This window comes from Platichthys flesus, chromosome 14 (assembly GCF_949316205.1).
Source record: "Platichthys flesus chromosome 14, fPlaFle2.1, whole genome shotgun sequence".
NCBI lineage: Eukaryota > Metazoa > Chordata > Actinopteri > Pleuronectiformes > Pleuronectidae > Platichthys > Platichthys flesus.
The window spans coordinates 18,235,765-18,307,853 of record NC_084958.1 but is presented as its reverse complement, the minus strand read 5'-3'; the positions used below and the strand labels follow the sequence as shown (position 1 = coordinate 18,307,853).

Below are 72,089 nucleotides of genomic sequence, written 5' to 3'. Positions count from 1 at the left end.
CAAGACTGATTAGGAGAGGTCTGAACACAGTGATTCACAGGATATGATCAGTGCATGAGATCAGAAAAGATGTGGTGTTTCCAAACTGCAAAAGAAGTATCCTAATAATATTACCTTCCGAAGTGAAACTTTGGAGAATCGTGACTTCACTATAACGTGTCCAAATCTTTGGACAGGATAATAGCAGGACTAACTGAGCTTTGACGTCAATAATATACATATTTTTTGTTGTTCTTTTTATCATTATATTTTGTGTGCAAGATAATTTACATACTGAGAAAGTAATTTCCTCAACCCCATTTTGGCATTTCTGGATGACAACGTCCTAGTTACCAGTCCTAATGCACATTGATATTGGCTGATATAACACCCTGGCAGATTTATCAGTCTTGGCTTTAACCGAGACCCCATGTGGGTTTGCCTGTAGAGCAAATGGGGTTTCTGTGTAAAGTTCTTTTAAATTGTAAATCAAAAAACAATGTAAAGAATGAATAGATTGAATTATGTTGCATACCACTTGAAACTGGGGAGCCTTGTCCTTCACAAAACTACACATTTATGCAGCTCAGAATTTAGCAAAATGCTTGGCAGGGTGATTGATGCACTTGAAGTCAAATAACCATTTAATACAGTAGATGTCATGCAACTGAATACTACCAGGAGTTCTCTACATGCAAGTAAATCCATCTCATCAGACAAGGTGAGTGAAATGAATCTCAGTTTCACCATGTCTCGTTGTAAAGACCTTACACAAAGCCTGCTATTGTTTTCACAGTCACCCTGTTGTTGTTTGATACCTGAAGCCAGCACACTACTTCTCCTTGAACATGGCACCAGCATCAGGGTTCATGTTTCAGCCCATCCACCCAGAGCAAAGGGAGAGTCTGAACTTCCTGACAAGCACAATGTCATCGAGCCATCTAATGATTCAGAGGACTTACAGGATCCACCCATCAATCCTTCATCTCTTTCTTGACTCATCTCTCTGGTTGTCAAGGGGCGTTATATGGATGCGTCTTTAAGGACCGACGCCAAAATGCTCTCACTCCACAGAGGAGTGTCAGATCCAACCGCCTCCCACCACTCGACTGACAGGAAATGAGATGGTGTCATGATGAATGTGGTCGATGTCTATTTCACACTGATGAGCTCAGGGATGACTGCAGCTGGATTCCCAGATTTGGAGCATGATGATGTCTGGAAATTGAGCATTAATGCAAAAAAATTGCCGTTGACAGAGTGGAGGCGATATTCAATAGCTCTACAGACAATAAACACTGACGTCACGGCTCTGCTTTTTGATTTTGTTCCAATCTGCTGTGTGTTATTTGCAGCTAACACCTAAAAACACATCCAGTCTAACACACACCTATGTTAACTCCTGAAAAGTTAGTATTGATGAAATGTCAATTAGACAGAATCGCAAAATTGCCTATACTTCGTTGCAAACTGTAAAAGTAAAAAATAACCATCACAATGTCTTAAAGACCAGGATGTTGTCTACAAACGTTTGGCCCAACCAAGAGTCCAAAACGGTGTGAAGTGATAAAGAAATGACATGATAAAGAAAAACAGCAAATCTTCACATTTACAAAGGAAAAATAACAATTGACAGTCTAACTTTTCTCTTTGTTCAAGAAACAGACGACAGATGATCCCTGACTTGCGTCCCACTTGCAAGAACACTGCCAGAGAGTGTATGTCTTAAAAAACAACTTTAGAATTGGTCATTTATTAAAATAGGCATACAAAAATGTATTATAGCAGTTTTCTTTTTAAACCGAGTGATTTTCAGTTTACATAAACACTGTTAACAATGTTTCTCATGCTAAACGGCTTTCTGGGCTAAAAATGCTGTTTATAATGGCCACCTGATGAATCAGTCACGCTTTACAAGGTATTCAGGGAATAAAGCCTAATAAACTGCAGAAGAGCTCGGCTTGATATTGATGGATTTCTTCGGAGCCGTTGCGCTGCATTGTGTGTCCATACTCGGTGTTGGAAACTTGTAACCCTGACCTAACCACACCTTAAGGGCCGTATGAATCATCTTTGGAAGGCACTGACAAACTACCTTCTTTGTTCTTTAAGTTCAAGTACATGAACCTGTCGGCCATTTGTGTTCACTGGAGCCACACCAGGAGAAGCACCACTGTGGATTGTCTATGTGGTAATGGGTGAGGTGGTTAATTATCAGTGTGTTGTCTAAACTGACTTTATGTATACTTATTGCTCAGGTTGTATTAATAACCTCTGATGAATTGTTGCCACAGAGCGGCTGATAAAATCTGTTATTTCAAGTTTAAGGTAAATGAAGAGATGTTCCTGTCTGAGTGTTTCTATAAAAGACTTTTCCTGGGCCTCTATTTTTTACTTCACATACCTAACTTCTCTTCACTCAAAGGTGTTGTTTCGAATATCCATGCATCATCCCCTTCATTATAAGATAGAGATTGAACTATGATACTTTTGACTTTTAGAAAAAAAAATTATTTGAAAAAAAGGGCCTGGATGGCTTGATTTCCCCTTCAGAAATGTGTGTACATTGTGTTTACACATGGACACACTGTGATTCGAGGTTCATACAATCACACATTGCATTGATGTGATTGAGAGCACAACCACATCTACAGGCTCGGGCACAGATGCTCACAGGCCATGTGAGACCTTCCGTCGATAAATCATTTCACAATTAAAATTCTATTTGCAGAGTCAATATCTGTGAACCTGCTCTCATAATGAATTCATAATGGACATACATGTGCAAACATATTAGCGTAAGCAGCCCCTTTTATTTCCCTTGCTAACAACTTGGTTCGATCCCCACTGGAGAGATAAAGAAGAATCATTATTATGACCACATGATCAAGGTCAGTGGAATTTGATGGCGGGTCACGGCTTGAAAAAATGCATTGGCAGGATGAAAGTTTAAAGAGCTGCAAGCTGTTGCATACCCGGCAGACTCAGCTGCCGTGACACAATGCCTCGACCTTGTTCTGTGCAAATTGGCTGCGATCACATACGGACGTACATCAGATTTCATTCAACCCATTATCCGTTAATCTTTCTTCATAATGATACGTACAAATCCGCGGAGGAGGAGTTGGCAGGCTGGACAGGTTCTCCATGACCTGACAAAGTGAAGCACAAACTTTTTAAGTTTAGATCCTCTTAATGCCACTGTTCGCTGTGGAGGAACATCTCTGCCGTGTTCTTTGACTCTAACCACCGACTCAATTAACGGGAGAAGGAAGCCACCTTTTTCTAATGTCAGCCTAAAACCTTTCTCAAGAAACCAATTACTGGCAAGTGAGTTCGCCTAATTCGTCGTGACATGTCTGGCTGCGCAAAAAACACAAGAAGACCGAGACGTGGTTGAGATGAGGGATCGGAGGTTCAGGCCACGGTGAGATGAATTTCTTCTTCTATTTTTTTTTCTCCCTCTCGCCATTCCCATTTCTGTCACTATGTGGTGACCTTAAGGTATAAGCCAACAGGGGCCGGCGCATGGTGCCGGCAGCTTTAGTATTCTGCAGACGACCCACTCATCCATCACATTTTTTAAGGTCAGCTCCTATTTCCATGCACTCTGTCAAAAGATGCCCAGGCCCATTATACGAACACAAATGCACATATGCACACGCATGAGATGAACATATATGGTCATGGTGTGGACATATGGACTTACACATTGGCACAAATACTTGCATACAAGCATAGAGCATTTACTCATTTACCCCAAAAATAGCACATACCTGCAAACCATCCATCCATCCACTTATCTACCTACCTTCATTTTAATTTGGTTAAACCTGGTTAAATATTTTGCCAGTAATCAGGAGCATTGAGGCCAGTGACAATGTTACATCAGTGACTGTTTAAAGTCGGTTACTTCAGTCTTTTCAAAGTCCAAACTAACTGAATGATGTACGATTACCGCTTGATCTGACACAGATTGCTGCAGAGACTGTGAAAGGTGATGTATGTTCCTGGCTATCAACATTATCTGGAACTTCAACGCATGTCATTACAGCATTGTGCCAGAAAGGGGCGGACATCATCACGTCCACCGAGGTGTCATGTTTCCATTACTGCCGATCAGAGGTGGAGCCGATAAGTACCCATGACTACTGGTGAGTCATTAGACCTTGGAATGAACAACAATAACAACCTTTCACACTCAGATGTTGTGAGGGGGGGGGGGGGGGGGGGGCAGTAAGAAAGAGGCTGTAAAGTGGTGCACATTCACAAATAGGCTCTTTAGATTGCTTTCAGAAGATGGAGAGTAAATAAGAATATTCCTATCACTTTCTGAATCCACCATCTCATCTTTGTACCTTTTTATGAGCTAATGAAAACATCATCTCTGAACTAGAAAAGAATAAAAAGTCCCTCCGATCAGAAATTTTGTAATAAACTATTTGGATTTAGAAAATTTGTGTCTCAGTTACATGGAGTCCGTGTTAAACTATCCACCAAAGTGTTACGGGAAATGTTTCTTGTAATGTGATCCTCACAATCTCCGTCAAGTGGTTTCACAGCAATTCACACTTTATTTCATGTGACTTATGACACTCCGGACGTCCATGTGACCTCAGTGCTGAACATGTGCACTGGACAACTCTCATGTGGCATCATGGGGTTTCATGCCTGGGACTCAAATACTCCAGTGGACGGTTTGAGTTTGACTTCACATCAGCAGATTGAACGAGTTGGACCGAAACATACACGATTGAGTTAAAAGTTTAATTGGGTTGAGTTAAAAATATATACTTACTCCACTTACAGAGGCTCTCATTTTCTTCTCACAGCGTATAGACAATATGACGGGGCACAAAAACCAAAGTATCTTGATCGCCCTCTGGTGGCTGTCTGCAGTACAGGTCATAGTACTGGCCTCATCCATGTAATTAGATGGGAAATAGACCCAACGAAGTCAAAGCACATTTTGGATTAAGTTTTCTCAAGATGGTTTCTGTCTTTTTAGGTAATTATTTTCACAGATGTTAATTTAGAACTTTTATCATAAAACTATGATAATTATTTGTTGCACTCTTTGTCATTGTCACTCTTGGTGTTTTTTTTTATATATGATGTCGACCCATGTTCACTTATCTTGTAATCATACCAATATTCCAGCTCCAGATTTTTACCTCAAAATGTACAAAATGTCAACGCAAAATGCATTTCCTCCCGCCGGAGTCACGACATGATGCCAGGAATTTGTAAAGCAAAATATAATCATTTTCTTTTGCTGACTTCACGAACATTTCTTCACAGTTGGCAGCCGCTTGGATCTCTCTGTCTAGCTGTAATTGCAGTAATGTCTGAATAAGCTACAGCCAAACTTGTGTTAAGTTGATAATGTTTCAGTTCCAAAGCTTTTGGCTTGGTCTCCACTAAGGGAGCTAAAATTGATATAAATAAATGACCAAATCATATTTTTCTACTATTCTTACGTGTGTGATTTTACTTCAGCTTTTTGTTTCGTTTTTTTAACAAGAACAGAACAGAGTCTAGGTATTCAGTATGCCTTTACTCTGTATATTGCATCGTGAATCTTAATATTGGTGCATTATAACATTGTCACTTACTGTACATAAGTGACTTACTTACAAAGCTACTTATTATTAAAAGCTAATCAAGGTAGATCTTAATACTAATCCTGATACCCTTTTCTGTAAATGCTGCAAACCAGGTCCATGTATCTGCTTGATATTTACATGGAGGTGACCAGGGAAGTTTCTTTCTTCTTTGTCACAGTCTACCTCTGGAGACACCCACAGGATATGCAAACAAAACAAGATTCCTGGATTTTTTTTCATTTCAGTCTGATGCTGAAGCTGATCCCTGGTGCTGGGGCTCCATCCGGTATGAAACAAGGCAAAGCAGAGCTGCTCACTACATTTCCCAGGGAGTGAGTGAAGGAGGCAATGAATGAATGTGTCTGCAGTGAGGGTTTGTCAAATGCATGTAATGGAGAGAGATGTGTTGTTTTCTTCTAAACATTTAGAAAGACACATATTATTGCAATGTGGGCGACAACTGAACCAGAGAGAGGAAATCTTAATATTCACTGTTGAGATGTTGCCTTGTTTGAGGCAAAGGCTTGTCTCATTAGCAACAAATCAACATGCTTGGAGGAGGATATGTCCAGATTAGTGGGAATATGCAGGAGGAGAGAGTGTGACACAGCGTTAACATGCTCCATTAGAGAGCATTGTCATCCTGGTTATGTCCGTGTAATGAAGCCGGCTATTGAAAGTGCTAGCCAAATATGTGTGTGTGTGTGTGTGTGTGTGTGTGTGTGTGTGTGTGTGTGTGTGACATAACAGGCGGTGCACACAACTGCCATCCATCACCCACACAGTGTCAGCAGGGGAGCAAAAGAGTACACACACGCACGCACATACACACACACAGCCACAGGGTCCCAGCGTGTGCTCCAGCTTGGCACATATTAAAAGGAGCGTACACAAAAACACACAAACACACACACATACACACAAACAAACAAAGACACTCAAGTTAGGAGGAAAAAGAAAAGTTCTCATCATTTCTCAAGAAATTTTCCTCCACAGCCTCAGACCTATTTTTGTGATATATCTCGACCAACTCCCGACTGTAAAGCCCTGAAGTTTTAATAATCAATGAAAAAAGTATTCACCGGATTGGATTTGAAATAAAGTGGCATTTAGCAGAGTGAGAATCCAGGTCTGACAACATAATATAAGGCAAACAGGCACAGCACTGCAGTCAGCAGTGTTTACTTTCCATTCAGCTATATGATGATCATCGTTTCCCTACTTTTAATTGGATACACCTTGTCACCTTCTTCTCACAGTGGCTGGTAACTTACTGTGAGGGACATGTCTTTATTTTGGAGTTTGTTATTGTGCTAAAACGTTGTAACCGTAGCCTCAAAACAGCAGATAAAGAAGGAATTGAACAGGCGAATAATGTAATGTACACATCATGTCATGGCTTCCAAAATGTAGCTCGGCTACTCATTTAGGAGCCATTGTTAGCACTTCCTGGCTCTAATTAGACTCATGAGTCGGGTCTTTGTGGTTGTTGTTGTTTTCGAGGGAAGCAGACAGGCATGAAAACATTGAAAAGGTAAAAGTTTGCCTTCACACTTTGACTCAGTGACAGGTTGTGCTGTGTTTGGACTCAGCCAATGTTTTGTTGATCGGTAAACGGGTGAAGAGCTCCTGCTTAATTATATTGATATCACTGACATGTTAATACTGTTGTCTAATCAGTTGGATCTAAACTGCAACATATCATTATTATAATTATCTCACTGGCGAAGGAGATGAACTACACTTCTGTGCCATAAAGAAGCTCTTCTTCTCAAAATCTTTATTTTATATTATTATAATATTGGAGAATGAATAGTAACCTTTCCACTGTCAACAAGTTAAACAAGTCTTTCAGCCACTTGTTTCATTGGTGTTCATTTTCAAATCTATCGGTCCGAAACCCCCTATCAATGTCCAAGCAGAGCATCAGTTTACCCTCCACAATCACACCAGAATATATGTTTAATACTCTAATATACACAGAGTAAATTCAATTCTAAGTATTTTTCTCATGTGTCATTGTTATGAGGCTCCCATTATCGTTCATCATTTAGTATGTCTGCCATTTGGAATATCTCTATAGGAGTTACAAGGTTAGATTAAACCCCAAAACATATTAAAGTAAAAAACATCCACTATGACAACAAATGGTCCTTTCAAGGATGAAATATGATTTTGACACATTTTCAGGGGCAGATCAATCTTCCCCTTCTTGCATTAAAACCGCAGCCTGCTGTGAATGCACCGTGTTGCACTTGAAGGTGAAAGGAGCGCAGGACAGCGCCCTCGCTGAGGATGCTGCCGGCCACTCTGACATCTGTCAGAATTGGCTGTGTGACTTTTGGCCTCGCCGCAGCGTCAGTCTCGTTTTAAATGAGCTCATTTGTGGCTACCTATACAGCGGTGCACTGTCACAGGGCCATGGCAGGGCGTCAGAGCGCGGTGGTTTTCCTCAGCCGGCCTCATCCAGACACAGAAACCACAGCAGCTTCCTATTTGCCTTGTTCTAAGGTTCCATATTAAACGTTTTCATTTTTCACTGAAGAGGGAGGGGTATATTTGTAAATCACAATAATCCCAAAATTTTTAATTTGAAAGAAAACTAGGCTAGTGAATTTAATTAGTAAAAGATGTAATTATCATCTGACCATTGATCACAGGCCCTTCATGCAATAGTAGTCATGACAACAGCCTTTGATAGCCTGGATTCCAGCAGTGCGTCCAGCTGGAGTTATGATGGCAGGCTCTTGTGCTTCTCTCTCGATCACTCTTTCTTTGGTGTTTGATGTCTCAGCCCTTCCCTGGGCTCTTCTCGCCTCCAACAAATCATCTCATCAGTGAAGCTGGCTAAACTCAGGCCAGGGAGGGGGGGCCTGAAATAAGAACCATCAGGCACAATCCAAGCCACTGAACTCATTGTTTCCTGGTGTTTGAGAATATGGGATTAAACCAGCTGAGGGTAGAGAGGTAATGTGTTTGAGGAATCAGAGATTAGAGATGAGCTACAGCCACTTGACTGTTTGGAATAGCAAAGGTAAATCTTGAGGAGTATTTAAATGGTTCCCTAAACAGTTTGCTCTTTAATCTTTAATGGAGGATAGAGTGAGTGCTTATCTGCTGCCCTCTTGTTGCACACTGCAATCCTCTGCATGGGCAATATTAGGCACTGAGATATAACATAACAGCACCTTATAATACTGTCTATACAGTAAGTGTAATAGTTATTTATTTGTTTACTTCTTTCTGCCGAAAGAGCAACAACCAAGTAGAAATATGAGAGTAATATTTCTTGATACCTAACGTGAATCTACAGCTCAGCTGTTGTTTTGTTACGCCAGAAACATATTTCCGTGTGCTTTCAGGTTGACCCACGTAGGAGCAGACAGAGGAAGCTCTTTATAGCGCGCTGAATGAATTGTGATTTGTTGAAGGTCAAGCTCTCTTGCCTTGCAGGGAGGCCTTTGTCCGCGATTTCAATAGCAAAGTATTGACTTGACAACATGTCGTCGTCTATTCAGATGGAGACATGGATCATTTCTTTCCGAGGAGCTCTAAGTAGCCCTGGCCCCATGACAAGCGAAACAGCTTGGCTTATGAATAAATGTCAGTGTGGTACAAGTGAGAATTTTCAATTGCGATATTTCCGAAGCGCAACATACACACACACACATACTGTGTGTGTCACTTCTTCTCTCTTATTCTTTATCCTCAGCACACACCTTCTGGATTTACTTCTTGCATTTTATTTGTCCGTATCCATATTCCAGCCACATATCTATATTTACTGACTAACATACTAAAGTGACATTCTTGACACTCAAAATATTAGCTTGCCGCTCTTGTCATTAAGTTATTGTAAATGTTTACTCTGGGGGGGGGGCTCTCGAATGGCAGTTGACTATAAATTGGCACGAAAGGAGAGTTGTCATCATGGTCGGACATGCTCTTGTATGGCAATAGAGCCGATTAATGTGATTTGTCATAATGCCGAGACTGACATTTCATCATCCATTAGGGACCATGCAATTTGGAGGGAAGCAGCATCCTGGAATTTAATTAAAAAACAAATATCACAATCCTTTATGTTTGGCTGAGGCTCACTGTGTTTGGAGAACACACAGGTGCAGCACCATGGAAATAAAAGATACTGGTCATATTACACTGTGGAAAATGTGATAGATGGTTTTTAAAATAAAGTATTAAAATGTTGCCCTTTTTAATATTATTGTGGATTTTGGCTTGTTGGCCAAACAAAGACACCTCTGCCTTCTGGGAACATGGAAAATAATGAATAATAATGTTTGAAATTTTATAGATTAGATTTTATTGTCTTTAAATCTCATCTTTCATTCACGTTTGTCCTTGGCCAACTTCATCACTATAAATGGTCGATTACTGAAACGAATTGCGTAGCTGTGGATCTCTATTGTTCAAACACTATTTAACCACATGAATGAAATAAACCACAGTGCTAGTTCACACATTCAACAGAGACGATGATCATAAACTGATCTAACTGCAGTGCCTGGCTGTTTTGAGGAATTATTATGAACGAACTGTAAAATCCACGTTGTCATTCGAAACCTATGGGATTAAAGTGTTGAAAACTATAAACCTTCTCCCTTGAACAATTATTAATGATTTGAGACCAAGACTAATCACAAAGTTTCAGCACTTGTTTGTGAGGTGATATTTCTCATATCAGTGCATTTGTCAGTGTTGATGTCTTTGTACAATATTAAGACTTTCAGAAGACATTCTAAACTCTCAAGGTTTCCCATCTACAAAGTCTAATAAGAAGACAATGTTCACTCTAACGTGTGTGTCTCGTACACAATGTGTGTTTGACACCTCCACAGCAGATTTCTGCTTTTGGAGGAGCACCCACTTCTTCTTCATGTTCTTTCACTTTGTGTTTGGTGTGAGAACTTTACTCTTCACAGTGACATAAGCATGATCAGTGTGTGATCAGCTAAAGACACACATTTGACACCTCTGACACAACAAAGAACAATGATCATTGTTCTAATGTGAAGCGCTGCAAGAGCAACTTGTTCTGACCTTTGGCTATATGAGTATGAAATTTCAGAGGAGAGATTAAGTAAAAATCAAAAATCAAATCGTTTTTCACCTCCTTATCCTTTTTTTTTTGGCTGCACTGGAGAGAGGACTCACATCTGTGTGTGTGCAATATTAAACTTACAGATATTGGCGTTTTGAGCCTGGCCTTTCAATGAATGTCCACATCTCTCGATGAGTGTTACAAAACAAAGAAGACCAAGAGCAGCCCCATGTCCCCTCATCCCTCTGGCTAACACTGACCCCTACGCAGAACTGAGTGGTCGCCTTCTAATCCAGCTGACCATAATGCTTTCAATCCGCCCACTCTCCCATCCTTTCTGCAAATTGTCCTCCTCTCCTCCCCCTTGTGGCTCTCACCCCTCCCTTTGTGACCCTCTCTCAGTTTCTTAACTTGGGTCCTTCTCTCCTGCCATCTCTCCCACTTAAACCCAGTACACAGGGGGCCTGACCGAACGGATTGATTTCCAGTAAGGCGGTGTCTGGAGCGCATTCTGGAGCTTTCCAGACACGTTCATCCTCCTTTATTGCACTCTAATCTCAAGGAGCGACCGTGTCTGCTCCTACGGCTTTGCTGTATACACACACACAAATACATAAAAGCATACACACAGAAACACACACACTCAGCCACGTGGAGCCAACAGTCCAGTAATTTCAGCGTTTGGCTCGTTCCCTTCTGAAGGCTGCTGCTTAATAGCCAAGCATTGTTACTGCCTTCTTTGTCTTAATGAATTTTATTGGCCTTTCACAGTTGAGCCAATCTTATTGAAGATCCAATAGGCATTTCATTTATAGCAATAAATGATACCTGTCAGTATTAGTGGTCCAGTACACAAAGCTCATATTGTTGCACAGGTTGGGTACCCAAAGTGTCAGGGAAGACACAAGTGCGTTTGGCCCATGCACTGTCACCATGAACCGTCACCCCTCCGTCCCCTGGTACCCTGCCCACGCTGCTCTCCACCTGCCAAAGGGAGAGGAACAAGCAGCGAAAATCCCTCGCCCTCTCCCCGTGCAAGCACCCAACCAGTCATGCCCAATTAATACGGGGGTCAAAGTTTTAATACACTAGCCAACCATAGTTGCTATTCAGCCCGGTATGCTGGGATCAGGACCTGGGATAATGAGATTTCTGTGCACCTGGTGATTACACTGGGCAGCCAACCAGAAACAAAACCGATCAGAACAGCAGGATGTGCCCACTGATTGGGCAGACCGCTTAAATCGACCCTAACCCTCTATTCTTAGCCATGATCTGATTTCCTCCAGGGTTTTGGTTTTGGGGAGTATCACAGAAGTCCTAAGGTTGTTTTTTTTCCACGCCATGAACAACAATTACCAAGAATACTACAAAGGGATAATTATCACCCGTTAAATATTCCATATGAACTTTGCCACAGTAGCATCATATCGACACTGGATTGTTAACCAATCTGTTAATTTTACCAGGCCTTCCTCCTGATGTGGGCTCGCTGATGGGAAATTATTTGTCTGAGGAGATGGGACGAGTTATTGAAATCTCCTTTTAGTTAATAACAGGTCTGCCAACTCATGCGTTGACACGTTCTCACGGCTTACGTCAGTTTTCTAACACGCTGGTAACTGTGCTGTGTGAAAAGACAAAGCTGACAGCGCCCGGACAGACAAGACAGAGCAGCAAAGAGCAACAGCAGCACCGTGCAGCAGCAGGTTCTTCAGACCAACACGGGGGAATCATTGTAATTTATTCACACACATGTGGCTCAGAGTAGTCGGCAGCTCTTCTTGCAGCAGCGTCTCTTGCTCTCCTCTTGCACCTTGCTTACACAGGCAGGTATAAGACTGAGTTATGGTTATGGGGACGCTATGTGTATATGTCTCCCTGAAACTTTCTCATGACTCCCAACAACAACTTTTAGACTAGTATGGTTTTCCACAATCCGAAAAATAAATTTGTCACTCAATACTAAAATAAAGAGAATGTTAGAATGATTTTAGAATTTTGGTCAGCATACAGCCATCACACTCTTATCTCTCAAATCAATCTCTTGAACCTAATGCCATATAAAAGGAAGCATCAAAGGCTTCAATGGTTTCATGACGAAGTAATCAGACGACATGACATCTTCCCAAAATTTAAGCTAAAATCATCTTGATTGCCCCCTGGTGGCTTGCTGCAGTACACATGAAATATCCAGCCTCCTCTATGTTATTGGATGGACCTCGATACCGCAGCTCCACACCACTACCACTGCTGAAAAGACTCTGGCTTCAAACTGCGTCAAAAGATGGCATCACCTATATACTGCACATTTTTGCTGCATTTTTGTACAACAGGAGAAAGTAGAGATGCATAGTCCATCTTTATATAGTGAATAGAAGTATGAAAGTAGTATGAATAAAATATATGTTAAAGAGGCTTTCTATGTATAAATGACAAAGTGTCAACGAAATTTCCAGAGCTCAAAGCTAACAGTTTGTTGCTTCCGTTGAATATTGGAGCATTGCACACACACACACAGACACATTCACACACCACCAACAAATCTGAAACCTATCTACCTCAATGCAATGCAGTCGACTGAAGTCCAAGCAGGCTGGACAAATTTCTACATCTGTTGTTAGGATTCTAGCCACATTGTGAAAAGCACCTCATCTTCTTTCTTTGTGTCTGGTCCTGTGCACCATGGATGAGTGAAAGCCCCGCCAATGTGACACGGGCTGATGGGGTGCCGGGTCCCCAGCAGCTCAATAATGATGAGATAGATGTATGACAGCCCCTCACTGGAGAGTGTCAGGCTATTTGTCTTTCTGTCTGCATTGAAAGATGGATGACCCTTCAACCCCATGTCGGTTGAAATATTCACAGTGCTGCCATGTCATGAGAAGCCTATCATCATCCCTCATCCTTGCGCTGGTGGCACTTCAAGACTTTATGTCTTGTTTAGACTGAATTAGTGAGCTGGTTTTGACGTTTGCTGTGTTTGTGAGCTGCTGGCATTCAACGGACAGAGATTTATCATACAGGTGGTGAAACGTTGAGCAAACCTACATTTAACAAACCTTAAAATAGTCATACTAGTGATTTTTTCAGTTAGTGATTTACTCAGTTACTGTAATTGAATCTGTCAATTTGTATCTTTATTTTTCAAGTTCGGTCTTGTGACACATTTTTAACTTACAAAGTTTATATGCCAGACATATCAGCAAATAGTTAGACACCCTGCACATAGAGAGTAACATTAGCATTGGGTTAAAGTCATGTCTCTGGCCACCTGAACAAATACTGGATGCTTTTAGCTCTTTAAGCTGTCTGGGGTGGCTGATGAGAATGAACCAAACCCATTAAGCCATGAAAAGCAAAACACTGAGCTGGAAGAGGGCAAATCACTTCACGTTACACAGTGTCTTCATTTGATCCATTGATGTTGTTTTTGCTGCAATTACCTGATCTGCACTAAACCTCTAGGCCACCAGGTTGAGCAGGATTTGAATGTTTAGAGATTTTAAACGATGTACTTAATTAACACCAACATTTGAAATTAGCAGCCAGAGTCAGTATTTAACTGATGCTGTTCGGCATAAACCCTTAAAAACAGCGCTCTGCATTAACTGGGCTACAGCCTGATCTGACAGACAGGAGGGGAGCCGGGCTAACCAGTGCAATCCTAGGCTTCCCACGCAACTGTGGAGAAAACAAGGTGAGTCAGCTGTGGCTCAGTCTTAGCCTATAGTACATCCATCAAATACTCTCTTAGCTACAACCAGCAGCAAATTCTAACCTCTGCCAAAATAAACTTTTGTGTTAACAGCAATGAAAAAACTCATTCTTCAAGTCGAGCCGTTTAAAATGTAATTTTAGAAATGAATTCACACATTTGGTACGCTTAACAAACAAAGCGAAGACTAATCATGGACTGACAATTTAATTTCTATGACAACAGTAAAAAATGTGAGCTCACAATTAAGCAACCTTTCGGCTTTGTGTTATAAATCTTCTGTTTATAAGAAAACACACACACACACACACACACAAACACACACACACACACACACACACACACAGGTCTCGGGGGAGAGGGGTCAGTCACAGATGGCACACAGTAGACAAGGGCAGGGCAGGCCGGAAGATTGGAGGAAATAATTATCTCCATACATTTCAGTCCTCATTTCCCTCGGGGATTGCACCGCTGATGTTCCCAGCCACCATTTCCCAAGATCCGCTCCGCAGCAGGTGATCCTGCTCAAATGAAACTCGGTCTCATTTAAAGACAGTCCCACTCCTCAACTTTCCACATGTGCAGCTTTTGTCCCTACAAGCACAGAACTGGGAAACAGACATGTGATCGACTTCAAGGACTCGCGGCTCGGTTTGGTTCTGACTCCTTTTGTGCGTTACACTCTCGAAGACTCCCACTGTTACCTTGGTAACAGCAGGTGGTGCTATGGGGAGTTCACAGAAGGTGCGAATTGAGTTTGTTGATAATGAGAAAATATGTATGGGTGGATGGGTTTTCTTGTCAGATCTCCAGAGGCTTGACATGCCATCATGGCATCCGGTATATCGTAAGCCTTCCACTCGTTCAGTCATTAGCTCCAATTGACGAACTGGAATTCAGCACTAACAGTATGAAGCATTTTCAAAATTTACTTTTTTTTAACCACCTTTCCTTGTTCTTAGTGTTAAACCCTTGTAAACTTAAAAAGCTTCAATCCAATTTTGTATTTTAAAGGAATGAGAAGAGGAACAGTGACGGTTGACCTACACTTTAAGCACCAAGGCCGCTTAATGCCCCTTCAAATTCACAACCCAATTCATCATGCACACCAAGATGCGTTCACACTAACCTCTAGAATCAACTACGCATTTTTTTTACTACATGTTTTCACATGAATTGATAATAACTGCTCTTTAGATATGGATAAAGTCGGTGATGTTTATCCCTGACTAATGTTTATGCTTAAACTAGCTACTGTTCAATTTAATGGAATGAAATTACTCTTCAGTGAATGATGAAAATTCAGTGTAATTATGTCCTTTAACTGACTTAAGGGGTTGAAACGATGTATGTCTGGTTTCCTACAGAAATTCTGCACTTTCACAGCTTATGTAAAAGACATCGGTCCGTTCTGTGACACCGGGTATCAATCACCTCCCTGCTGTGTTTTGAATGTTGCGATATTTTGTTGGGGTGGTTTAATGTTGTTTTGTGGATCCACTGGAGTTACTCCACCATCCCCACAGTGACAGCTTGATGGATGTTGTGGTGTGACTGAATGGGATTTGCTTTACCGTCTGTCTGGTGCGTCACTGTTGTGTGGAAGGAGACCAAAAGTTGTGGTTCAAACACAGTGCATTGAAGGCAGAGGTTTTCCAAGTGCTGCTTAGAACAACAATTCAGAGTAATTAGCTAATTTTTTAACATTTCATTGTTGATTATGCGCTTGTACGACTTTGTGTTTTACAGCCTCTGAGGGACTTTTGATGACTAAGAGGCAGAGCAATAAGCCATTTACATGGGCAGGTTCCTGAATAATTGACCACCATATTATATACCACTTACAGACAAATGCATAACATACACAGTTGTAATCAGTGTTATCAAGTGTGGCTTTCAGGCGACAAAGACTGGCAGTGGGCAGCTGTGATGTAGGTTGGAGTGATTATTCATCATTAGTGTTGGGGATCTTCAAAGGGCAGGGGAAACAGATACGTTTGAAAAGTTAATTCTAAAACAAACATTCAGGCATTCAAAATATATTAGGGGCCTGTCTCTGTCTGTAAGTTTTGTACTATGGGTGGTCTAATAAAGATGAATCAATAAAGTCACAACGTTATTCATCAAATAAGGCTCAATAAACCCCTATGCTAATGATAATTAGCAACAAATCGGTATTAGTAAAGCAGTAGATGAAACACTTAGTAGTTTCTCATTTTTAGCCAGTGCTCAGAAATGAAAATGTCTTCTAGCTTCCAGAGTTTGCCTCCTCACAAACAGCCCCATTACCCCAAAGTGTCCTGACTGCAGCTCTAGTTACACAAGAGGAAACAACTCATCATTTCCTAATGTTTTTAGGGATGTAATCTAGTTATTTCCAATTCATAATAATTAACAAGGAGGTGAAATATGTGAATGCCATCACGCAATGGCTCTGTGCATCAACACTGACCTGCAAACTAAATTTCTTGTGCGACAGCAAATTTTGTCTAAACGTGAAACCATTACATCATCAAAAGTTTCCTGTTCTGCAACAGCAGCTTCTCAAACATGAATCCGTAACAGCTTGTCAACGGGCCGGGGGATTCATTGAATTTCAATTATGATTACGGCTCACTTCACATTCTAACAATAAATTCCAACACGTCCAGTACTCGAAGTTTACTTTTGTTTGATTCACTCAAGAGTTTAGGAAACACATATTTAAAGACTCTAAAAAGAAGTCCAACATTTCGTGTCGAGACATGACGTGCACAGCCAAGGACATCCGCATTAAAGTGACTGGAGAAATCTGGATACATGATACAATTAATAATTAAAAACATGTGATCATTAGTTTGTGTGTGAAGAGCGACAGACCCACACAAACACATGCAGATGCAGTGTTTTAACTTCATTGCTTCAGAAGAAGCACGCCCCTGTTTATCCATGAACACCTGAATACAGCAGGATTTTATAAAGATTACTTCTACATGTGAGTTATTCGAAAGGAGCAGAGTCATTCTGCTGAGTCGCTGCTGAACCACTCTGCTCCATCAGGCAGCGTAGAAACTCAAATCTGTCATCATCGCACCAAAATGATTTATCTCTCTTTAATGTTAAATGAGTGCGTGATGTTTCAAAAGCAATGTTTCCATGTGAATACAATATTTTTGCCATAATCGAGCAGCCCTAGCTTGGTAATTTCTGATATAGGTGGTTAGATGAAGCCACAAGTCCGCCCGCCTGCATTTCCGCTCTTCAAGTGTTGCACAGCAGCTAATTGACTTGTGGGGGAATCTCAGACGTTTCTCCGGGGCTCAATGTTGAAATTCATGGTAACAGCAGGTGACAAGACATTTATCAGCCTGCAGCCAACGTCATCTCATTTCTAAAGCATGATGGATTCTTTCCCCTTGCCCACCAGTTTTTCTTTTTCTGTGAAAAGATAAATAGATAAATGTCAGCTAAAGAACACAATCTCCTACCCATGTGTTTGATCAAAGGCTAACTGGGAAAACTCAATAAAAGATTTTGCCCCAGCTGGAGTCTTGCCAGGTTTTTGTATTAAAATGCAATCGCTCCGAGTCTGAATCGGAGGCGTTGCTGTGATTGTTGGTCCAACACGTAGTTCCTCATTCACAGCTCCACGGCTCATACAGCTAAATAAACCCCAACTGGAAGCTATGATGCTATTGCTCGCAGCACAAACCGAGAAGACATCATTGATCGGTAACACAACAGAAAACTCATTTTACATTAACATTTAGCAGCCTTATTGAATGGTTCTTCACTTGTCAGAGGGAAGGCAAACAAAAATAATTGGTTCGGTTGGTTTAATAAAGTTTCTAAAAGTACAGCTTGAATCTGCTCTCCCACTCTGGGGAAATATTCTCTCATTACCCTGGGTGTGGGGGAGGAGGGCAGAGGCAATAAAGTAGAATTCATCCGAGGCTCCGGAGAAAATGAAACCTTCCGATGACAGTAGAACATGTAATGCTTTCATCTGGCTCCTCCCATGGAGGAAAATTAAGCGAAAATTACTATTGCATGCAATCGTTTTTCTTCTCTGACTTGGCCTGCAAGTGATTGTTTCCTTCACAACAGATACAATGAACAGTGATAGTCTTCATCTTATAAAACCACCTGATGGACAATAAACTATCCAAAGTGTTGCCTTTGAGCAGGACATGTGAGATCAGTCTTACAGTTTGTTCCTATCATCGATGCAGTGGGTTTAGTTTAAGCTTTTGACAACAACCCTCACTGAGTTTCAAAAGCAGATATCGGAGGATTACCCTGACCTTTAGAAAAGGTTAAAGGTCAGTTGCTTCACGTGGTCTGTGTTTGTCATTTTCTGCTTTTTTCTGCAGAGCATGTGACCTCATGAGCATGTGGTAGTGAAGCCTTCTCATCATAGCAAAGGTGTCTTAAGGGGGGATCATGCACCAGTTAATCAAGGTTCTGTTAGACAGATTAAATCGGTTACCATACATTGGTGGCCCTTAAAGCGACAGTACGTAACTTTTACTGAGCGACAGCGCCCTCTACAGCCACACGTGGGGATTCATTCTGGACATTCCTCAGGATTTCCAGCTTCCTGAACCAGAACGGCTGTTGCTGCAACAAAAACACCAGACTCTGTCAATAACAGGCATCTGGGTTTACGGAGTGGGAATCAAAATAATAATCAATGTAGTTAGGTTAAGTAAAAGCTCATTTGTGCTTTAATATACCCGGGGGGTCCACCCAAGTATAGTGTATGTTTTTTGTTAGTTTTTTTCACAAATTGATTTAAACACTAATTGGGAGTATACATCAATAATGAAAAACAAGTTGCAGCCCTCAAGTAAACTCTTTGCAACTTCTAATTATGTTAGCTGCAAAGAAAACTGGCAGGAAATACAGACTAAAGTGGTCGAGGAGCACTCATCCAAAAACGTTTCTTTACTGCAAAACAGCTTTATGGACTAGAAGCTACACTGTGGTTCTGTGGGAAATATATAATTAAATTAAATATCAATAATTACACAATTTTGTACACAATAAAAGTGAAATTGAGATGAAGAGTGTTCCTCTTTTTAAAAATGTCTTTTCTCAGTTCATAGCAATTAGCATAATGTTAATCCAGCATGTACACCGATCCATCCAATCTAAAGCATCGTCACGTGGCTTCCACAGGCCCCAATGTATCCAGCTGATCTAACTGGGAAGCGTTTTTTGGACACACTTTGCATATCAATACAGGCGTTCTCAAATTGAAATCCCATTCTATTTTAGGAGATTGCTTTTTGATGGCTTCTCATTATAGGAATGTTGGCTATGGGTCAAATGGAAATGTCATCGCAGGCTCCGCAAAGGCTTTTTCCGACACAGACAAATGTCCCTTTTCCAGTTTAACCTCCTTCGCCTGGGAGACGATGAATCATGGAGCTCACCAGAGAGGCCACATGACGAGGGGAGGGTGAATGAGCGGCTGACGAGGTGCCATTCGAGCGGTATGTGACAACCTTACCCGCTTCTTTCAGTGCCATAATCACTTGAAGGCAAAGAGGTATGCTCAGGTGTGTTGTCTCAAATGAAAAATGAAAACTGAAACGACCCAAAAAGGATTTGGAATCAATTTACTGTAACTGCGTAAATTGATTCAATTTTCATACCTCTGGAGAACTCACAGTTCCACTTATAGTTCCATGTAGTGAAACTCCAGTCCTCTGGTTTGTTCGTTTGTTGGTTCAGGCAGGATTACGCAAAAACCACTGAGCAGATTTCCATCAAACTTGGTGGGAGAATAGGATGCATTCTAATAAAGAACCCATTCAATTTTGGGCTAGATCCGGACCACAGGCTGGATTGAGAATGTGTATGTGATCTAATGAGTGCTTTACTAGTTAATATGTGGTTAAGTTCTGTGGAATGGTCTCCTATGCTCAAGTCTGTTACTTTGTCAACCCATCCATCCATTCCACCCTCCTCTGAATGCAAATCCTGTCTCTCTGCATCACGCCGCCCTTTGCTCCGCCTTTGCTCCCATCATTATTAACTACTCGCTAGAGATCACCTCACAATAAAATGTTAATATGGGTCGTAATGGATGACCTTTGACTTGTTTTGTCACAGGACAGTCACGAACACAAGTTCAGAACAAGGGTTCACGTAACTCTTTAAATTAAATGTTGTATGAGTATAAGTTGTATACTTCCCAGAATGCATTGCATGTGGTTAACAACTTGCATGAGACTTTGCTTTCGTTCTGTTTGAAGAAAGAATACCAAAAACTTTATTTCATATAGATCTCATCTTTTGTATATTAATATAAATCGGGGTGGTGAGCTCCTTAGAATTTCTGTCATAAGAAACTGAATGGAAAACTAATTTCTGCACTTTAACTCTTATAAAACCAAAGTCATGCTCATGTGTCTGATAAGCTTCCCTCAGTGATCAGACAGAAACTTTCAGCGTGATCTTGGTAAAGTTAGTGTCCCTCTCACTAAGTTTTTTAAACGGAGTCAACATAAGGGTTAGTTTTTGGAGCCTTGATATTACAACAAAACAATCCTTTTGTTGGTCTTTGAAAGTTTGCTGCTGTGCACTCACTCACTCTCCTTCTCATCTGCTTCACACTCTGTTTTAATACTTTGTGAAAGAATGTTCTGAGAAACTTCCTCCGTTGTCTGTGGCATTGAGCCTCGTGAATGGCCTGAACTTATTGAATAAAGATACAATACGCTGTGGGCTCCACTCACGCTTTCTCAATAGACCCCTGAACGCTAAAAGAAAAAAGAAAAAATCAGCTTTTCAACGTCTCTTGAGATGCAGCATCTGAGTCGAGGTTTGAAACCCCTCAGTAATTTCACCTGTGTCTCCATGGTAACGCTTTTGCTGTTACCTCAACATACATAACTCCCACCTCCCATCCTGCTCAATGCCGTGTGTGTATCCTGTGCAACTCAATGGAGACATTCAATTGGATTGGTTGATGAAATGCCGAAAGCAACAGCTATCGCAATAATTGTAATTTATCTGAGAAAGTGGTACAGTCATTGTGCTGTGCATTCATTAGAGCACAGCTAACCAAATTATCCAAATATTATAGTTTTTCGAATACAGCAGAATTGTCAGGAGCTGGCATGACATTCTCTACGATTGGGGAGGGGGTCAAAGGCAGACATGTTGTACGTGGGGACCTGGCAGCCCAGTCTTCCACTTTAGAGCTTCAAGCTGCGATGAAAACGGAAAGTAAAAGTCAGTAACAAGCAACCTGTGGCTTCACGGTGAACGAGTCTTCTGGAGTGTCAGCGCAGTAATGAGGTTTTATTCAAGCAGAAGTCGTGTCAGGACTTCGGCTGCTTGCGGACAAATATCTCTCCGAATCGTTTGTATTTGTATTCGTGGCCTGAAAAACAGTCCTGGAAATGAGACGGAGAGGTTGGGGGGTTGTAACTGGGGTGTGTGTGTTAGTGTGTGTGTGTGTGTGTGTGTGTGTGTGTGTGTGCGTGTGCGTGTGTCCATTGACTATTTCTGGACCTGAGTTCAGATGGCCATCGTGGTGCTAGTGTGCTAATGTAGAGGAGGCATTAACCCCGCTCTCTCTGGACGACAGACCGCTTGGCGATCATCCGTCCCCAGAGACTGGTGGCATGTTCCTGTCTGCCCGCCAATCTTATTTCCCGGATAGCTTGCACACTTATTTCATTTTGGCCTGTTTCACAGCCCCCTTATTGATTTTTGAAACATCACGTTGGTGTGAGGATGAAGGGCCCCCTTTGGAACACAGGGTACGGTAAGCTGGTCGAGTATGTTCCCTGCTGTTTGCATTTTCTACCTCCATGGTCAATAAAAAAAATCCTTTGTGATCATGTGGTTTAAATAAGATCTGCTTTTTTCATTTCAACGTGAGTGAAACTGGAGAGTAGAGAATAAATCTCTCTCTCCTCGTAAGTTCCTTTTTGCCTTACTACAAGTCTGTGGTACCTGTTTATTATTTTTTCCTCTGCTTTCACACTCTTTTATCTCTATTTGAATAGCCTCTCTTTTCCACAGCTTTTATTTCCCTGGTTGCTTTTCAATCCTCATGTGCTTGCTTTGTCTGGCTTTGTGTGTCGAAACCAGCGGATATGGGACAGCGGGCTGGGTAACAGAGACGCCGCTGTCTGTCTGTCAGTCCCTGTGGTACATTAGGCGTCCCTTACCATGTATTATTGATTCCCTCTCTCTAATCACTGTCTCCAGTGTTCCAGATGAGCCTTTACTGCCAGCAGCGCCTACACTCCGAGGAGTTTACTGCAGCCGAAGTCCGGGGCTAAAGCAGAGCTCTGAAAGATTCTGCAGCAGCAACAACAACAACAACAGGTGAACTATCCTTAACTCATGTCCCTGTGACACCTCAACGTTAACAGGAAATTCAATTTATCCCCATAAATGTTTTGATTAATGAGCTATGTTCACATTTGCCACCTCCATTGCTGAGATTCGAGATATACTCCAACATGGCAACATGTATCAGGGCTAAAAGAGTTAAACAACTCACAGTATATCCTTTTTAAACATACTATACTTCACATACTAAGGACTATACTTAGACAAAATTTACAACCAAACCAAATCTCAACCCAGTATCAAAACCAATCCAGTGCTCGATGTAGGAGCAGAAGGAAAGAGAACATGACGAAGAAACACACCATTGCCAACCTGTATTTTTGTAGATTTTTACATGTATAACTGGTTTCATAAAGATAATCTATATCAGCCAGTATGATTATTTAAGTTTTATCTACACTCAAATATCCTTATAATATAAAAAAAAACTCTTACATTCAGGCTATAATTGAAGGATCGTTACAAATATTTGTACACAAATACACAAACAAGCTCTTCTGCTCAGTGACATTGTGAAACCTCTGGAGATGTCTTTTAGTCAAATTTCTGTGTTTGAGGTGTCGATATGATTAAAAAAATCATAACATTGATCATTTAAAAAAAACGAATTGAAGCACTGTATTACCAGAGATTCGGTTGTGTACTGATAAATGCTCTTTAAACGTTAAAGTAAAAGTCCTTCTTGTATTGAGTTTATGATGGAAATTGTGAAAAGGCTTAAGACGTTTAGAGCTGTGCTATATGGCATACCGCTATATTAAATATTTACATTAAGTTTCAATGAAGAGACAGCTGTAATGATGTCACGATCGCCTTGTGAAGGCCATGTGTGCTATTCTTTGCCTTTGACGGGGATAAAACAGATGTAGAGAGGTGCGAGATGAAGCCCGCAGTTTCTCGACCCTTTCAACAATTCTGTCAGAGCCTGTTCTGTGATTCTGAACGACAGATTCCACACAGCGGGAAATCAATTACAGTCACACTAATATGGATCAGAGACCACTGGTGATCTGCATTTTTTTCCCCTCTTCTTCTTTTTACCCAGAGTCTTGCAGAAATCATACTTTTTGTAAAGAAATAACTACTTTTGTGTGAATCTCTGCTGGGTGCATTTTTCACAGAGTAGAACGCTGCACACAACGGGTGTGTGCTGCATGTGGGAGGCAGTGGGACCCTGAAGGAACATCAGATTATATTAATTATTTTATGTGTAAGAGGAGAAGAGTTTCTAAAAGAGTGGGCCAATTAACGCATAGCATTACAGGGTCCTTCTGATGTAACACTGACATCATCGCCCCCCAGCCACACCCACCCAGCACTCAGAAAACATTTACATCACTGTGAGTCACACTGCACCATAAAGCTGGAGATCAATAGAGTGACGTCAGGAAAAATGAGAAATTTGTTTCCAGGGCTATCCCGGACAAGGCAGGGGCGGCCTCGGCCCACTAAACGCGCGTCATAACCACTCGATGAAAAGTTAAGTTTTCAGCTTATGGAAAAGTAAAAATTACACAGTGTCTCTAACTGGTGGTAAGCATCCTAAAGTCAAGGTCCAGGCACACATACATAAAACAAAGAGACGTCAATGCAGAGTGGTTCTGTTGGAGCGTGTCGAAGGAGGATGGAACCACAAGATTCAACGGGTTTCAGCACTACAAAGCATTATGGTAATGCGATAAGATATAACCATCATCCGGAATTAAATAAGCTGTTGGTGCTTATACAGGTCCAATGAAATTTTGTCATACATGTGTGTCTGTAGTGTTATTGGTACAATATGCTTTTCATGATAATAATTACTACTCCGAAACAGACTATGCACCTAGGAGTTATGAGATATTCAGCAAATTGACGAAAAAATCCATCCGGCATTAATAATACAAACTGCTAATTTTCTTTTTAACTCTTCCAGGCGTTAAAGCTGAACTCTTGACTGTGGGAGTTAAATCACTTATCCCATGCAGAGTGCATCTCTCAATTTAATGTGAACTGGGTCTGGGCCAAAACCTTTGGCTGCTGCCTTGATAATCAATTTCCAAACATCAGAATTTGGATAATTCACAAAATAAGAATAGCTGCACTGCGGCTCGGCTATTTTCCTTTGGCATTTATCGCACTCAATGATTTTGGAATCATATTTACAAATTATTGTAAGTTATTTATTTACGAGTTATTCTAGACGTTTGACTTTCAACGTTATTTTTAGCAGTGTTGAAACGTGTAAGCCTGTCACATGATCGTTTAAGATTAAAAATCACCTCGTTGGAGAATAGGCAATATCGATGTTCATATACAATGAATTATTTATTAATAAAGACAATTCTTATTACATGGGCTATTGCGATATTCATATCTCCAAGCTTCATATCTACATGGCAACATAGGAGTTAATTTAATTTACATTTCGCTATTGTTTGTGCTGAAATCAATCTCGAGTAAGTGCGTCAGATTTCTGTGGTATTCAAGTCAGCTCAGGGTTAGTGCTTTCTTCACACTTCTGCTCAAAGCACAGATGGAGAAGTGTTTGTTCCCGTTGAACAACAAAAGGACGAAAATCTGAAAGGTTACATCACTTTCATACGATTCAGTGTAGTCCTTGACTTAATCAGGCTGCAATGAAGGCTCACCGTTTACAAAAGGTGTGAAGGGAAAGATGAAAAAGTAAAAAAATAAAATAAAATGGAATGAAGGACAAAATCAAACGGATGAAAGGGGTTGATGAGTTGATGTCGACTGAAGGGTTCCAATGTTTGATGAAAACACCTTGAAAAAGCAAAAGGCTGCACGGTGAGAGAGGAGGAGAGCGTCACTGCCCCCCCCCCCCCCCCCCCCCCCCCGCAGACGATGTGAAAAGATGAACATAATAAACTCAGCCACAGCAAACGTCATGACTCCTGTTTGAGAGGGGGAGTGATTGCTATTTTATATTTCCACCCTACAGAGCTATTGAAGTTATGAAAGATTAATTTGTCCACAGTGCGACTACTCATTACTGCTAACGGAAGATAGATCAGGTTATTGTCCAAAGTTTGAAACTGTGTCTGTGTTTCCATCCCGGTGTTTACTTTCTGAGCTGAGGCACATGGATGACATGAAGAGTGAGGAGCGAAAACAACACAGGATTATAGAACTGACCATAAAGTTGAAAGAAAGTAAATATATTGTTCCCTGTAATGGAAGTGGGGTTAAGAGTGTTAACTATCTGTTCCTAATAAACTGGCACATGAGTGTGTATTTTACCACCATGCAAATTAACTGTATGAAAGCTTGAAACTCTACAAGCCAAATGAAAAGACCAAAGCAGATTAGCACATAATTAGATGAAATTATATTGTTTTATCATCAGGGATTATGATATTAGCAAATAATATTTGAAGACCCACAAACAGCAGTAGCTCGCTAAATATTACATTTGCTAATCATCAAAGATTATAATATTAGTGAGCTAATATTTATAAAAATCCCAAAACAATAATTAACGGGCTAGAATTATATCTGCTAATTATCAGGGATTATAGTGTAATCTAGCTAAGATTATGTTACACACGACCAAAAGAACAAGCTAATTATCAGCTATTATTATATCAGCTAGCTAATGTTATATTAGCTTATTAGCTAGGAGGTGTAGCTCACACACAAATGAGCCATTTTAACAAACACCAAGGTTTTAGCCACAAGCAACAAAACAACACCTAAAGTTGAAACACACACAGAACACAACCTGGATACACAACTTGCAAGTTAGCATGTTAGCAAAAACATTAGCTCTTACCTCAGCTGAGTGATGGAAGCGGAGACAAGAAGTTTTGCATTAATCCAGATTATCCTCCTCAGTGTATCACGCGAGCAACACGTGTGTAGTTGTAGTGTAGCTAGTAGAGAAGAGTAGATGAACTCTTCTTAGAGGAATAACTCAGTCAAATCTGAACCTTCAGACACAGCACATGTGTTTTTAGATTCACTTTGACTGACACTTTCTAATGAAGACGCTTCTTCCATCTCGAACAACATCCATTAAACCTTAGAAGAGCTAAAAAAGCTGCTCCTGGACACATCTGGAACTCGCCTGAGAATTATCACGTTTTAAAGTCTTCCAGTTATCCAGTGACAGTGGTCGTTACATAAACAGGTGCATCGTGAACAGGAAGTGCTCATGGCTGATTTGACATGTTTTGAATGGTTGTTGGTACCAAATATCAAAGTAATTATAAGCTACAGAACTACGTGGGAACTTTAAAGTTCCAGTCAACACAACACACCATTGAAAGTTTGAGTGTGTGTCTTATTTCCTTTTTACACCAAAGCTGTGTCAAAGCTGAGATTTCAAACAGGATTCATTACACAAACAGAAGAATGCTGGATATAGAATATATTTATACTCCAGCTCACAGGAAACAGCAGGTGCGTCTCAAAAACACACACATCAAATATTAACTATTACTTAAACTATTTTCGCTTTGCTTTGATTTGATTCAGTAATATTTGATTTGCAGTGGTTTGCTTTGGTGTTTGTGGAAAGTAAAGACTGCATTTCTGAAAAAAAAATACATCCAAGGTAGTGTGGTGTATGAACATAGTGCATATAGTATAAATATAATTAGTTAACTGGGACATGCTATATCATGATTAGAAAATGTGACCTCCTCTGCGGAGGCTTTTAACCGGCTCCTGCACCAGCAAGGCTCCCTTCACACCCACAGGAGGCAGCCATTGTTAATGCTGGTAAATACACCTGAAGGTTTTCTGTGATATCTAAAGTGTCATCGCCACAATCATCAGACTGGAATCTGATTCTTTGGTGGAGGCACTGGAGAGAGAGGGGAAGCTGCTCAGGCTTCAGAGTGTGACTGACAGCATTTGTCACCCTCTTCTTACCTCTAACGGTTCCGCTGCACCCCCGAACGCCACGGGAGACTCACCGGTTTGTACAACTCCTCTCTCTCTGCTGCACACGAGACACTAATGAGAAGTATTATTAGGCCCCATTATCATAGAGAGTACCTTTAACACAGTGTGTGTGTGTGTGTGTGTGTGTGTGTACTGTATATATCCTGGCCATCTTCAATAAAGTTGTGTCTTATCTTGTGTATAAAGATAAGAAAAAGCTGAATACCTTGTACTGATGAGTCACTTTGAACAGATATAGGCTGTCTGAAGTTAAAAATAGATTATATTTATCATTCCCTCCCACTATCACGATGGTTAATTCACACGCTGCCATTCATTAATTTAATTACTCCATGGCCGGATGGGCTCGACCCATCTCAGGTGCCCTGAGCGTTTCTTATTATAGCGTGGGGGGGGGTCTAGCTCATCGCTTGTATTTGTTCGGCAGCTCACCGAGACCTCTCTGCCCTGACGCAATCTCACCTCATTAACATTTTAGGTGACGAGTTTGTCACGGCCTTAATTAACAATTCATGAGCACGGCTTATAGCTATATTAACATTTTACAGCCAATAAATCAACTTTCCTAATCTAGAGTGTGTGTGTCTGCATGCACAGGCCTGTGTGTGTGGATGTGTGAGAGACTTTGGACATGTGTGGGTGGATGTATTATTTGTGTACATCCACAATAACAAGAACCTATATATTTACAAGACTGGAGCTATATTGCCCCGTCTCCCCGTCTGTGTCTGGCCGTGACATTTGTTTGAACTTTCTATTAATCTTATGTTCTGATCATGGCAATTTATTGAATCATACTCATGCCTCTTGCTCAGTAAATCAAGAAAAATCAAACCTGATGCAGAGGAGGTTGTTCACATTGTTATGCCAATTAATAATCTAAAAAAAAAAGATATCGAGAAACCGCACACAAACGCACGAGTCACCCTTGATTGAAAGGTCGGGTGCTATACTCGATTAGTCGACTATAACAAAGCCACAAGGTTAAGGTTGGCCCCTGTCAAGTCTTTGCCTGTGGGAGGCAAAATAAAGGAGCAAGAGAGAAAGAGAAAGGAGTGAAGAGATATCGAGTCGAGGGATAAATCTGAAATAATGGCGGAAGAGAATCTGGTGGAGTCGATTCTCTGAGGCGTCATCAATTCTGCTTCCCTCACAGCAAACGCATATTCAGAAGCCACTGAGAGTCGGTGTAACGGCGTGTGATGAGATGGGGAGTCCTGAACTGCCTCAATGTGCCATAATATTTTGTATACTATGGTATAAAAAAAAGAATAAAGCATCCTCCCAACAGGAGTGTGATGTCTGGAGACTTACAACTGTAGCCTCGGAACATTTTGAATTTACTGCAGCTCAAAACATGTGTTGCAGCGAATGAATAATCTGACATTGGTGATCGAAACAGAATGTCTCGTATTCTCATTCTCATGAGGAGAGAAAAGTGAAATTGAGGTAATGATCCCACCACAGCAGCACCTGTGTAGGATGTGCTCCCCCACTGAGTCGCCCAGTGTGAGTGCACCAGTATCACAGTGCAACGCACATGTTGCATAGCATGACAGCCAAATGGAAGTGATCCCTGCAGCACTGTCTACTCTCCCCGGGTGACACAAAAACCCAAATTTAGCTTTTTTTATAAGTGCACAGTTGCTGTTTATTGTTGTGAAGACCCAATACCTGCAAAATCCACAGTGGTGCTACATGGACACTGAGCCTAACCTGAATGGAATATGATCCACATGATGTGAGCCAGTGCTTCTCAGGATATATGTGTACTGTATATGGTGTAATGGCTCTGCAATACAGCAGAAATGCACAAAACTGGTGCTTTCAAAGAAAACCACTGCTTTTGTGTTGCCTCCGTATAGCAGCCTTGCACAGCCCTCATCCGTTCACTAGCACAATCATTATGACGTACAGATCAAGGTGAGAGCTTCGGCGGGAGAATGGTGACTTTAGAGGATTCAAAAGCAGCTGTGGTGAGGCTTGGCCTTGCAAAATGAGTGTGTCTGTGACAGAGGCATTGTATACAGCAAATAATCCTCCCCAGGTTCAGTGCAGGCTATTCCAATTCCAATCAGTCCTCCAACTCCTGCAAAGTCCAAAACATCAGAGATCGATCCGAGGGAGGTGAAACGAGGGGAACATCCCTCGGATTGATGGCTGGAACCACGGTGTGTTTTTAAACCCATCAAGATAAGGGTTGCTTTCCTGCAGGCATGATTTTATGTGAACATGTCGTCGTGTATGAAGTTAAATGTGATTTTCTTTTTGGACATAGGTGTCCTTCTTCCACCTGAAGATGTGGAGCGGTGAGAGCAGAGGGCGATTCTCTGTGAAGTGGTGACAAACGGCTGTAAACGTTAATGGGCCTCGTAACAGAGAAAATAAGATGGGAACAGATGATGATGATGATTTGATAATGTAATTCCAATAATGCTCACAGTTATGAATAATGGCTTGTGAACTCAGAGCACAGATAATATACATAAGCGAAGCATGATGAGGGTTATAGCGAAGAAGAGAAATCCAGTAAAGAAACGTCCAACACTTTTAGAAAGGAATTGCCATGACTACAAGGGTTTTCTTGTTGCCTTCTTTACTGCTGCTGTGCTGCCCTCTGCTGGAGACGACGGATATAAGTCACAACTATTCATCATCCACAGGAAACCTGTTAGAAACCCTTTACTCCTCTCTGAACACACTGGGTTATCAAGGTTTGTTGAACGTGTGAACGAAAAGCAATGCATTTGTCAATAATCTCGTGATTGGATTGTGTAACTGCTGCTACTAATGACACGTCAAGTTACATTTTTAATAAAAGACAAAAAACTCAATTCCCTGCAGACAGCTTTTCACACACATCACCCATCCCAGCATCCTTCACTTTGCAGACCCATTAAAAAGCTGTATATCTGTCTGGGAGATGGGGGGAAATGACTCCTCTTCCTTTCACAGCATCCATACTCGTCCGCAGTCTGTCCTTTTTTTTTAAACTCATCATCTCCTCTGGCTTCTGAGGGAAACTGCTTGAGGCCATCTCACAGAGAACAACATGATTTGAGAGGTGGCAGCAGCCCTCCCCGTGCTCCCACTTTGGCAGGAAAGCAGTGACAAAGAATTGAAGCTCTGGTGTAACTGGTGTGTGCTGCTTTCTGTCTCAGACTGCAAACGACCGTCCCCCCCCCCTGGCCATCAACACCACTGCTGCACACACACCTTTCAGGCTTCATTCAGTAGACATGATCCTGTTATGTTCATCAGTGAGGTGTTAATTAATGGCTGTTGGCTCACAAAGACTTCATCAACTTCTGCCCCAAATCCTCTCTGGTGGCAGCCTCCTCTTCGTCTCTCAGATTAATTACTGGCTCCTGGTAAAGAGGAACTTAATTAAAGGTAAACCTTAGCACAGGCTGAAACATCTATCAGACTTTAAATCTTTGGAGGTTCTGGATGGGGGGGGGTGTTCTCTCCTCATGCAGCTGAGGGTTTGGGAGGAGGGTGTAGGCCCTGAGCGTCATTCCACTGGAGCTGCAGACTTCCACAAACTTGAGGAGTTGCTGGAGTTGGATCAGCCGCTGGGTCAGAGTGACTTTTTGAGGGGAACGTCGCGCATGATAGTAACCGAGCTGCCTTCTTTTCTTTTTCTATGTCAGGACTATTTATTCTCAGGTTGTCAGTATGAACCACCGACACGCAGAGATGGACTGGCGCTGGGTAGTTTTCACACTGTTTTTAAACTTCACCTTCACGCACGGGTCTCCCCCCTCCTATGACTTGTTCCACGGGTCTGCTTACACTGGAGTGGTGCACAGACACAGAAGCAGGTAAGCACGGTGTTTTATTTTAAATCCTGCTTTTGTTGGGAAACGTGTAAACTTTGTGTGTCAGAGTCAAGATTCAGTTTTACCCGTCGAATCCCGCTATTCCTTGCGGTGCGAGCTGTGCGCTGCTGATGCGCTTTTGTTGCGCCTTTGTCGCGCAGCCGCCAAATAAAGGAAATGCGATATCTTCCAAACTTCTCTTTTATCGCAGAAGCCTCGCGTCACTTGAGATTTTAGCCTCTTATGGTCACAGCTGTGGCCTGGCTTCCATTCACCGTGCCTGTATCAACCTGCGACTACATTTGGCACCAGTTAGCCTAAGGTGATAAGATCCAGATAAACGCCGGAATGTCTGTAATCTCTGATTTACCAGAGACCATTACTGCGTTTGCAACAGTTCCCTGGTGATAAAATCAGGGGGAAAACATCACTGAATAGTGACACGCCCTGTAGGACAAGTTCAACAAAGCATATGGACCTCATTAGGATGAGTTTATTGTCAAATCACTAAGAAGTCCAGCCATTCTCTGTGGTTTTGCACAGAGTTCTTCTTGAATACCTCTCACAGTGTCCCTGCCTCTCTCCTCAGGAACTGGTGCGCCTATGTGGTGCACAAGAACGTGAGCTGCGCCGTGCAGGGGAGTGTGGAGAGCTTCCAGGAGCCCGTGGTGGCCCCCTGCCCAGCATACCAGCCCGGCTGCCAGCAACAAGTGACGTGAGCATCCGGGAAGGGGTCGAGGGTGCATGTTTAGATGTATGAGACAGACAGATACAAAATGTTTCTCAGAGGGAGACCAGGAGGGAGACATCTTCACAGCGACTGCATGAGGAACTAAATTGGCAGAACTCAAATTGCACAGATTTGAGTGAGTTAGAAGACCACACAAACTAGGCCAACCAACAGGAACAGGAAGTGTAGCCCAAATATGATGAGGTCTTTAGACTCCAAGGATCTGGAGTAGGTACTAGAGATGAGGTTTGGTTCAGGTCAAGATGAGACATTAGTTGCTTTCAGACCTTGTCCTGACATGGTCTCTCGACATTCTCCGGAGGGGCTGTGTGCGAGAACGCTGGTGAGAGTATCTCCTTTTAAAAACTCAGGAGAAAGTCCAAACGAGAGAATACGGCAGGAGATCCTCTGGAGGAAGCAACTGTAGTTAAACAGGACGGCTGACACTGAAGCATTATTGTAAATGTTCATCAATATCATTTTACTCAGATTGTTTATTGCCGGGGTCCGACTTCAAACTTATACACTATAAAACCCGAATCTCTTTGGCTCCACACACCAAACATTTGACAAATTATTTAGACATCCAGAAGAGATCTTTCTCTGTCTCACTGACTCTATATAGCTTTGTCTTGTGTTTTAAATGAAAGTTATCATCATCTAATAGTTCCCAGCATTCCTTATAAGTTGCTGTAGCGGTCTCAATATCACAAATCAATGCCCTGTTGTAGCTTTGCTGCTTCCAATGCAGTCGATCTTTCTCAAATGTGCATATTTTAAAATGTGACAGCTAAATATATTCTGGACTTTACTTCCTTTCCTCTAACTGTAATAAAACAATAAATCACGTTCTAGTAACACACAGTTTGATTTAAGGCCTCATCTAAACCCAAAACCTTTGAGATGAACAAATCGTTATACTCCTTAATAACGGCTTACTGTAAATGAGAGTTTAGCAGTGGTCACACAATGTGTTGCAATGCAATTGATTTGACTTTGTGAGTCAGTAATTGTGAAACGCAACGCAACGTGTTGTGGTTTTGCTTTGTTATTCACTCACACAAACATATGCACAAGAGTCATGGTGATGTGGAAAAGATCCATGGAAACTGATCATTCTTAGATCACTAAAGCACATTTCCAAGTCTGTGTAAAGTCAGACAAGCTGCCATGGAGAACAGACATCTCAGGTTTTCCCATTTCTGAGTTATGACATCAATTTTTGGCTTCATATTATCTCTTGCTGGGATTTAAGATCACGTTGTTGATTACAGCCAACAGAGTTTCATTGTCCCACAGGTTTTAAGTTTCCTTTTTTTTTCCTTCAATTTTGTCAACTGTGCTATCAGTGAGCACGACAGTTTGGAAAACGTGCAAAAGTGACTGTTTCAGATATCAACTCTCCAGATGTTCTGCATGACCCCTTGCCTTCGGGGAAATTATGTCATCTATTGTTTCTTTCCCAACTGTTTCCTTTGGCTTGAAAGTTTAGAAGTTAATGTACTGTGAACAATAGATAGCTTAAAAAACGGTCAGAGCCCAGAAAGCCGAGGTTTTGGTGATTGCAGGAGTCAACAATAATAAGAACGAATACGTCGTTTTGGAACAGTTTCTCTTGAAAGGGCAAAAACACACATTTTCAAAGGAAGAAAGGAATAACACGGAAAACACTGGTTTGAGTTGTTATCCCCATTTCACTTTCATACTTTCTTAAGATTTTGAAAAACAAAAGTTATTGATTACGCTGCTTTGTTTTCCAGATACAAAACTCGGTTTCGACCCACGTATAAGATTGGCTACAAGACATTCACAGAGTTAGAGTGGAGATGCTGTCCTGCTTACCAAGGTCTGGACTGTAAAGATTTAAAACCGCCTCCAGATCGACAAAGAGTGCAGGGAACGCAGCCTTACCTCCCACCGAATACTGGACTCACAGCCAGACACACACAAAGTAAGACAGCTCCACTCACCACTTCTAAACCACTAAATTATACCTTCTCATAGAAAACTTTGTTTGTGATATTTTAACATTAATATTTAATTTGTGACTCCAGGGCCAGAGAGGAGAGAGACAGGGCACCATGAGACGAGGCATGGCGGGACAGATAAGGTGCGTCTTCTGGAAGGTGAAGTTCAGCGCCTCTCTCAGACAGTGCTGGGTCTCCAGTCTGCTCTGACAGGGTTGACCAGCAACCTCCGCACAGACCTGCAGGAAGACACAAAGAAGATGCTGGTGACACTTCTTAACAACATGCGTCCACCAGACAGCAATATGGCCGCAGGCACAGAGGAGAGCCCAGCAGTGCTCGATGGTCATCAGGCCGTCCGAGGTGGGATTGTTGGAGACAAGGCCATAGAGAAAATAGTGGCCCGGTTGGATGATATTAACCATGACCTGAAAAGTAAGGATGACGCTTTGGAAGACCTGAGAGGAACCATGACAAGTCACGAGGGACAGATCCGCGTTCTTATGGATGCCTCGCAATCCCAGACTCCAGCCATAGCAGAGTTTGATGTTATGCAGATCTACATCGATGGGAAAGTTGAGAAGCTGAAGAAGGAGCTGGACCAGAGTGTGGAGGAACAGATGGCCAAGCTTCAAAGCTCATGCAATGACAAGATCCAGACTCTGCAGAAGACCTGTGAAGTCAGCCACGACCAAGGTTTGGTCAACCTGAGCAAGCAGGTGGAAACTAAAGAGGCTGACCTGAGAAAGGAGATCCGAGAATTACGTTTGGACATGGTTGCCGCTGATGGACCTATACGCACTCAAAGGCAGACAGACCCATCCAAAAAAGACGGGCATCCCAGTGACCACAAAGACCTGTGGCGTGAGATCGATCGTATTGCAGAGGCTCACCGCATCCTGAATGTCCGTATTGACAATGAGCTGGAGCACCTGTCTGCAGGTCCCCAGGAACAGGACAACGATTTCAGCTTCCAGATTGAGGAGCTGGAGGCACGCATAAATGTCACAGAACAAAACGCAGAGACTCACTGCTTCTACATTGAAGAGAAGCTGACCCGTACAATTGGAGACGAGGTGGCTGCACTTCGAAAGCTGCTGGGTGAAAGGCTGAACAGCATGGAGGACCAGTTTACAAACATGCTGGTGGAAATGAGCAACAATTCCTTCCCGGGGATGTTTGGAGACTCCATGGATTCCATACAGTCAGAAGTCAATAACAACAAGTTCCTCCTCCAAGGTTTGGATGATAAGATCAATGCTGTTGGAGAGTTGTGTTCTGCAGGATGCTCTAGCTCAGGACTTACCGGAGGCACAGAGAGTTCCTCACCTGCAGCTAAGGGCCTAGAAAACATTTTAAAGGACCTGAACCGGTATAGGAATGACTTGGACGTTCTTCACTCAAATGTCAGTGCCAACAAAGACAAGGTCAAGCAACTGGAGGACATTGTTGAAAGGCAGTCTGTCATGAATGAAAGACGTGCCAAGACAATGGATGATTTCCAAACAGGACTAGTTAATATCCAAGATAATGTGCTCGGTCTGGCTGGTGCAGTCAAAGGATTAAGTGACTCCTTGAGCAAATACCACCTAGATATGTACAAAATAAACTCCACATGCTGCCACGCGGAGCCAAGTGGCACTGGGAGTGCAGCTAGGGACAACTGGGCGTCAGTTCCCGCAGTACCCAGTGATCACACCGACGACACCAGACGTCAGGTGGAGGAGCTGAATAAGAGGCTGGATTCGCTCAGTGAGCAGGTGTCATCGGAGCTGAGTCAGTGTAAACACAACACACAGGGCCTCTCTGAGGGCATGTCTGCTGTGGACGGACGAGTGACCAGACTTGAAACGGTGTGTGGGAGGCTGGACGGGGTTTCTGCGAACATCAAGGAGCTGAAAGACGGGCTGGAGCGGCATGTCGGCGGGCTGCAGGACTGCGTGAACAGGATGAACGTCACCTGCAGGAGTCACGGCGCAGACATCGTCGCCCTGCAGAACTCCCTGCAGAAGGTCCAGGCCCAGCTGTCCAGCATGGCCAAGCATGTTTTGAAAGACATCGCCGCCAAGGAGCCAGGTGAGTTTGTGGTTTCATGAGACTTTGATGATGTCATTGCCGTTCAGTTTTTGTGTCTTTAAAAGAAGAAGTCTTCATAGGACCTCTCAGACTTTCAGTGAGATAAACACAGTCAGTGTGAGGTCATATTTAATGATATTGGCATTTGATAGCTTGACATCCATCCATCAATTATCTAGGTTACTTATCCTTTGAGGGTCATGGGGGCAGAAACCAATTGATTGCATGACATCAGAACCCATATTAAGAAGCTTCTGGCTGTGTTATTGTTAGCTGTATCATCCAAAGAGGTTGGAAGGCAAAGGTGTTCTATAGCTTTATTTTGATTGGCTTTTCATTTCATCATCTACATCTACTTCAGCCCGGGTTTTGTGCGTCTGTGCTTTAACTTCTGGGACAAGTGACAAAGGAAAAATACACTGTGAGCCAGTCAGCTGATTTTCCTTCCAATGTTTGTAAAAGTAATGGATTATGATTATTCATTGCCGTAAGCTCCGTAATATGAATAAATCTTTAACACATTACCTCATCTATGTTGTGGCTGAGCAACGTCAGGTAGATTTTCATCTGCAGCGGTGGTGATGACGACAACTCCCATGATCCCATTCTGCTTCCTGACGTGATCAAACTAGGCCTTTTGTTACTGTTAAGTTACAAAAGGCCTCACGGCCGAAGTTACATATCTTGTGTGGGAAAAAAGTCCATTGGTTATATCATCTTAAATGGATTTCCACACTTGCAAAGTCAACCACTGAAAGGCAAGAAGTCGGACGAACTAACAATCTTTTTTCAGCCTCTCCGTCGTAACTTTCAATTCATCCGTTGTGATTAACATCTGTGTAAACACAAACTGCTCCTGAAGATAATCCCCCACATAATGCATTCTGCTCGCTTGGTTTACATGGAGGCCCTGAACGGAAGGATCAGATCCCATGAATGGCCACAGGGTATTTCCCGGAGTGGGAGGACACAAGTTCACTGGGCCTCCTTTTGCTGGCCTTGAATCTGTCATTCAATATATCCCGGCACCGAGAGGCAGAGGCCCACATTGGAAACTTCCTGTGACTTAGATTCATGTTGTCCTAAGAATTCCTCAGTTTTAATGCAAGGAATGGGACAGGTAAACCGAATCTTACATTCTGTCATGCCATGCTCTGCTTATATTGCAGTCCCAGCCCCTCATAACCATTACTGATAATTTACATGCACTATTTTGTGTCGCATTGCTCCCTGGTGTACATGCCCGCCTATTCCCTTTATGAACATGTTGTGTTGTGAGGTCCTCTGTTTTGCACCACGATGTTGCTTTAATACCGATGCCACAAAACTGCAGACCTCAACCTCAGCACACACACAAACACGCAGCCTCATACACAATACACCTCCCTCCCTGCTCTCCGTCTCCGACACATGCCAGCCTCCAGAGATTCCCGTAGGGTGACCTCAGCCTGATGTGTGGAGTCTGGTCCTCATTAAGGGCCCTGACTCACTGCTGGAGCCAGTCTTGATGGAGAGGGGAGAAGCAGGCCTCCACACCCAAGACCAGATGCTTCGACTACCCTCAGCTGTGATGTCATGACTGGGGCCCCATCACTTGGTGCCTCCCTTTCTTAAACTGCCAAACAATGGTGGGAGAGGGACCCGAGGAGAACGGGAAGGTGGATGCCTAAATGTCGGGGGTGTAGTGAGACGGGAGTGCATTAAGGCATTTTGTATTCCATTGCGGTCGTTGCCAAATATGGCCTGTTATTTCCAAACTGTGATGTTTGATTTCATTACCGTACATGGAACATTATACAGCACCCCTGCCCAGCATTAAATCAGGCAGAACTCTGCGTACTGCAGCAGGATTGTGAAAGATATTTGTCTGTGACCTCACTTTATGAGTATTGTTTGTGTAATACTATTTTATCTTCTATTTCTATGAGTATTGCAAGGAGAAGTCTGCCATTATGGGAAAAGTGCTTATTTATTTATGCTTGATAGCAAAAGCTACTCCCAGCAGCTGGCTAACTTAGCTTAGCATAAGACTGGAAACAGGCGGGGGCTCACTAAATAACACATTATATCTTGTTGTTTGATCTGAACAAAGGGTCAAACTGACAATCCCTGGTTTACAGAACATTTTTCTGCAACCGATATGTCACATAACCCCCCCCCCCCCCCCCCCGATAGAATCTTGTCATTTTCACACCATGCACTGTTAATTTGTTACCCTAAATGGAAGCAGGCTTTCTATATCTCCTTTTTCCTGTCTTTGCAGATTACTGCTGGTAACTATTTACAGCTCAAACATGAACCCGACAGAGGAAATACTCAGTTCGGTACTGATAGGAATAATTAAAACCAAACTTATCGGTTAAATAAAAACACTTGGACATATTTCAAAAAAGATAAGACCTGCCTGAAATTACAGAAACCATCTCTGTTCAGAACTTATTTGACTTTTTAGTTTGGCCCATATTCCATCCACTAACAGGGAGGAGGCAGCGTTGATTAACTATACTGCAGCCAGCCACCAGGGGGCAATCCAGATGATCTGGCTTCACTTTTGGGGAGCAGTCATGTCATCTTTCTTTACGTACGTTCTATGCTTTTGGCAGATCAGGCTAATTGTTTCCAGACTTAGTGATACCCCCCCACATTTACCATTCAGATCGATGCTACTATGGGCAAGGGAGCGGAAGTTCATAATTCCAAAACTGCCAGATTCTCCTATAATAGCAAATATCATGTGATCTCCCTTTATGCCCATAGTGAAAACCTTGAATCTCACGAGAGAGGGAGTTGAGCTGTGCGGTCAAAGATTTTTACGTTTTGGAACGAGAGAATTGGAGATAAAATGTCCCTGAGAAATCCCAGTTCTTTGGGTGTGGTGAGAGCCTCCTGAAATGTTTCCTCTCGGCGCCTGAGCTCATGTTCTCCACACAGTCATATGAAGACCCCGAGGAGGCTGCGAACAGATGAGGTGTTGTAACAACATAACGGAAAGATTAACCCGAATAGCTTTGGCCTTAGTCAATGGGACTGCTGAACGGAGCTGCGTGACTTCAGCTGCGAAACGTTGGCATGGCTTCGCCCTCCATCAGCAGCTGCTGGGTTTACGAGGACAACCACGAAACCCTCGTGTGTTTGTCTCCCGCCGTCCGGTGAGAGTTTGGAGTTCAGCGTCCCTGTTGCATCATTTCAAAGTCAAACACCGATGCATGTTGTCAATAATATCTTAAATAAAGTGGATATATATGGAAATCTTGAGCATGGCCTCCCTCATGCAGACGGTGACTAATCAGTTTTTCTGAATTTTCTCATTCGATTCTCAAGCTGTTTTTTTTTCTACTCCTCCTTTTTAATTTTGGAGGTGATCCCAGACCGGCTCAAATCACTTCCCCCTGTTGTTTTCTTCTCTCTCTCTCTCTCTCTCTCCCTATCTCTCAATTGCTCTCTCCTTACTCCCTCGTCGCTCTCTCCTTCTGTTCTGTTTTTTCCTTCCAATTTGTCCTTCGGAGAATGCCAGAGGACTTCTACTTCTCCTCTTCCTCCGCCCCATCCTGGGAGTACGTATCGACAGAACGGGCCAGCTGATGAACACACACACACACACACAATCACACACACACATACAAAGAAGGCATTTTTCTTAAAGCGGGGGATAAAATACATTCTTTGATTTCATGGATCAATGCTTTGCAATTGATCATTGTGGCTGTATATTGGGGAGAGAGGGATCGAGATTAACTGTCTGCATTGATGAGGGTGTACAAGAAAAACAAGACATCAAAAGACTCCTTTGAAGTTGGAGGGTGTCTGCTGGAAAAGAAAGGAAAATTGTGTTCGACGCTGCCACACACACTGGCACACACACACACACACACACACACACACACACACACACACACACAGACACACACAGTATATATTTAGTCAGCCCCAGAATTCTGAGGGGGCGCTCCAGCTTCCCCGGAGACCCTTTCCTAAGCTGCTAGAGTTGAGGTGTTTCCATCCCTGACCCGAGGAACCCATCTGTAAGTCTTCAGGAGCGAATGGAGCCAGAGACACAATGGGAGTTCCTGAGGTCTGCCATGCAGTGCACCATTTAAACCTCCCATCATTAATTTCACTGGAGAAAAATGGGGTGGAGGGTGAAATTGTGTCCATGTGCATCTCGAAAAGGAGAACTATGTGTGATGCATTATTGTGTGTGTGTGTGTGTGTGTGTATGTGTGATTGTGTGTGCTCCACACCCTTGACAGCATTTTTTCTAATGGCGTGATCGACATGTCTGCTGCAATATTCCTTTAGGCTTTCTCACACTTTCTCACACTCACGTTCTGTCACCTCAATCTGTGGAGGCACCGGTGACTGAACGCGTCCCTCCCCCGGCTGCGTCTCAATCCGCTCGCGAGCGATAACATCTGGTTTTGGTGAGTCTCTCGGTTGCACCAGCACCCCTTGTGTGTGTGTGTGCGCGCCTTCCAGTTGTGTTTTTGTGACTTTGCGGTTGCCCCCCTTAGTGTGACCGTGGAGTGAGACACAGGCAGAGAGCTCATGGGAAATATGCACTCAGGCAACCGGCGTCCTGAAGGAGGCACAGGGAGGAAATGAGGAGGAGAGTTCTGATTATCTCAGTACAACGTGATTGCTGGGTTTAATTTGTTTTTGATTATCCGTGTGGTTTCTGAGTAGCTTGTGGTATCACTTGCAGTAAGACGAAGGAATTCTGTGGATGACGTTTTATTTGATAAGAGCACGGTGTCTGATTACTTTCATAATCCAGAGTAACAAGCAGACAAATGTAATTACATTACTTCCAGTAACTTGATTGATCATTTTTGCCTCAGTGCACGACTGGATGCTCCTTTCAGGATGTGTTGTGGGCTCTGGCAGAACCTAAAGTCATTTTAGTTTAATTTTGACTTCGGAAATAGTTGAAAGACTAAATTAACTGAGTAGCTTATTCTTAAACTGAAGTAAAACCAAAATGGCTGCAAAGCTTCAAGGTCATCGAAGGTAATAAATGCGTTGCCCTCACGTAAAGATGGACGACATGACACGACAAGCCACGCGTGAGGGATCCCTCTCCCAGGACGGGAGATTTGATTAGAAGAAAAAGTTTGTAGCAATGGAAAAGTGTGTCAATGTTTAAGGTATTTAGAAAATGTCTGAAATGAAGGAAGCCACAATAACAACTAAATTGAGTTGTTATTTCCAGTAATGGTAGAATATGTGAGGAGGTGTGTTGTAAAACAAGCAGTGTTGTTGTAACCACTGTCCAGGTTCAGGACTTTGCTGAGATTGAACACGTGTCTGTGTCTAATTTCTTGATCTAATAGTCACCGTGCTTGTTTCCATGCAGCACCTTCGTGGTTGTTTGTGTTCTCCCAGAGTTTCCCCAAAGCCTTTTCAGACAAATCTTAACTGTATAACCATTTGCAATAAGTGGCAATTTCCTTAATGTGAGTGTCTGTGGCTGACCGGCGTCTCTATAATCCTGTTAGACAGTCTCTCCATTTATGCCCAACCTCACCCACAAGGTTGTAGCGGCTCTGCCCAGAGCAACAAGCGCGAGCCGCTTCAACCCATCACTGAATCGAAAGTGCAGCGTGACACAGATCTGTCCGACACCTGGTTGTCAAACACATCTTGATTTGTCTGTAGGACTCGGTCTCAGCGCCTCTACGCTGACCTCAGGCTCAAGCCGTGTGTCTGTGCCCTCGGGGGGGGGGGGGGGGCCTGGCAGGCAGCCAGCTGGTTTCCGTTCAGATGGTTCTCGTTGCCGAAAAACTCACACCCACACCGCCTGCTCAGCTTTTACGAAGGGTAATAATGGTACCAGCTGAAAAAAACAACAACTCAGCAGCGCAGAGGAGGCCAGGTTCTCATTTGGCCTGTTATCAGAGTGGACGTCCTTAAGGAGAATTCACAAGAGTACGGAGGGATGCGGTCTGACTGTGCGAGAGGAAGTGGGAGTTGTAAACAAAAAGTTTACTGGAGGCTTGTGCCATTACAGTTAGAACATTTTCCATAACTTTCATTTGGGTCGAGAGAGGTGACCCAGAGCTTTTTCTCCATGATGATCACACGGTGAGGAAGTGAATCATAAATCGATGTATTTATAATCTGGCTGTTTCTTTTTTTTGTCCTCAACTTTTCTAGGAATGACCTTAAGACCGGAGAGGCCCGCTTCTCTGCCAGACACAACCCAGACCAGAACCAGAATAAAACAAATCCAGATCCCTATAATCTTCCCGCCGCCGCCGTCCAGCCCCAGGCAGCCGTACAACCCCGGCCAACCGGCACAGCCCAACACGCGAACCATCCGGATCCAGCCGTCCAGCCCCCAGCAGCCGGGCCTCCACACGGTGCCCCTGGTTCCCGTACGGCCCGTTGTGGAGACGGGCGAGGCGGGGCCGCCCGGGTACAGCCGCAGGGTGACTGTGAGGAGGGGCTCCGAGCAGTCGTCTGACCTGCCACTCAAAGGGTTCGCTGGAGCTCCAGGTGAGCAGCGCTAACGGGAGATAGGTCTCTGTGTGAACCTGCACTGAACCCGGCTTGATTTGTCCCTGTGTGGATTCATGGCACTGAACTGGATTTGGCAATGTTTGAAATTATAGCCTACAAATTACAGTGCAAATACCAACATGTTACTGAAATACATCTGTTTGTCACAGGGATCCTGCACATCGTCCAAACTCTGTCCACACTGGCCCTCAGCATTTAACATTTCAGTTTCATACGTACTTGTCAAGTCCAGAGGTTTCTCCACCAAATTCACAAACTAGTGGCAAAACGCTGGATCTCACAAAGCGAATGAAAGTGAAAACAAGTTAAAAAGTGGGAAATTAAGTCTTGGATCTGCTTCCTTAATTGAATCCACTCCAGAAGTGAAAGACTTCTTCCTTGGCTCATACCGCATCCGTCCACCGAGTTTCAATAAAACTGGTTCAGTAGTTTTTGTCCCGGTAAAGTTCCTCAGAGACTATTTCATTCATTCCTCGGTTGTGTGAGTGAATGTTGATCATGTATCATCGCTGCAGTGACAAGAAGAAGATTTGATGGGGCTCTCTCTCTCTCTCCCTCTCTGTATCAGACTGAGCCAGCGTTGCCACATGTGTTCGTGGTCAATATTCATCTTGTCATCTGAACTGGTCAGGAACCTGTTTCTGTTTTGTCCCTTTTCACACATGGAAGCCATAACGAGGGATTAACTATCTGTGTACTTTGGGTATTTTTCTCATGCACACACATAAGAATTCTTGACTAAAAGGTCTTTTAACCGCGGCCAACTCCAGTTGGACGGATGAGACAATAGAGCGTCGCAGATTTTTGCTCTGGATTGAATTATCTGGACTTCTTCTGCTGCGGGATGATTAGGGAGAACAACAAACAGTAAAATATGCTTTGTTACAGTTTTCACATGGGCAACGTTTGAGACGTCAGCTGTTACTGTTCACTGAGTGTGGGCGAGGAGGCCGTGTGTGTTCCTCTTAGTCCGAGATGAGATTCCTAAAAATCTTCAGGCTTTAGTTTGGAGTCGTGAAATGTGGATCTATTCATCCTTTAAAATGTGGATGCATGTTCTCACATCATCTTTCGATTGTTGTCTCCGTCAAGGAGTCTCGTCTGTTTGTCAGAATACTACGAATCATTTACTTTTTTCACTTTATTTAACACAGAGACAAAGGGAATTAAACCTGAGGGAGGTCTGCTCTCTCTCTCTCTCTCTCTCTCTCTCTCTCTCTCTCTCTCTCTCTCTCTCTCTCTCTCTCTCTCTCTCTCTCTCTCTCTCTCTCTCTCTCTCTCTCTCTCTCCGATCGCAGTTCTACTTTCTACTATGTCATCCATGTCCGTTGGTTTGATTCTAAGCAACTTTATGCAAAAGAGTACATGACGGATTATCCCCAAATGTGATGAAAGGATGTGGTACGAGTCGGGGAAAGAACCCATTAAAGTTCTTAACATTTTGTTTATTTCTCAGAGAATTATGTGTGAATCTTAAAGGAAAAAAATAGAATTTATAGGGTTAGGTATCAACCCTAATAAAAATCTGGATCTAGTGGTTAAAAATGTGGTTTCATAAGGGTGTAGGTTTTTTCAGCCGCGGCACAATAACCAATGGGGCTAGAAGCATGTAACTTAACCACCAATGTGTAGCTGAGAAGCGTAATGTGGCCTCGGCTTTAAGGCTTGTTTAATTTAACGGGACTGTTGAGGCTTGGCCGAGGTATGTGCTCCACTGAGTTACATTCTAACGGCAGCCATGCAGGTTTGAGCCCATTTCGAGGCTCAGAGGAAAGCGTGATCACCTGAATCTGCTGGAAAATGAGGATCAAACTGATTCCAGAAGACACTTTTAATGCAGATTATTACAACCTGCTGTGTAACCCACAGTGTTTTGCAATGATTTTCACATGGAAAACCAAACAACTGCCCCTGATTCTAAAAACCTGATTCCGATTCCTCTCTCAGGTTATCCTCCTGTGCAGCCGGTGTCTTTCCAGCCTCAGTCAAACAGCCACCGAGGTACTGCAGCCGCTCATTATCCGGTTACATCTCCTGCAAGTGAATTGAGAAAAAAACACACTGGGAAAAAGGCTGAGAATAATCAGCAGCTTTAGATCTGCAGGGAGTGGAAAGTGGATGTGTTTGGTTTAAGGATGTGTGGGCGGAGTGAGGGAGGCTTCAGCTCGTCTGCTGTCACTCAGCAGAGAGTCATCCCCCCCCCCCCCACCCGGGGCCGCAGGGCAAATGTGACACTTGGTGATGATGAAGGAAACTGTGTTATTGAAAAGGAGAATGGCTGCAGCAGCTGAAACAAGGATCTTTAGTTGTTTTTTTTCTCCTTTCAGCCACAAACACTGAATCGTACTCATTCGATTCTGTATAATCATTTGCAGGCAGCCAGAGACTTGCATGAATGAAGCACCTCTAAATATAAAGGTGTCGCCCCACAGCCTTGACAGAAGAAGTTAACACCCGCTTCTCTTGTTCCGTGTTGTAGTTCCTGTGGCGGCGAAGGTGCCGTGGAACCCACTGCAGCCAGCTCCAGTTGCATCACCAGGTAAAAGCCACCTGGAAATGAGCTCTCTGCATAGATAGAGATACAAAGAGAACATGTATAGAAAGGTTCATATCTTGTTAAATTACTTGAGGATGAAGCAGTCATTCATCTCTGCAGTGAGACACTGACAGGCGTGATTTTTTGTTTTCAGTTTCGTTCGACAACAGCGCCTTCGCGGATCCCTTCTCCTTCTCCGCCGGCCTCACCCAGCAGCCGTTCTCTGGAGATTTCGGCATCATTCGTTTTAACAGGGTTCTGGTCAATGATGGTGGACACTATAACCCCCACACAGGTAGAGAGACACACACACACACACACACACACACACACAATGACAAACACCTTGTTCTTCAGATGAACTTTAGTTAAACCTAAACAAATCCAATTTTTTTAAAATCCATTCATTTCCGTTTAATGATTTTGCGTATTATAATGTACGGGGAGATTTAATTTAGACTAAACAATGTTTTGTATGAAACCAGGGTTCCATGTTTCCATGTCTTTTCAATAACTTTAAACCAAATTTCCATGACCGAATATTTTTTGAAATCTCGGTGTGCACACAAAAAAGTGACAAAATTTAGTATTTAAACTAACAATGAGAATTCCAAGGCATACAGTACACCTTAAATGACACAAACCCAAGTATGGCTCCTTATATTTAAGCGTACTTCTTTATAATCAAATGAATTATTTAAAATTAATGAACGACATGCAAATATGAATGCCACTTTACTTTTTAACTTATTTGGTAATTAAAACAATTTCGCAAAATCTAAAACCATTTCTAAATTGATGCCTTTAAAAATGTGTCACTGAAATTTCAGAATAAAATCACACAATCTTGTGACAACTCACAAGACAACTCATTCATTCCACCATCTTTCCTCCTGCCACAGGACTCTTCACTGCACCAGTGGACGGTCGATACCTGATCTCAGGCCTGCTGACAGCGAAGCAGGGCGACCACGTAGAAGCCGTCCTGTCCGTGTCGAACCGCAGCGTCCAGAAGCTGCGGAGCTCAGCGGCGCCTCCAGCAGGTCAACACCGGGACTCGGCAGGCGGAACCTGCGGCTGCGGCGGCTCTGTGTCCTTCAGTCTCATCCTGCCCCTGAGGAAAGGAGACCGGGTGGGTCTGGTCAGGACTGGAGGTCAGCTGGCCACCACTGAGGCCAGGGAGATCCTCTCCTCCTACAGCGCCCTCTACCTGTACGCACATCAGGTGCAGAGCTAGCTGCAGCTCACGGACTCAGAGAGCGAGGACTCGTTTGCTCCCTGAGCGTCGGACTGGAGGAGATGTTGACTAGAGGCAGTTTTCATTGACTTGCTGTGATGCAGCCATCACCACAGCGTGAAGATTATAAATCCAGTTAAACCAGTCATTACGTGGCTTTTGTAAACCATTTGCCTTAAAATACCTGAATATGAGAAATAGGATTTGCTCCTAATATATTTGAATATCAACTTGTTTATTTTGTAGCTATTGTGAATGTCTATTATAAAAGTCTTTATAAATTAACATTAAATTCCTAAAATGAAATATGTATTGTAACGAAACCATCTCAGAGACTCGGTGGGATGTGATATTGCTGGTTAGGCAATAAACTTTGAAAAATCCCAGTTTAGTCAGTTGAACTCAGTGTTATCTACACTACAGAAGAATATAATAATGACTGATGAACACACTTTAAGGAGATTGATAGAAAAACAAGGGATCACCAACTCCAGCTCTTTTTTAAATGTTACAAACTTGGCTGGTTTCAGAAGCTGCACTGAGGAAAAACCCCATTTGGGTCGTTATGTAAAGTGGGTGTGGGTGAAAAACACATTTTCCCTCTCCTCACTCATGAGATTTAGAAAGTTCCCCAGCAGCACACTTAACCTCTGCCAACATTTAAATACAGGAGAAAAACCCTCACAGACAACAGTCCACTGAATTAATGGTTTTGTACTGTTTCAGAGTTTTATTGTTCCATAAAATAAAAGTGATATCTGGAATGACCGGAGGGACTGAACCTGCAATACACTCAAAAAAACAAAAAAAACTAGAATAGCAGAGTAGACAAGGTTCAGAAGTTAAATTCAATCAAACTGCACTAACTGGTATCTGTTCCTTAACTCTGCCAGAGTTTTTATCACCATGATCCATAAATTATTCTCTGGGAAATTCCTGAAAATGTCAAAATCTCCCCACGTTGAAGAAAGAGATTCCTGGATCTGTGCTAAAATGTCCTGGCTTCTCTCTCGGTCCATGTCCTGCCCTTCCATCAAGTTTTAAATAAAAGTGGAGAAAAGAAACAGGCAGTGCAGAAACAGTTATTCAGTTAGAAACTTTATTTAATACAAATATGACCACAAGCCACACTTTGTTAGCTTCCATAGGCCTGTATTAGCTTTCCTTCTCTTCTTTTAAACATATTTTCAACCACATCTCTTTACAAATCGAACACAGCATGTACACTTAAGGTATCTCTGTTGGTCAGTCACATTAAAAGAAACGAGCGTTAACCTCCAAACAGAACGAAGCAAACAGATCACACACAAAAGAAACGATAAAAGAACAAAGGCATCGGAGACAGGAGAACGTGAGGATCAGCAAATATACTGGAACGTGGTTTCCACAGCAGTCATAGTGGATGAAGTGTGGTTCTTCCACACAAGATGCTTTACTTTCATAGAAAGAATGGAATTTATTTAGTTCATTATAATATTTATCTCACTTCACCAAACTTCATGGAGAACGAGCCGACGTCTCAAAAGGAAAAACACGCACAAACACACCGGTGGCAGAGAGTGAACTCAGAAACACTTCAGTCAAATGAGGACGACTAATATCGCAATGAAAACTCGACGGGAGAGAACTCGTCTGTTGTGCTTTTTTTCTCCCTTGCTCCTGTTGCTTAAAGATATTTAATCCTCGTCATCATCATCGTCGCACACACGCGCACAACAACAGTGAAGCACTTCAAAAAGCTTCCTGTGCACAGTCAAGTATTTCCTGTTTATCTCCAAACATGACCCAGTGGCTCTTCCTCTGATAACCAGAGGCAAAGCATCAGTCTTTTTTCTGTGTCTCTCTCACTCACATACAGACACACACAGACACACACACAGAGGCATAGCATCAGTGTGATACATACTACTTTCAGGTCTGTTCCGCACCACAACTATTTTCTCCTCCAACTCCTCCATGTTGCCCTGCGACCGACAAATACTAACCACCCGTCGTCAATAACTCACACTAACATATTTCAGGGCAGCTGATTTGTCTGTGGTGTTCGACTGAGACTCGCACAACAAAGAGGTAAAACTCCAACTCCTCATCCTGCATTCATGTCCGACTGTGGTCTGTGAAGACGAGGAGCGGATGTGGGGGAGACGTGTGCTGAGTTGTGTATCTGTGTCTCTGGCTGAAGCTCAGACAAAGTGCGTTGGATACGTCTCGGTAAAGCCACTGAGGGACCAAGAGGGCGAGTGACACCGTCAACCAGCAGCAGCAGCACTCAGTGACTTAGGTGCACACACACGCACACACAAAGAAACACACACAAACACAAACACAAACACGCACACACACACACACACTCAAACAAAAGCTTGCACCGACACGTCATCCTTCAGGCAACATCACAAATGGACACCCTTCATTTGAAGCTCCTCTTACATCTCCACATGTTTTACACACACTCACATATTCTCATAACTAAAGCTGCGGATTCTGAAGGTTTGCTGAGGAACGTGTGTGTGAATTAAATGTTGAAAGTTTCACTGTAAATCAAGCAATCGTTGAGGAAACGGGATACGAGACACAAAATAATACAAGATCATGCAAGGCGTAGCAGATACTGTTAAGTGCATGTGACCAAACGTACAAAATACAATTTGAAATATTTCCACATTGCATTTGAGAAGCCTTCTTCAGACAAACAAAAAGGCATCACGTTAGAAATCAATAACTTAAATATATCAATTATCATAAATAATGACTGCATTGTTAAGAAAACATACTGATTTGCCAGAGCTTGAATTAAACAGAACATTAAAATAACAGCAAGACAATAAATCATGAAGCTGCGTCATTTTTTCTTTTCTTTAACAGCACTTCTTCACATACTTGTTGGCGAATGTAAATCCCAGTCACGACCTGGAATATCAACATGTTGTAGGTTGAAGGTTGAATCCTCTCCAGGGGAAAGTGGTTTTCTGAAACCAGCAGTGGGCTGATAACTCCAGTTTGAACTAAACTGAGCACCTGTGGTAGCTCGCCTGCTGTTTCTACAGAGTTTAAATGGTTCAGAGTTATTTTCCGGCCAGTATCGCATTTCACCTCAATTTCTTTTAGAAAACTGAAATTAAATCCTCCAAACAAAGGCGGAACCTTGCGTCGAAACATACTTAGCACCCAGGGCAAAAATATCACCAGCACATGTCCTATGATAATTTTCTTTCCTGTTTTAATTAACAATACGTATTTTTCTGCTTTGAATGATTCACTTCAATCCCTCGGGGAGTTCAGAAAATGGGAAACATGAGAAAACGTTTTCCTTCCGTGCAGCTCAGACTCGAGTGCTTGAGGCTAATGCCTCGTGTGGGGCTCCTGCTGCTTCCCAGAGAAGCAGATCATCCTCTGCTAGAAGTTAGAAAGAAGAGATTTATCTCAGATCAGTGTCCCTGTACAGCGATGACGACTAAAGAGTGCTTGCCGAGTTAGGCTGCCTTCAGAGGCATGAGGAAATAATAATAACAATAATTTAGTTCGCAATTAGACTCTTGTCTCCCAGGGATGAGATATTTTCAGTGACTATTAAACAGAATATAACTTCCACTTATCTCTGATGCGTTAATTAAAGTTCACCAGTTTGTCTGAGTGTGTGTCCACAGCTCTGCTCCTGTGTCACACTCACTGTACAGTTGTGTGTGTGTGTTTGAGAACCATGGAGAGAAGTCGAGGTTCCAGTCCATGTGTTTTCCTGGAGATGCGTCTAAGTGCAAGGTCATGTTTATGTATATCTTGGTATCCACATGTGCTGGATCAGAGCAGTTCCTCCGGGTCGATGTCTGGTATGGGCTGTCTCCAGTAACAGAACGAGCTGAACTCTGGCATGAGGAAGGCCTCGTTCTGCTCTTTGCTCAACAGAGGGAACACGTGCTCCACCAGCTCACTCAGCCGGCCGTAGCTGTGGAGGAATATCAGATATCAGTCCTCTACATATACCTGATCTTCAACAACAACAAAAAGGTATCTTGGTTCTTTGCTGACCCATAACGCATCCTTCCACCAAGTTTCTTGCTAATCTGTAAAGTAATTTTTGTGTGATCAACCAACAAACAAACGGAAGGGCGTGAAAACACAATCTAATTGGTGGAGGTATTATTTACTGTATTAGCAAACAGCTGCTTTGACAGTGAGCCACATTAGCTATAATCTGACTCCAATACTTAACATCTAATTTACATTTTATTCACATCTCCACCAACTCTTGTGGGGATTGCAGGCTCTTTGGCTGAGAAACACTCGGCTGTGCTCACCAGGAAGCTGCTAACTTGTTTGGAGCCGGGCAGGTAGCGAAAAGTCATTTAATCTGAAAACAACAGTAAAGTTGCTTTTCTAAAACCCAAAGAAATAGATGTAAGATGACTCTTTTCATCGAGTTAGTACATATGGAATAGTTCTGTAAGGGTACGTTATATTGTTTTTCCTTTTTCCACATGTTATTTAGTATTAAATGAAAAAGATTGCATGTATTTGTAAATTAGTCGCGTCAAATGCATTGGAAATAAAGAACGTATGTATGAATGTGAATCCTCACAGTAAGAAAGTAATGATAGGTGTTTGTACTTACGAAGACTTGTTGCCCTTGGTCTGCTCCTGGATCAGCTCTCCCTTCGGGTTAACTGTGAAGATCCGACACACAGGAACTCCCACCTCCTTATAGGCAAACACATCCTGAATGGAGACATAATGTTTAGAGTTCAGTATGTGATCTGAATGTAAAAGGGACTTCCTGACTGAAATACAGTCAATTCTATATTTTCCTTAGATAAAAACACAATTATAAATTACTTTATAAAAAACAACAACCCTTTTAATAGGAGTATATTCAAACTATATAAACCCAGGGCCCTTAAAAGCAATCTGAAATGACGGCTGTCGATTACTGAATTTGAAGAAGCCTGCAGATATAATACACATGGGTACAAACTGACTAAGTGCATTATTCACATCAACCACAGTTTTCCTCCCCGTGTTCCACCTAATGGTAATATTTCTAGACTGAATGTTTGTTGGGAAGAAGCAGGACTGTGTGTGTGTGTGTGTGTGTGTGTGTGTGTGTGTGTGTTTTTTTGTGTGTTATGTGTTTTGGCAAGTGATGGAGACAGACAGACTTGATGGCTAGCCCGCTGCTTCATCTGGGTGTTTGTGTTTATGCAGCTGAAGATGAGATGCTGTGCCTGGCTTGAGGTCCCGTCCACAGACAAAGTCCCACGGGACCATGTCTGACTCCCACCACTGACCTCAGCTCAGGTTCAGCCCAGTACTGATTTCACATGGTTGGGTCTGTTAATTGTCAAGTTGATCAAATGAACCATCGTGACAACACGGGCTTCTGGAAAACACAGCTCACTGACATGTAAAAGCGAGCTCTTTAATGTCCTGACATCTTCAAGCAGCCATTAACTCACATTAGTTCTATTCCCAAAGGCAGCGTAGAATGGCTGCTTGTTATGCTGGAACAGGTTCTTGATGTCTGTAAGGCATTCAATCTTGAAGATCTCCGGCTTCTTCTCGATAACCTCCCTGAGGAAACACACAGGGGATTAGAATGACACCAGCTGCATGTCCTTAGAATGGGGCAAGAGTAAACTTCTTCAAGTACATGTTGCATTAGAGCAGTGATTCTCAAACTGTGGGGCCCGCCCCACCGGTGGGGCGTGAAGGCATATCAGGTGGGGCGCGGGACCGGGAGAGGGAAATGTGATGCCGGGTTCCAACCATACACGGAAGCGCGCGGCGCTCAGCGCGGCCCTCAGCGCGGCTCTCAGCGCGGAGCACCGCGCTTCTGTGTATGGTTGGAACCCGGCATCACATTTCCCCCTCCCGGTCCAGCGCCCCACCCCGCTCTGCGCGGCACTCAGCGCAGTTCTCTAGCGCACAGCCGCCTGGCTGTTCACGCCGGAAGACTTGACGCCGAAACCATCGGTGCAGGGCGCGAGGCGCAGCCGATGTGAACGGCACAATTGAGTAACAGAAATGGCGCTCGCGCAGCGAGGCGCTTCCGCGTCCGGTGTGAACTGAAGAGGACCAGTTCATTGAGATGACATCTGACTCCAGCCTGAGGCTGAGGTTTACAGCAAAGACACTGAGTGAATTCTGGATTGGCGTGGAGGAATGAAGGAGCATCCACTCATAGGGCAGAGGGTTAGGAGGATTCTGCTTCCCTTTGCCACATCCTATCTCTGTGAGATGGGCTTTTCTGCTGTGGCCTCACTTAAATCAAAGTACAGATCTCGGCTCAATATTGAAAATGATTTAAGAGTGGCATTATCAAGCTTAAAACCCCGTTTTGACAAGTTGTGCAGTGTAAAACTCATTGCAGCCACTGATACAGTTGACAAGACTTGAGTTCTTACATAGTGAGTTGTTTCTGCATGTGTTATTTTTGGTTGAACTTTATCATCTTGGAAACAAAGTGATTGTAATTTAATACATTTTTTCTCCATATTAGAAATAGCACGGACTGATGGAGGAATGTAGTGAAGAATGTCACAAAAAGTTTTAATTGCTTATCAGAAATTCCTGAAAGTGATGTGAAGTTATTGTTCATGTACATGCTATTTAAGTACACAAGTTAAACGTGACAAAGGTATTGCACTATTTTTTGTAAGAAGCACACAGATTGATGTGGCAAAGTAGTGACAAATGTCACAAAAAAAAGTTGTAATTGGTTAGCAGAAATTCCTGAAAGTGATGTGAAGTTAATGTGTATGTTATTTAAAATACACAAGTTAATCTTGGCCTATTTTTTAATAATTTTGTTAGGGCAGGGAGCGGGTGGGGCATTACAAATATTCTCGCTCATAAGTGGGGCATGACAGAAAAAGTTTGAGAACCACTGCATTAGAGGGAGAAAAGAAATCAAACCAATCTTCAACCTGACAGGTTTTCGGTTCGTCGTATCTCAACCTGACATGAGATGCAACACTACCTGAACCTGAATATCATTTCAAAATGTGGGTACAGACAAAAGGTTTGATCCAAACCCCAAAATATGCTAACTATTAAAAAAACTCAATTTTGTACTTTCCTTATAGTTGAAACACCAGGGTTTGGAATAATTATTTCTGTTATATACACACGTAGTTAAATTTAACAAAACTAATATTTGTGTTTACTTGTGGTAAACTGCGATAAAAAGGCATTGATTAAAGCCATGTTGTGCAAATTAAAAGGACCTTTCCTGCATAACAAAGCCTCACTGTTTGTGTGATCTCTGAATAGTTGGAGCTTGAGGCGAGGAGTTGGGTGTGATCATCTCTGTCGATGCCAAGAAGCTGCTGACACACATGTCATTTAAAAAAGCTGCAGCTCTACCAGTGAGTGGAGCGTTATGGTTGTTTAGTTAACTTCTGTTGCAGAGCCTAGTGAGAAGTAAACAATGGATCAGTTGTGTGCTGTGGTAAATCTTGTTCACCAAGACCAGTATTTACCTCGGAGCCAAGGAGGTTATGTTTTCTGTCAGCATTTGTTTGTTTGTTAGAAGGGTTAAGCAAAAACTACTCAACCGATTTCCATCAAACTTTGACCCAAGGAAGAGCTTTTGGTGCAGATCCAAATCATAATCTACATTATCTCAAGGCACTTTACACAGAAGGTTGAGACCTGAGAAATTATGATCGAGAAGCAGACGCAGAGATTTTCCTTCAACTTACTGAGGGGGTGCAATTTTATGCCGTTCCAAATAAGAATCTGGATCAAGGGAGTTTAAATGTGGTTTCATAATGAGGTGTCTGCTCTAATGAGTCTCTCTCTAGTTTTAACATTGATTCCAAGATAATCTGCGCTATGAATACAACATTTTTTTCAGTCTCACTGAAATATAAGCTCCTTCGATTTTTGATGGAATGTTGACAAATGTCCTCTAGCATAATTTTGCCCCCACAGCTTAATACTACACAGACATCGGCAGGCTGCAGTAAGTCTAACCAGCTAATTAATGAACCTATCAATCACACATCCAAAAAGTGATGCCTTGGGGGCTTTAACCAATCCTGGCTTGTGAAGACAGAATTTACATCTGTTTGAACCAGGAAATAAAGCTGGAGAAAAAAGGTGGTCATTTATAAAGCACATACCTGTGGAAGGCAGAGAAGAGGCTGCTGGGAGACAGCATCAGAGGTCCTCTGGGCAGGATGGTGCCTCCATCATTGACCCACTGCAGGTAGCCTCTCGTCATGTCCGCCATGCCAATAGCCCGAGCTGAGCAGTACAAGAACTTGTAGCCGTTCCTGCCAGAGGGCAGAGTGGTGCTCATTAATGCTTATGTGGATACACTTCAATATCATGACCATCATTAGCAACTACTAAGAATAGCCCTCTAATTGGATCGGCGACTCCGGATGTTTCTATAATGTGCAGAAGTCATATGAAACTCGATGATAATCGCGCCGAGGAAAGATTCTATTTATTATTACTGCCCACGGTCACTATTTCCAATTTCCTCCTGTGTGTATTCAATGTTCTACTTTCTGAATGACTAATGCAGCAGAAGTCAAGATTTAAGTGTTGGAGAAAAGTACTGATAGTTAATAACTGAGTGAGTCATCACACACACACAGAAAATATCATCTACACAGTGATGATTGGGAATCATATCCAGACAGTTGTGATAATGACCAGTCATTCATCCGTCCTCTGTGATTAGTCAGTGTTGTTGTGCACTTACTCAGCCACTGAGTGGTAGAGCTTGGCGATGCCTTGGTGAGTCCAGTCCTTCCCCAGCTGTGGCAGGATCTGTCCAAACACATCTGACCTGAAGCATTAAACAAACATGTACAAATGTTATTGACACAAAGACAGGGGTGTACCCATCCGCCTCGTCACTGAGCAGGGAGAGAGAGAGAGAAAGTGTGTGCGTTAATGACAATAAGGCAGATCTGTAGCAGACATAAATGTCACATAAAGCAGCATAACTACTTAACCATTCCATCATAAATAGAGATCATTGTGAACTGTTCTCCGCTAATGAGGATTACTGGCCCATGGGGGAGGAACCATCTCAACCTTAGCTTATGACGGTGTGTGCTTACAGACTGAAATGTAAATTGGCTCATTATAGCCCCTGTGCTCTTCACCCTGTAACTTAGAAAAAAGCCACATGTCACAGGTTGGCCTAAAGGGTCACAGAGATAATAAGCTGCAGTCAGTGTGGACCCATTTGATGTGGACCACCTATGAACCGCAGAGTCTGCGTCAAGTAGGCAGCAGACATCGGCTTGGTGTCAAATGAGGCAGAGGTGGCCTGAAGCTAATTAGAAAGATTAAAATAAGCAGAAGTGCATAATGCTCTTAATTAATATTTGCTTTGTGAGAGGGTTGAAAAGAAAACTGCAGAAAATGCGGAATTATCAATAAAGGTAATTTATGCTCCTTGTTTCTAATTTATTTGTACATGAGCCGACTCATCCACTGTTCTGTCACATTTTAATTCACTCTTCATTATCCTGCTGGTTACCATTTGAAGCGCTCACTTTAACATGAAATAAGAGGCTTTATATCACAGTCTGCAGGGAATTTACAGACACCTTGAACTTAAAAAAACACTGCACTTCAACACATGCTTGCTAACACGTGAATTGCTTCCTTTCCTGGAATAAAGATTCTTACAGGTCGTGATAAAATGCCTGTGATACGTCATATGTCACACAGGTACTTCTCTCTAGATCTAAAATTATCTTTTCTATATATAATTCTAAAGGTGTGACATCCTTCTACAAGAAATGGTTGTGAGTAACCGGTTTATAAATTACACACTTCTTGGTATTCAATATTTATTAATAATTATATTATTCATGACTGATACCACACACTTATGGGGACCTGATGAGCCCTAGACAATGTGGAGGGCTATGTTAACTACGACATCATTTTTGTCAGACATGTTCCTCTGTAAAAACTGAAAAAAGCCTCAGTATCATTGTTCAGCTTGGAGTGGGAATAAAACCAGTGTGAATATGGGACAGGTACAAATACATGACAGTAACCATCTACCATATCCTGTAGTTTTGCCCAAAACTTGCCCCTTTCTGGTTTTCCTTTTCTGATACCATTTCCAAGGCTTATGGTTGTAATATTAATCCCTAACCCTATAATTAACAGTTTTGGTGTATTTTCAATTCCAGTTGTTTCCAATCTCCCTGGTCATTTACAGAAGGTCATCGCTTTTTCCTCTTTATTGGTGTAACACCGCAAAAAGATGATCTGTCCTTTTACGGTTCACCTACACTGTGATGTGAATGTATTATTTATATTGTGAGATATAGTTAATACCTTGTCTGATTAGTGTAAATACCTTTACAAACATTGTAAAAACACTGAATGATTTGGTGCCACGTACTTGGTGATGGTGCCATCTATGTCAGAGATAATGACTCTGTCGTCCCAGTTCCACATGTAGATGGTCCCCTCGCAGCGGCACGTACCCTGGTACTGAGTGGTGATGCTAAAAGTAACATCATTGGGTCCCTCCTTCAGTTTCAGACTGGCCTGGTAACACAGGGAAACAGTGACAGCATGTTTACAGTGTATTTCATTCAGTAACATGCGTTTAAAGCTTGAGTAGGAATTACTATGCCACAGTACAATTATCACATACAGGTCTACAGAGCCCCCTACAGATTCATAGAGGTGCAAACACATGTTATTCATAGTCCGCCAGCAGAGGGAGCCCTACACTACCAAATAAACATTTTAAGGTGTACTTTTGCAATCCACTGTGTAATCTGATCAAGACTGTATCCTGAAAATCAACTATATTCGTATTTCACAATGACTCGGTCAAATTAAATTACAAAGGAAACAAACAGAGACATGACTTTGAGGAACTAAAACCTCACGTGTACTTACAATCTGATCAGAAGAGAGGCGTAGTGACTTCCTGTATGTGTGGGGGGTGGCGTGGTGCGGAACATCTACCGGCTGCAGTCGTTCTTGACAGGATGCAGCACTCACCTCCTTGGACTCTTCGTCGCTGGATGAGTCTCCTGCTTTAGGTCTAAACGGGAACAACAGTTGAGATTGTGTATTATTGTCTGACTGATAAATTACTTAATAAGCCAATGTTTAAACACCAGTTTATAATTACTGTACACAGAACATATGGGTGTATGTTTGTCAGTTTTAAAATCAAATCCTATGCTAGACTTCACCAGGTGACCTCACTTGACTTGAGACACATAAATAAACACAATAAACCTTTAGTGTCACTTACGGTGAGGCCAGCTTCTCCTGCGATACAGAGGGGCCTTCCTCCCCCGAAAGTGACTCCTCTTTGGTTTCACTCTTGGTTTCTGACTGTAAAAAATGGAAAGATATCGCAAGATAATGAACATGATCAAGAGAATGCATTAAAAAAAAAAAACAGAAAATTGTACATGGATTTTAATTTTTCTTAAAAAATAAAACCTGCTCACACCTGCTTGATTGCACTGTCCGCCCTCTTTCGCCAGAACCACCAGCGGCCTGACTTCTTTGGCATTTTCTCCTTCACCCAAGCCTCCTCTGTAGCCTTGAATAAAAAAAGAAATATGTGATGAGCTACAATGCTCCACAGGTGCAGACTGCACATAGAACACAATGCAGAAACAATGTCTCTCTTACCTTTGGTAAATTCTTCTGAAATGCTTGTAGACTTAGAATCAAAGGGGCAGCAAGCGTCCAGTTATAATATCTGATGACAGAAAATAATTTAGAGCTGAATATTGACCATGTACTCATGCTGAATCTCTCATATACATTCAATTTCATTCATGAAATTAATTAAATGCTTACTTACCTATTTCCTATCTTTACTACCAAGTTGGGGTTATCTATAATTGCTGGATGTTCTGCAAATTCATTATAGGTGATGATATGCTCCGTGAACCTTTCTGCAAACACAGAAGCGAGAGGGACATTAATTAAAGGCTGCAGATGAAAAGGTCAGTAGTGGTGAGCCATAAGATCTTACTTAAGCCACAAAGAAAGGTCAGGGAACTTGTTCTTCCCCAACATAGAGAAGCTGGTATGCAGAGTGTATTTTTACTTTTTAATTATTCACACAACAGAAAATTTGTAAGAAAGGTGAAGATGGGTTTCAGTCCTAGTGCAATAGACTTGTGTCCTTGAAGGGACATGTGGACACAATTTGTCTTACCATTAAGCGTACAATAGATAGAAAGAGCCCAGACCAGCAGTGTCTAAACGCCTTCTGATGTCAATAATACAATATGGAATTATCATAGTTTTACATGTAATTTAGCTCCATGTCTCCACTGGCGGACTTAGAGACTTCCTGTCTTGCATAAAGAACTTAGTGCTCTTAAGGCTGCATTTGTAGTGTTTTTTACTTGTATACCTTTGGATATTTCAGCATTTTCTGTGAGGCCTCCACACAGAGAAAGGGTGACGTCTGGGAGGTCACTTGCTGAGTCAGACAGACACTCTGTCCCACTGTCAGCTGCAGCACTACCCACCGACTGAGGAGACTGAGAACCAGAGAGCATCTCCGAGTCCATCCAGTGCTTAGTGGCTGCCTCAGCCTCACTGGGATGACAAAGGAGCAACACATGGTCTTTAGAGGAGGTACATTTTTCCTACACAGTTGTAAAATTAGCACAGTATTTTTAATGGAAACAGGTCAGGCTGTAAAATGAATTAGGGACTTTTTTCCTGAGCTAACCTCTTAGGAAAATATCTTGCAGCCACATCAGGCTCAAGTACATTCAGGTCATCCAGGTAGATATCCTCAGGACCCTGATGCTGGCTCCTCTTTGGGACACCTGTGTTTAAAAATAAAATCACTTATCATCATTCAGACTTTTATAAATCAGTGCTAACAGATTTATAAAAGTCGAAGAAAGTGACTAAGAAAGTGACCCATCTTACCTTTCTTCTTCGAGGGTGAATCACTCGCTTGGCTGTTGGATGGCGTGGACGTTGTCAGAACGTCCAGGGGCTCAGTGGGGGTTTCAGGACTCAGAGAGGTTACGGTGCTGACGGATTCAAAAGTATTAACTTCCGTTACTGGGGTGAGAGGGGTGAGAGGGGTGCGTGGCTGTGGTTTGACAATTGTACACGCTGAGGAGGCAGCATCTTCCTTTTCGAACTCTGTGTCATCCTCCATAGCCTCGGAGCTGAGGATGACTCGGAAGTGGGTACTCTCCGACGGGGTGATGGTCACTCTTTTCAGCGGTTCTTGTCTCTCTTTCTTGGGGACCTGGAGGTTGGATATGATCAATTAAAAAAGATACTTCATAGTTACTTCATAGATGATAATACTAAGAATTATGTTTTCATGTGAAGAATGTGAAGTGTTTACCCTGGTTGTTTCTGGAAACTCTCCCCAGGTCCACTGCATGTGAGACTCGGCTCTGAGCAAACTGTCTGAAGGCCTGACCACCAGTTCAGAGTCGCTCTTTGGGGAAAAGGCCTGTGACAAAGCGTCTCTGCAGGGGTAGATATAATCCATTAAATCAATAAGTAAAGGGCAATTAGAGCATCTTCTTCTCACCCTTGTTGATTGCTGTGAGTTCATGCCAATACATACCTGTCATCTGACCGCCAGTCCCCATCAGACATTGAATAGCCATTAAGGCTGTGTCTAGCTCCAGGTAGTTTTGGGTCAATGTCCCGCATTGTGCTTACTGAAGAGGACCTAAAATTAAAGGTTGCAAAAGATGCTTAATAATTAACCCATCTCTAAACAGATCTTGGTTACAGTAACAAGAATTTACCTAGAAACATGTGTTGCAGCCTCTTCGTCAGAGCTCAGTTCCATCTCAAAGATCTCTTCATTTTGCACAGAGCTAGACATAGCAGCAGTTGTAGCAGCAGGTGCGTTTACAGCAATGGTGTTTCCAGTAGTGACTGACATGGGTGGGGTCAGCTCCTCTCGCCGAGGGTCTCCCTTATGCTTCTTCCTCCGCCTCTTCTTCTTTTTAGTGCCCACGGTGCTGGGAGCCGGAGGCTCGGAAGGGTACTCGGGGTCAGCCGGGTCATCCTCTAGATCTTTCGGCGCCCTGTGCTCCACCTCCGACATCCAGAACAGGTGACTCTCAGTGGGGATTGGGGAGGTGGCCAGGTGGGCAGGAACAATCTGCTCAAGGATCAGGTGAGAATGCAGGAATGTGAAGCTCAAGACGCGTTTTAAACTAAAGCAAACCAAAGGAGCTCAACTCATCCCAAAATTCAAATTAGAGAATGAGCCAACACTTAAAGCCATCGAGTGGATAAGTCAGAGTCAAAGACCAACAGTTGAAATTAACAGACTCATATATATTTCCAATGACAATAGCAGTCACTACTGAGTACCAACTGCAGCAACAATCTGCATCAGCTGTAAGAAACAGTTCATTCCTGTGTGAGGAACACCTGAAAAGACAAAAGATTCCTGTTCATGGAACTATGATAATAAACCTCATGAGACCTCAAATGCCATTGTAAACTGAATGTGGTATGTTATGGCTCCTTTTGTCAGTGCACTGAGGCCCATGACACAAGTCCTGTAGAACAGGGTGGCTGTCAGTGCCGAGGTGTCACAAAAGGAACTGAGAAAGCTTGAGCAATAAGTCAACTTTAAAATGCAGAAACTGCTCAAAAGTGGAGTAATTATTTCCTATGTTGGCGATGAAACGATGCCTGGAAGCTGTAATTCACTACAATCTCATTCTAGAAAAGTACAATTATAAAAAAAAAAAAAAAAAAAAAGGAAATAAGTTATTGTTGATGTTTGATGACAAATATGCCAGAATTTACAAAAACTAAAGTTTACATTTGTGTTATCAAGCTAAAAAGCTACTCTTATGGTACATGTTTATTTTTCAAATGGTGGTCTTCATCCCTCTGGATCGTTCATGAGATACTTACATTCAGCAGCTCTGTTTCCTGGACGAAAAAAGCCTCTCCATTGTCTCCCAGCTTCATGTGCAGGTCTACGGGCTCTCCATTCACCTCAATGTCAATCTGAAAGAAATTGACACAGCGTTCAAAGCGACACCACAACAACTGACAGTGTAAAGGTAATTGTGAAGTTATCTTCATTAGAAAATAGGACAGTGAAAATGGTGTTTACTAGACGTCTACTCAGGATGTATTTATCTCTAAGTCTGAGTTCGCCTTTTCAATTGACTGGAAAACAGATCTAATTGTTATATACTTCAAACATTTAGTCAGCTCACAGAAGCAGAAGCTTTCTCAAAAACCTAATAGGTGTATGGGTCCTCTGGGACTTGCTTTCTGTGGAGCCCGCCAATAGAACAGGGCTATTAGTGTTTCCCATGCAAACCCCTGGTGGACACAAGGCCATTCAGAAACTTGACACCACAAAAGCAAAAACCAGCTCATGTCTGGTCGAGACTACATAGGCGGCAGACTTTGACTCTTCAGTTCTATGACTCGTCTGAAAACCTGATACCAAACCATCAATATTAATTCTCAACCCATGTCCAGCTGTTGAAGAAACCAGGCCGGTGAGGTTTCTGAGATACTGGTGATTCGGTTTCACCTCCGCAGGGTTGCTAAAGGGAATTTATGTGTGGTGAGTGATGGCTGGGAATTTCAATACCTAGTTAATAATGAGACAGAATAAATGAGGGTCCTCTTCATCCTTTCCACACTCAGTGACAGGTTTATATTCACTGTGTGAGTGGCTGAATTGTGGCTGTGCCAACACTATGAGGGATTACAAGCATTACACAAAGCAATGAATATATGCTAATGCTTGAAATTAGGGCACAGAGTTTGGCTTTTGCCGTCTGACTGCACAGTACGACTTCGGTGACTTTCCAAGAAACCAAAAAACAACACCAAAAATCAACCTGTGTTATATTCAATCAAACGTGTTTGTTTTTAAAACATGTCTAGTTGCCAACAGAAGGGACGGCTGAATGGGAACAAACACACCATCAAAAGCCAAACTTTAATTAGCATTTGGCTGGCGATCAAAGCCTTTTCCCTACTTCTGAATTTTTTGGGGATTTGTTTGTTCCAGCAACTTCTTAAATAAAGACATATTTAGCAGCAGCCCTCAAGGATCTGATGAGTGATTTCAAGGACTCATACATAACTGTTGTTACAAAACAGCCCTTGTTGAGGCCCCCCTTCTTCATGCTTCCTTCCCTTCTCACACATTCAAGTTGTGGAACTGTTGCCATAGAAACCACTCATTCATTCCTGCCTTCTAAACCCATCAGCATTCTGGGTAGGTGTTGGTCCCCCGCAAATCATCATCCACTTCGGTCCACAAACCAGTAAATGAGCTTCCTGTCGTTTGGATCAAACGCTGCTCTGAGATAAGATGTCATGGACAAGCTCAGCTGTCATGTGGGAAAACGCATTAAATTAGAATCTCTAATTTTAGCCATTCAAAATTACCACCTGAATGCCCAGGGGCAATTCTGACGCTTTATATAATCCAAGTAACCTCAATTTCCAAATAACAGATACCAGTGCAGTTCTCCACCATTATAATCCAAGTAGATCGAACATTTTAAAACCATACCATTTAGCTCTGTTTAAAAAATGCTGTATCGTGGGTCATTTCTTGGCCTGTGTCTCTTTCTTCCACTAAGTATTGTGGAATTCTAAAGCCAGGGAGCTTATTTATTTCAGATGTTGTTTTCCCCAAACCACTTGTTTTTCTAAAGAAAATGAAACTGAGGTTAAGCCAAGCTGCTTCAAAAGAAACATAACCTCTCCTGCTGTAGTAGGAGCTACTTTTATATGGCCTTACACACCCATGCATGACAGGTCATCAACCTCAACAATGCGATAAGTATCACCTCAGTATAACATTACGCCATGTGACTACAAACTGAATCATCACTCACATTCAATTTCAAGTTGACTTTATTATCCACCTATAAAGTGATCTAATGAGGAAAATCCCTGTAAAACACCGGTGTGGGCGGACCATTGATGTGTGACACATCCCTTTGTCGTACACTTCAGGGGTCTGGCTGCTTGTTTTGAAACCCAAAAAGCATCTGACTGTATGTGAATTCAAAATATTAATAGAAAAGAGTGTGGAGAACAGGGCACACTTCTCTAAAGTAAAACCCCATGCTCAGTTTGGAAAATCTGGATCTTTGTGAAATGTTTTCTTTCTTGTTATGGCACTCAACAGTTTAAACAGTAGACATATTGGGGAACAGAAGCAAAACAATGTTATTTTTACTTACAACTTTCTCTTTGGAGCGAAGTACGCCCAGCTTGCCAAAGCGCACATGAAAGGGTGAGCACTGGTACGTGCCATCTCTCTGGCGAACCACCACAACATCGATGCAGCCCGATAATGTGGCCTGATTAATGCCCTTATACAGCTCTTTGACGGTCACAAGCACCTGACCTGCCAGCTGGCCCACGTAGTTCATAGTGTCCGCCTGGAGGGGGGGAAAGAACAAAATGTTAGTTATGAGAACGACAGGATGAGGGTGTTTTGTTTAGATGGAGTCCTGAGATGATAGTATCCCCGCCTGCAAGTCATGGAATCTGTGAGTTTTCCTTTAATAATACAAAAATGTCCTGGTCTATTTTCTCTCTGTTGACCCCTCACAGTCCATTCATTGTTACTGTTCTTTTAAGTATCTTCTTCCGGACAGTAAGGCTAAATCATTTGTCTTTTGTGTTAATTTCTCAGCTCCCTCACTGCCGGTTTGCCTGCCCTGTTGTGTCTGTTATCTCCTGACCTGTATACAGACTGAGCCAGCATGCAACTGTCACTCTCAATCCCACATGTGCAACAGCAGAGATGGGAGCTGACGGCTGGCCTGGAACAATGAGAGGAGACAACCTCACACACACACATCGTCCCCCCTGCCCTGCTGCCGTGAAAGCAGCCGACTTCCTGTTTACATTCACAATCCTCTGCTAGGTAAATCAATTACAAACAGTCCAAGCCAAGACAAGTTCTGTTACTATACTAATGTGGGTTTGAATGAACTCTGGACATTATCATAAGCACTTTTTGTCACTTGGGACAAACAGATTGTGTGACTGTAAATTTTAGAAGCAAACCGTCCCAGCTAACAGATAATCATCTAAACTCTCCAGCCTTCCTGGCGCTTCTTACGAGATCGATTGCAGTCATTTGTGAACTGTGACGCTACGTGTGCAACTATTAACTTGGCAAACACAAGTCTGGCTTTGCTTTCTTCAGGGTCTATTTTAATGGGGTTTGCAAACACAGTCACCCGCTGACTTCACATGGTTCATGTAACTTTGAATTACCAAACTGACCTTCTTGATCAGAGTACAGCCCTGAGAGCAGTGAGGTGAGTGCAGGGGTGTAGACAACGGTGAAGGGTGACAAGAAAAACTATCATGGATATTTTTCCAACAGGATCAGGTAATAAGCTTATGTGCAACTCAACAAACCTAATTCCAAACCAACAGCTGTCACTATACACTAATTGTTTAAGGGGTATTTTCATCTCATTTTCATTATTTCATGAGGCCTTCTATCAACAAAACAAAGCTTAATCATCCCTACAAAAGAGGGCTATGCAATATGAGGATATACACTGTGGGATGATAGTACAATGTAATCTATCGTTTCATGTTGAGCAACATTTTTTGGTCATCTGGACTGAGCTCCACGTTCTTTTACACGAAACGGATTCAGGCAGGACAGCAACAAAAGGTCAACACAAACAAACATGGAGGGAAGTGGAGCGGTAATTCTGACAGGGAGACATCAGGCTCTTCTCTAAAATGGAAAATGGTCTCTATCTATATAGCACTTCTAGTCTTGATGACCACTCAAAGCACTTTGCAGTGCAGTTCATTGCCATTCTCACACACATACAGTGTATCTGTGGGCAGCACTTTCTGGGTTTAGTACTTTGCCCAAGGACACTTGGCAAGACTGGGATCAAACCACAGAACTTCTGGTTAGAGGGTGACCGCTCTACTAAAACAATACATGAAGCTTATACTTAAGAGAGTGTTGTAAGAAATGTTACCAACAAATACGAGAAAATCTTACATTCCGAATTATGCCACAGTCCGGTTTCTGTATCAAATATCAATGACCTAATTTATCATGTGCGCAAGAATCATATCAAACAGTACTTGTAGAGAACATGGAGGAGAGCCATCAGTGCTAAATCCAGACCCAGACTGAGATACTTTAAAAGGCTTCTGTCGCCGGCATACCAAATGGCAAAAAAAAGACAGGAGATAATTTATGTTGCTTATAACTTACACCTAAAGAAGGCACAACTTCTGCCATCTGTGTGTCTTTGTGTAAGTGCAACTGAGAAGGACTAACACTGAACATTCTCCTACTTTGCGACAACAAACTTCTGCTGTGACATTTGAAAATGCTGGTGAGTTTGCGAAACTCCTTCAGGCATTTAGAGACAGGTTCCAGGACATGAAATGTAAACAAAGGAACATGCTGCACGGTTAAACTTAGAATGAGCCGAGGTGCGTGACAACCTACACCATGAAGTAATTAGGCTTCAAAGCAAGACTGGAACGGAAACTTCAAAATGACAGATTAACAATCTTAGGAACTGGAATTGAACATAACCAAACAAAACAAAAAAATGCTGTAAAACCACATCACGACTGCTTGAGTGAAATTCTTTTATGTAAAGCATAAATTAAATCACCAACACATTTCAGGGTTTAAGACGGCGAAAAGCCAGCATAAATTAAACTGGATCCATCTTTATAATAATTCTTATATATTATCATATAACCCCAAAAAGCACTGCCTGAAACCATTTAAGACAATTCATGGGAGAAACCCTAATCCACACAGAAGTTACAAATCTTCTCCCACCACTGTAATTGGTGCCCATGAGGCCGAGGTAACACTTTGAATACAGAAGAAGTACTTCAAGTCAGGAAGCAAGTTATGTAATTAATAAGAACATTTACCACAACACCACAGAGTAACACTGGAGGTGCAGTATGTGCTACATTCTTGAATCGTGGTCTGGCACAGTGTGAACACTAAGTGCAGAGATACAAGAAGTAGTCTGTCATAACTACAAGGTGATATAAATGGTTATTATATATTAGTCGATATTCTATAGAAGATACAAAAAGCTCTCTTGTGCAGCAGCTGTGTGGAAAGATGCCAGTATTCAGATATCTGGAGCAGTCAGAGGCGACAAATGTACTTGAACTGCTTCTAATGATTTCTTCATTCTGACAGTGTCAAACGTAGAAGTAAACACAAGTAGCTATACACACCGAGCCAAAACTACAATGCAGCTATAGTTTTGTTAAACAGGTCATTTACAGATTAAGCAGGTGATGCAGGCTCCTTGATCCAGCCTGGATTGCCAGTGTATATTAGTGCCCCACTTTGTTATCCCTAAATACAGCCTTGAATGTAGCCCTTAAACTTGGCTACAGCTTTGACCAATAAGCGTACAAACATCACAAACAACACAACTGTAGCTGACCCTCTAGCTGAAGCTGTGACAATGTCATTACGACTCACCAGGGACCAAGACAACCTCAGAGACAAGGACTTGTCCTGCTCACTGTTGTCTGTGTTGTCCTCTGTGTTGCTGGCCTGCAGCTCCCTGCCCACCATGATTTCGACCTCTTCATCACCAGCTCCTAGTTTACCAGCATCAGGATACTCCACTAGAACCAGTGTTCTCCTCTCTTAAACTACGACTCACTGCCATCCTGAATCCAATGTCAAATGTATCTCACCTTATCACCTATGAATATACCTTCCCAGGCATAAACACTGATACTCTATCTCGCCAACGGAGTTTATGCAACAGTGTCATAAACCTTGTCATTCCTTTTCTTGGGTATATTTTTCAGGATATGCATTTGTGCTCCTGCCATCTAACATGACACGATGGCTCCAGCCAATGGGACAGCCTCTTTGAGGTAGCGGTGTGTGGCTGATAAGGGGCAGCTGATTTTCTGCCAAATAGTGTTTTTCCCTGATAAGAGCATAGCTCAGGGAAAAGGCCGAGCAGTTCTCTGCAACATGACGTCCGAGTACAGTCAGTCACATGTTTGGTACAATTGTTGCAGCGTGTGCTTGTTATTGTGCATGACTAATCAAGGGGAGGTGGACAGCCAGTGGCTGCAGGAGTCAACCAATGGGGTGCTCAGTGCAGTGGATCTCTACTACAAGTCGCACTTTACCCTTTTTAACATCCTGTCCATGTGATTGTAAAGATAAACAGGTTAAAGTCCTGAAAAAGTCCAGTCAATCAATTCAGATATGTTTTTGTCATCAGAAGATCCTGTGTGGTGAGAATTCCATCATCCTCCTGCCTGGTTTAGCTCCTAAGTGAGTTCATGAGAAAGCATAAATCACAAGACTCCTCCATTAAAGGCCTCATCCCCACTCTGCCATCTGCTAAGCCTTTCGTAAACAAAACCAGTGAAACCAGAGGCCCACTGTGAGGAGGGCTATTGGTTCATCTTCCTCCTGGGTTGGGGTCTGTCCATTCAGGGCTCTTATCTAATTCTTTAACAGATACTTTCCTTTTAGAAGTGACGATTACATGACTTGTAATGACTCGTAGCAATGACCGAATACATTTAGACAGAAATATCACTGTGCTGCATAGTGCACAAAACACCCTAACCTGATTACTATGGTGTGTACACGTGGAGTTACCTCAAGCACATTCCCTTTGACTGGCTGACAAAGCCTCGAGTCCTGCGACTAAGCTGCGGCCAAGGAGACCACACAAGGTTCATGTTACACCCTCAGGTATCAGGTTACACCAAACTGCATGAAATGAACCCACTTATTATGTGTGTGAGATAAATCATGACAACCAACGCCAAAGACAAACAGTCTGGGGCTGGATTGCGGGGCAATAATACAACAACAAACCGTTTTCAAAAGGAATGTGGAAATTGAATCCACCATTCAATTGCTTGTTTTCAAATTGTGAATTTGGAGATAACAAAAACAGAAAGGGTCAATGAATTTCAGCCAAGAAGATTATTAGGTTAAGTTAGCCCTGCAATAAATCCTGATATCATGAAGGTAATAATGTTCATTCACTCTTTAAACCTTTTTAGAGACATGCTAATTCAATTGTTATGGTAATTTTGAAGGATGTTGCATCGCTGTTAATCTAATTTTGCTTTAAAATCATTGTGATTATTTGATTCATCACCTGACAAAATAAACAATCTGGGAAATAACTAAATTATTAACTAGATTCATTGATAGTGAATTAATTGACAGCGAAGACGGTTCTGTTTCAACATCTCCACCAATTACAGCATCTAAAAAGCAGAATAATGTGATTTTACACCTTTTAAAAAAAAACACTTTAAACAAGAGCTGGACATTGATGACAGGAGCCTGTTGTGTTGGTTAACTGGGACTGGATAACGGTAGTGAGAAGACCCAGTAAACTGGTTTGAATACTGTGCTCGCAGGTTTCATAACAAGGCTGATCTAGGGTTTTCTAAGGTCACCTACTTGAATGGGGTGGCGATGGTCTGACCTGAGTGCTTGTGATTGACTGACAGTACCAGTGGGAGGATATCAACACACACACACACACACACACACACACACACACACACACACACACACACACACACACACACACACACACACACACACACACACACACACACACATTTACATTAAGAGCCTGACACAACTGGGTTTCTCCAAATAGACTTTGTAAACCACTGTGTTTTCAAACCAGCCGCTCGGAGGCAGGTGGGGTTGGATGGTGAGGTGGCAGCAATGCAACCCAAACAAGCTAACTAGCCTCACACATAACGCACACATATGACGTTAGCCCGGGCTGTTATGGCTCAAAGGGCTAATTGCACACACCAAAGCCGACAGTGCTTTGAAATGAGAGTAACCGGGTGAAAAACCGTGCGCATGAATGAAAAACAAAAAATCAAGGAAATGAACGGAAAAGAAACCGAAAACGAGTTTTTTAAAACGCGTGTTGTTCGAGTCGCCCAGAGACATATCCGCAGAAATCTTAAGCCACGAAACACAGATGAATAAGCGGACGTTTCTAGATGAATGGAGCCGGGGCTCCGCTAGCTGCCAGTGAGTTCACCCCAGGCTAGCTCCCGGGGGTTTACGTTACCGTTAACAGCAGAACGGGGAGAGCCGCTGCTTAACGCTGCTCCACCGGTTTCCCTCAAACGTGGAGCCGCTCGTTTGAGGGGGTTGTGATGAATGGTTCTAGAACCCGCTCCCCCTTGTGTCTGACTGGAGTTAATCCATCGGGGCTAAAGCGGTGTTAGCCATCGTACAGGCTAGCTAACGTTAGCTTGAATCAGAGGAGGAGGGGGAGAAAGAGGAAAAAAACACCGCACCATCACAAACAGCTGCGGTGAAAACGAACTGGATTCAGGCGGAGGACGAGCGTTTACCTTTCGGTCGCGTTCAGCGGCGGGAGGGGGGGATGCTGCCGGTGAGGAGATGCCGTGGTGTCCTCAGTGAGCCCCCATGTCTGAGCCCGGTGAAACTCCTGGGAAGCCTCCTGACGTGTCCGAGCTTGGACCACCGCGGCGGGGGAGCAGCGCGCTGGAGTTGACGGGACAGGGACACGCGCGGCGGCGGCGGCGCGCCCGCACACAGCTGCTGTCACTGGGCTCGGTTAAAGGGTCAAAGGTCCAGAGGGAAGGATCCAGGGGACAGGGAACTTCTGGTGTATTAACATGTAACAAATAACCCTGGAGATGTTTTCACTCGTGTGAAAACACTCGTATATTTAAATCAGGGGTCGGTCCTCTCTCTACGGAGGCCTTCATGCTTTTTACACTAGTCCAAAGTAAACATCTTTTGAGTTGTTATGGCACCTGAAGGCTGCCTCAGGTTGTCTTTCTACATTCCATGAAACCTCGAACCACGGAATTTATCTATCTATCTATCTGTCTTTCTGTCTGTCTGTCTGTCTGTCTGTCTGTCTGTCTGTCTGTCCGTCCAACCATCCACCTACTCATCCATCCATCAATCTATCTGTCTATCTATAGAGTTTTTTGACTGTTAAAATGGGCCATACTATCCAATAACTGTCTGTGGCCGTTTTAAGGTGTTACTATGGTGTTACTATGCTTGAAATGCAGAGTAATGTTAATGCTTATGATATTAAGAACTGTTTTCTACCTGGCTAACGTAAACATTGTTCTTGTGCAACTGGAACCTTATCAACTCTGGTTATTTGGGCGTGACGTCATTCCGAGGGCCGCGCTTTAATGGATCATCTTTCATGTTTCATGAAGGTGAGGGTGAGGTGAGGGCTATTCAGCCGCAGCATCCAACTTCACCATTATATATCTCTTAACTCTACACACTGAACCTTTAAGCTCAAATATTCTTGTCCTTAAATATGATAGTGGATCTTAGTGAGCATGCTATACTTCTGGAAAGACTTGATTTCACTGCAAATCATAGAGAATATATTAAGCATGGGATTGCAGGGACTATCTTAATGAATGAAAGGTATCCTTAGTGAAGCTGAAGGCCCTTTATGAAACCAGGATCCCACTCTGGCTGACATTCAGCAGGAAAACCATGCAGAGATCAAATGGCACTATTTGTTGTGTTATAGGCCATAAATCCTCCAAATCCACTAGTTGTTTTGTGTTTTTGCAAATTTAAACAATAACCTGTTTGATATGAGATTATATAATGCCAAAGGGAAACCTCTCCAAAGCAGGTGCAGCTTTGTTACACCACAGAGCTTGTGAAAGATAAAACAGACTTCATGTTTACATTTGTGGTTAGATACACAGCCGCAGAACAAACACTGCAGGATAGTTTAATGTTCACTGCTTCCTTCTGTTCTTACCTGAAACAAAACGTTCCCTCCACTTCCAGCACATTTCTTCTAAAAGTGTGTGTCACTCACATGACTAGTTCAAATCAAATAGTAAACATCTCACCAAGTATGACAATAATGTCTGTGCACAGTGTGTGTGTGTGTGTGTGTGTGTGTGTGTGTGGTCACACTTGTGCTACTCTACATGTCAACGGGGTTTACCTGCTCCACCTCCAACAGAATGCTGTAATGACTGACAATTGTAGCTTGCCAACAGCACATCAAAGGCTACATAGGTAGAGTTTACACCTAATGGCGGTTTATAAATAGACACAGAGATATCATTTAAAAATGTGACATCACTGACACATTTTACAAACACAGAGGAAAAGGCTGGAATTCACAACGTCCGTTTCTTCCTTTATTTTTTTTTTCACAGTACATACACCCCAGTGGGACATGGTTTGAGGGGTCACAGGTCACCCAAATGTTATACTGTAATATTATAAAAACAGTGCTTTGCTTCTGCTGCTGTTTTTTAAAACAAAGAGTAATGACAGGTCAACCATTTCCCATACATTACTTGCTTATGGCGGCGGCCAGAAGGGTCAGAAGACATCTTAAGCAACTACAAGCGAACCATAACCATCCCTCACATTCACCGTTTACTCCCTTAATAAGCAATGGCCAAAGCTTTTTAACCCAGCACATGAAAGACGCAAGGGGAAGTAGCTGTATTCATGATTTATTTAAACTGCTTTGGGGCACCGGCATGTGCCGGGGTGAAATGCTTTGGACA

The 72,089-nt window shown here is 42.6% G+C and overlaps 3 protein-coding genes across 8 annotated transcripts in view; 1 reads left to right on the top strand and 2 right to left on the bottom strand.

Moving 5' to 3' along the window:
- The first annotated feature begins 31,180 nt into the window (after positions 1-31,180).
- Positions 31,181-47,584, top strand: emilin2a (elastin microfibril interfacer 2a). 2 transcript variants are annotated; one of them, XM_062405145.1, is made up of 9 exons: positions 31,181-31,458; positions 32,045-32,170; positions 33,946-34,136; positions 34,240-36,228; positions 42,382-42,723; positions 44,695-44,748; positions 45,227-45,286; positions 45,438-45,578; positions 46,186-47,584. In XM_062405145.1, exons 1-9 carry the CDS (start codon positions 31,313-31,315, stop codon positions 46,518-46,520), a joined length of 3,384 nt encoding a protein of 1,127 aa, XP_062261129.1. In that variant the 5' UTR covers positions 31,181-31,312; the 3' UTR covers positions 46,521-47,584. The 2 variants fall into 2 exon arrangements, with proteins under 2 accessions (XP_062261129.1, XP_062261131.1); XM_062405147.1 differs by lacking the exon at positions 44,695-44,748.
- A 13-nt stretch (positions 47,585-47,597) lies between these two features.
- lpin2 (lipin 2) lies at positions 47,598-70,138 on the bottom strand. 4 transcript variants are annotated; one of them, XM_062405149.1, is made up of 20 exons: positions 69,900-70,138; positions 63,722-63,922; positions 61,410-61,505; positions 60,278-60,639; positions 60,091-60,198; positions 59,863-59,989; positions 59,430-59,760; positions 59,224-59,323; positions 58,900-59,087; positions 58,339-58,432; positions 58,164-58,233; positions 57,979-58,071; positions 57,775-57,857; positions 57,411-57,558; positions 56,902-57,050; positions 55,231-55,317; positions 54,641-54,793; positions 51,971-52,085; positions 51,130-51,233; positions 47,598-50,463 (listed from the first exon to the last, which is right to left on the bottom strand). In XM_062405149.1, the coding sequence occupies exons 2-20, from the start codon at positions 63,911-63,913 to the stop codon at positions 50,319-50,321; spliced, it is 2,745 nt and encodes a 914-aa protein (XP_062261133.1). In that variant the 5' UTR covers positions 63,914-63,922; positions 69,900-70,138; the 3' UTR covers positions 47,598-50,318. The 4 variants fall into 4 exon arrangements, with proteins under 4 accessions (XP_062261133.1, XP_062261136.1, XP_062261132.1 ...); XM_062405152.1 differs by lacking the exon at positions 69,900-70,138 and adding an exon at positions 69,611-69,701; XM_062405148.1 differs by lacking the exon at positions 69,900-70,138 and adding an exon at positions 67,000-67,377.
- A 1,551-nt stretch (positions 70,139-71,689) lies between these two features.
- Positions 71,690-72,089, bottom strand: part of myom1a (myomesin 1a (skelemin)) — an 18,031-nt gene continuing 17,631 nt past the window's right edge. For both annotated transcript variants that reach the window (XM_062405160.1, XM_062405161.1), the window contains one exon: positions 71,690-72,089. This exon is cut by the window's right edge and continues 310 nt beyond it. The gene's annotated coding sequence lies outside the window, so the exon portion shown is untranslated.

Excerpts from the sequence above, each read along its gene's own strand:
- emilin2a (XM_062405145.1), top strand. The coding sequence starts at position 31,313 with ATGAACCACCGACACGCAGAGATGGACTGGCGCTGGGTAGTTTTCACA. Across the intron at positions 44,749-45,226 it reads TCAGTCAAACAGCCACCGAG|TTCCTGTGGCGGCGAAGGTG; the intron begins GTACTGCAGCCG and ends TCCGTGTTGTAG. Across the intron at positions 45,579-46,185 it reads ACACTATAACCCCCACACAG|GACTCTTCACTGCACCAGTG; the intron begins GTAGAGAGACAC and ends CTCCTGCCACAG.
- lpin2 (XM_062405148.1), bottom strand. The coding sequence starts at position 67,095 with ATGGTGGGCAGGGAGCTGCAGGCCAGCAACACAGAGGACAACACAGAC. Across the intron at positions 57,858-57,978 it reads CGGACAGTGCAATCAAGCAG|TCAGAAACCAAGAGTGAAAC; the intron begins GTGTGAGCAGGT and ends CATTTTTTACAG. Across the intron at positions 50,464-51,129 it reads ACCAAGGGCAACAAGTCTTC|CTACGGCCGGCTGAGTGAGC; the intron begins GTAAGTACAAAC and ends ATTCCTCCACAG.